The 60,041-nt window shown below is 33.1% G+C and overlaps 3 protein-coding genes and 1 long non-coding RNA gene across 6 annotated transcripts in view; all 4 read left to right on the top strand.

Annotated features, from left to right (window-relative positions):
- Nucleotides 1-5,329: 5,329 nt before the first annotated feature.
- Nucleotides 5,330-8,527, top strand: LOC127732747 (uncharacterized). The gene is made up of 2 exons (XM_052241937.1): nucleotides 5,330-6,583; nucleotides 8,498-8,527. Exons 1-2 carry the CDS (start codon nucleotides 5,330-5,332, stop codon nucleotides 8,525-8,527), a joined length of 1,284 nt encoding a protein of 427 aa, XP_052097897.1.
- A 4,804-nt stretch (nucleotides 8,528-13,331) lies between these two features.
- LOC127732637 (uncharacterized) lies at nucleotides 13,332-36,418 on the top strand. 2 transcript variants are annotated; one of them, XM_052241724.1, is made up of 3 exons: nucleotides 13,332-13,362; nucleotides 32,784-33,141; nucleotides 36,146-36,418. In XM_052241724.1, the coding sequence occupies exons 1-3, from the start codon at nucleotides 13,360-13,362 to the stop codon at nucleotides 36,313-36,315; spliced, it is 531 nt and encodes a 176-aa protein (XP_052097684.1). In that variant the 5' UTR covers nucleotides 13,332-13,359; the 3' UTR covers nucleotides 36,316-36,418. The 2 variants fall into 2 exon arrangements, with proteins under 2 accessions (XP_052097684.1, XP_052097686.1); XM_052241726.1 differs by lacking the exon at nucleotides 13,332-13,362 and adding an exon at nucleotides 24,752-24,854.
- On the top strand, nucleotides 19,278-24,327 carry LOC127732638 (uncharacterized). Its single transcript, XR_007996357.1, has 3 exons — nucleotides 19,278-19,412; nucleotides 20,122-20,607; nucleotides 24,236-24,327. It is a non-coding gene; the product is annotated as an uncharacterized LOC127732638 (long non-coding RNA).
- Nucleotides 36,419-60,009: 23,591 nt separating the features above from the next.
- The window catches only part of LOC127732636 (uncharacterized), a 9,195-nt gene continuing 9,163 nt past the window's right edge, over nucleotides 60,010-60,041 (top strand). Inside the window, exon 1 of one of the 2 annotated variants that reach the window (XM_052241723.1) lies at nucleotides 60,010-60,025. The gene's annotated coding sequence lies outside the window, so the exon portion shown is untranslated. The other variant, XM_052241721.1, reaches the window with a different exon arrangement.

The following is a 60,041-nucleotide window of genomic DNA, read 5'->3' as shown; positions in this document are numbered from 1 at the left end:
TTGTTGTATCACTATTCCATGTAAAGGGAGGGTTGAACGCTCACAAAAAATTTAAACTCTGCTAAATTCTGGTGTCAGTGAGTGTTTTCTGCCGTATTTTTTTTTCATTTGTTGTTTAAGCAGAAATCAGGCTGTTGGATTTTTTGGAATTATTTTTGTCAAGTCTGAGCCTTTTAAAGCCTTTCTTGGTACTTCACTTTAACACGTGCACTTTAATATCAAGTATTATGCAAACAAATTTTAGAGTTTAAAAATGGTCACATCTTTATGGAAACGGTTGTAATTTGGGGGATAATTACAAAAGCTCCAAACTGGAAAGATAATGTATGTTTGCCTAATTTTTCTGCTGTGTACTCCGAATACAATTACGTGGTGGTGATTTCTATATATAATTGTTGAAAAGTTTTTGAATTATTACATGTCCAAAGATTACCTGCAACAAATGAATGTTAAATACAATCTATTTAATGTACAAAAATTTCTAAGGAAGCGTATTGGCGCCACACATTTTTTTTTCACATTTCTTCTTAATATGTTTGTGTTACACTAGTACGTAAACCTATGCGAGATAACTCAACCATTTATGTTAGTTTTCGAGGGAAGCAGCTGTTGTAAATGGAGGAGACTACATTTATTAAAGTTCATCACTCTTTGCACCTATTGCAAATTAAAATGCTGGAGTGCTTAGCACATAATCATGGCATAATATGAAGCAGGGGAACATTACAAAGAAAATTGAGTAGATTGATGTTGTACCGAAGAAAATTAAAAACCAACCCTGTAAATGTAGTTGAATTTATATATCCTTTCAAAGTAACTTGTGTAAGATTGGTCAAATCCAAACAAGCTACTCTCTTGAAATAAATGTATTGGTTAAAGACTTTTATTGTTATTATTTGTATTCTAAATTCAAATTGCTACCCAAGCGTCTTAAATAGTTACTTAACTAGAAAGAAATTTAAAAGTCCTTGATTATTTGTCAAAGGATTTTTATTATATTCTGAGATTTTATTTAACGCTTTCTTACATCAAAATTAAAAAAAAATCTTTCAAAATAATTTATTTTAAAGCCGAAAGATCATCTTGTTTATTTGACTTTATCGTTTCACAGTCGTATGAGATTATTTTTTTTCGCATCTCTACTTGGTCACTTTCCTTCCGTAAATCAAAATTTTCAAAATCATGTCCTTTCCATTAAAAATGTTTGATACCGTATCGATTTTCAAGTTAAATTTATATAATTTTTGAAACAAAAAATCATTCTTAATTTGTGTATAATAGCGACAAAGTATTCCCCTTTTCCTACGTATCTTTATGACAATGACTTGGCCTTGTGTTGATGGTCCTTCTCTTAACTGGCCGGCGGACATTCAAATGACGAAATTTACAATACACTAGTTGTCATATTATATAATGACTATTGCCTTTAAGTATGACACGGATGTGTTTATATACCAACAGAAAATAGCAGATATGCACCAAAAGATGCTTTCGAGGAAATAGAAAGGGAGATGGTAACACTTAGAGATGAGGAACAGTTGTGTTCATTTATTGGCGATTTTAATGGCAGAACTGGAACCCTTTTGGATTTTGTCGTTCCAGATGAAAATTTGGTAGAGGTTTTAGATGAATATTTAAACGATGAATTAATCAATTTTTTATATGATTACCAAAATCTAATTTCATTAAAAATTCCACTAAAAAGATTTTCAGAAGATAAAATGCGTCCAAATTATAAGGGTTATGAATTAGTAGACTTTTGTAAGAGAAATAATTTGTATATTGCAGCGGGTTGGACTGGGGCAGATAAGGGTATAGGTAAGGCTAACACGAAAGACTACAGTAAAATTGACTATTTTATAGTTTCGTCAAATCTTTTTAAGAATATTGAGGAGTTTGAGGTTATTTCGTTTGATGCATTATTCTCTGATGTACACAACACTGGTATCATGTTTAGGTAAAGTATTTACAGCTATACTAAATAATATACTAGACAAGTTTGCACAAGAAATTGAATTACTTTCAAAATGCCAAGCGGGATTTAGGAAAGGTCACTCCACACTTGATAATATATTTAGTTTATATAATTTGATTCAACTTTATTTACTCTCTGGAAAGCGTTTATTCTGTACATTTGTAGATTTCAGAAAAGCCTTTGATACTGTGTGGAGGGTAGGGCTGTGGCAGAAGCTTATTTCTAGTAACATAACAGGCAAAATATTTAACTCTATTTATAACCTCTATACTAATATCAAATCATGTGTAAGACACAACTCGGGTTGTTCATATTTCTTTCCGTGCGAAGTTGGAGTTAGACAAGGTGAAAACTTATCGCCCTTTCTGTTTGCTCTTTTCATTAATGATCTTGAAAGCTATTTTATTCAGCATGATATAACATGTTTAGAAAAGGTAAATGAATACTGTCTAAGTAAACTTGGCATGTATACTAGAATTTTTTTATTATTATATGCTGATGATACCATATTACTGGCAGAATCAGCTGATGAATACTGTGCTAACTGGAAACTAAATGTAAACATTGATAAGACAAACGTAATGGTGTTTGAGAAGGCGAAGCGTCAAAGAAATCTGAGATTTATGTTAAGAGGCGAAGAGTTACAGCTCAAGGACACTTATAATTATCTGGGATTATTAATAAGATACAATTGTACTTTTAATCTATCAAAGAAAAAACTGGCTGAACAGTCACAAAAAGCAATGAACGCATTATACTACAAGTTAAGAAAAGCAAACATTCCTTCAGATCTGCAGTTTCGACTATTTGATTGTATGGTCTCTCCAATTTTACTTTATGGCTCGGAAATATAGGGTCTTGAGAATGTTGACATGACTGAAAAGGTGCACTTAAGTTTCCTGAAGAGGGAATGTAAGATCAACAACACCAAATTATATGGTCTATGGGAAAACTGGCAGATTCTCGCTAATAATTAATATTAAAACTAAATTACTTTGCTTTTGGTCAAGGTTAGTGCAAATCGGTAGAAGCTAATTATTCGGGATTTTGTATCAGTTGATGTATAACATATACATAATTCAGGTCAATACTCATTTAAATGGTTATCTTCTCTGAAACAAATACTAGATGATACAGAATTTTCCTTTGTCTGGAATGCACAGGGTGTTATTAAAAAAGAAATAAAACAGAGATTAGTTGACCAACTCGGACAGCGTCTATTTGCTGATATGACAAACTCGTCAAGAGGTGTGTTTTATGCGTCTAGAGCAATATTTACTCAATCTTAAAGTGGCAGATCGTTATAACTACAGTAGAGTTAGATGTTCAAATATCAAAATCACTATTGAAGTTGGTCGGTGGAAAAATACACCAAAAGAGGATCGTATATGCTGTCACTGCGATTCAAATACAATTGGTGACGAATATTATTATTTTTTTACATGTACCAATGAACAAATTATGTCATTAAGAGAAAGGTATATACCTACATATTACACAAAAAATCCTTCCCAATTAAAATTCATAGGTCTATTGTTACACTGTAATGTGCCAGTTCTTACAAAACTGTGCACGTTTTAAGACATTTAGAAAAGATATTTTCATAATTTATTTCATGTTACAATGTAGTATTAAAATAAAATTTTTATTCACGTTGCAATTCAAAATATTGCAAAAAATCAACCAAATATGGTATATTTCAATTCTATTGTACGATATCGTTAATTTATTTATTGTGTGTCTTGCTTGCAAATGTCTAGTTATGTAATTGTTTAATAATGTATAATTGTTATCATCTTGTAGCACCATAAGTGTGCCTAAGTTGTAATTAATTGTCTTGTCTTGTCTTGTCTTGTCTTGTAAAGAAGTCCAATAATTGTGGAACGACAAACGAGAAAATGTTCAAAATCAAAAGGCAAGCCAAAATTCGCCAATCCCATCAACAGTGAAAAGTTTGTAGAAATTTGATCCAAGCATACTAGACATAGTGTTTGACATGCACCTGACGGTGAAAGTCCTATAACTCTGGAATGACAAATAAAAAAATAAGTTAATTACTTTAACCTATCACTTCAATTGGGTAAAGTTTTCAGTGAATAGATGCAAGCATTCTAAAATTATGACACAACGTGGGAAAAAATTTACTTAAACCTTACAATTAAAGTCCTGTAACTCTGGAACGACATTCTAGATAATCATTAAAATCAAAAGGCAGCTTCCTTTGGTCAATCCCAACATCAGTGTTAAGTTTTGAGGAAAACACATCTATAGGGCCGTTTATTGGAGTTCCTGGCACTACTTCTTTTCATGAATAAAGTCCCATAAATCTGGAATAACAAACGTGAAAATCATGAAAATTTAAAAAGTTCTCACTCAGATCAATTCAAATCTAGTGATAAAATTTCAGGTAAAAGTATCACTGCAAAGTTGAGTTATTGTACTATATTTGAGAAATGTACAATTTTTAATGAAAAAAGTCCCATAACTCTGGAAAGTCAAATGAAAAGGACTTTTCTTCCGTGAATCATAATTTTATGCTAACATTTTATTTGAATTGATTAAAGCAAGTTTGAGTTATCGTATGAATTCGAAGATTTGAAATATCCTTCAACCCCTCAAGTTCGTCCAACCCGCAAGTTCGTCCGCCTTCATTGTTTACATTTATCGCGCATGCGGAAGACTCGTACGTGACGTCACTTTCCAGCTGAGCGGCGTTCTATATATAGTAAAGAACAACGTGGAAAAGCGAAACCAAAACATGAGGTTGAAACAGGCAAATAGTCATAAAAATAGAAAAATCTTTGTCAAAATCGCCATTTTTACTAAGTCCCTTTTCTACCTATCTTTAAATCGACTTTACAATTGTAAAACACGGGGGAAATCTCTTCCAAGCCCAGTTGCCGGTTTGTTTACATTCCAGTGATTACGACCCGTGACCCACAAAAGTATGACAGGCCAAGCAAACATTAAAATAGTAACTAACAAACATGGAAATTTTAATTGATTTTTTGCACAGATTATGAAAAATGATGAATTATCGGCATAAAATGGCTTCTAATGCCATATGTATGTTTCCCCACAACATCATGGTAGCAAAAAAGGGAATGACTTTGTTAATTCCTAATCAATATTAACGATAGATGGCTCAAAATTTAGCTGAGAATTTGCACTTTACATACACTGATATACATATATACATATACACAATGTTAAAACAAAAAATACAGCAATAAACCAGAAAGGCATCACATTACATTTCAGGCTAAACCTACTTTCCTCAGGCATGATAAAAAGTACAGGTTGTACAGTCCCACGGCTTTGACTAATGCATACATATCAGTACGGAATAAAGAAATGTCTCAAAGAAAAGCAGCTCTACAATTCAATGTCCCAATGAAAACTCTACGTGATAGAATCACTGGTAAAATAAGTCCAGATTGTGTCACCACTGGGAGGGCACCTGTTTTTTCACTTGAAGAGGAGACACGGATTGTGGAACATGTAAAGTCCATGGCTTCATATGGATATGGGTATACTAGACAAGAAGTTACAGATCTGGCTACTGATTTTGCCCACACAATCAATATTAAACCAAGAAATGAAGAACTTACCTTGAGGTGGTTTGAGGGTTTCATAAAAAGATGGCCAGAACTTAGAGCGGTTAAACCTAGAAGTTTGGAGATTCAACGTGCAAAATGTGGTTCTGTTGCTAATGTTGAAAAGTACTTTGCAAGCTTAGAGCAAGTTGTTCACAAATATAATCTTCAGGATAAACCACATCTCATATTTAATATTGATGAGAAGGGTATAACACTGAATCATAAACCACCTAATGTTGTATCTGGAATTGAATGTAACACATCATCAGTAACATCTGGAAGGTCTAGTACTACGACCATACTTGGCTGTGGAAGTGCATCGGGATTTGCTGTACCTCCATATTTTGTATTTGAAGGTAAAAGAATGATGAATGAATTGATGAATGGTGCAACACCTGGTGCTGTTGGTGCAGTATCAGACTCAGGATGGTCCAATACCAATATATTCAGACAATATTTGACTGACCATTTTCTTAAATATGTCCCTGGCAGAAACAATGACAACATACTTCTAGTCCTTGATGGGCATAAGTCACATGTTGCAGTTGATATACTTGAATGGGAACAGCAACACCACATCATTATTCACGTCTTACCAGCTCATACCTCACATATATTACAACCTTTGGATGTTGGATGTTATGGGCCGTTGCAACGTACTTATGATAATGAATGTCACAAAACCATGCGTCAGAACTCCGCAGTCATAACCAGATACAACATATGTGAACTAGCCTGCAAAGCATACCAGAATGCACTATCCCCAGAAAACCTTCAGTCAGCATTTGGGAAAACTGGAATATACCCCCTGGATAAGAGTGTCATCAACACAGATCAACTGAAACCATCAGAGGTATTTACAGCAAATGATGAATGCAAAAAAACTACAGATGAACCAAAAACAGATAACATACAAGTAGTTGAGGTTGATACGAATGGAGAAGTAACGGAAGCTGTTGAAAGTGCTGTGACTGATATTTTAGTTGTTGAAGATTTGCAAGATCATGATGTTACTGTTCCACACTTCTTTGCTGAAAGAATAAACAAACTAAAGAAAATTAAGTCTGAAAATGACAAGAAAGAAAGAAAACCCCTTGGAAAGATTATATCCGGTATGCCAATTACTGAAACTGAGGTAGCAGAAAAGGTAAAACAGCATGTTGAAAACCAAGGAAAAAATAAATCAACCAACCAGAGTAGTAAGAAAACTGGGAAACAAAATAAAAAGAAACCGTCCACTTCTGCTTCATCACTTACACCAAGATTTAGCCACACTAAACCTGGACCTAGCCGCACATCTACTAAACCAGGACCTAGCAACACTTCTCCTAAACCAGGACCTAGCAACACTTCTTCTTAACCAGGACCTAGCCATATATATATAGATGATTCCATGGACTTCAGTGATACAGACGATGAAGAAATCCCTGAAATTGAATTATGCTGTGTATGTAAACAGTTCACCCCTAATCAAATTAGATTTGGAGTTGGTGTTGAACTTACCAAATGGGTGCAGTGTGACAATTATAGGTGCAAGCACTGGACACATCTAAAATATTGTACAGAACTGAGGGCTGTGAGGAGAAATACCAAGTTTTACTGCATGCATTGCAAGGACATGGAATAGACATTTTTGCCCAATTTCTTTGTTATTGTTACTTGTTGAATATTTTATCGTTAAATTTTATTTTTTGTTACTTTTTTTCAATACTTACCTTTTTAAATTATATTTGAACAAAAAAAGGCGAAAATGCAAGGTGCTTGGCCTAATCTGTGTGACGTCACAAGGTGGTACATCCGGTGGACGAACTTGAGGGTTGAAAGTAGAACGGGCATTGATTTCAAGTAAGTGTTCACTGTTGCTTTTTCGTTATTCTACAGTCTTTTGTTGATTCTTTTGCATGTCAAAGTTTAGATTTTTATTGAATCTTTATGACTGCAAATTATCGGGAATATACGGGAAACGTAGTGGAAAATGCACCGCGATTTTCGTTAGGTGGACGAACTTAGGGGAGTCGAGGATACAGATGGACGTATGCACGGATGTATGGACAGAAGAACATACGGACGAACATATGAACGGTCAGACAATGTGATTACAATATAGCCCCCATTTTTAGGAAGGGTATAATAATTAATTATTTCACATAATTATAAAATAAGTTTTAGACGTTAACAATTTTAAGATAACTTTTCATCTGTTTACCAAACTGAATTGATTAAAAAAAATTATGTCATAAAATAAAGTAACTAATTCATAAAAAACACATATAGTTCTTCTTTTGTAATCTAAAATTACAATTCTGAGTAAGTTTTCTTATACTTTCTTATAAAATTACTAATATAGATAATCAAATAAAGTCGTTGAAGGTATACCTCTGACTAATTAGTAAACAGAAAAGAGTAGAAGCAATAATTTAGACTTAATGTATCATACAAGTCCAAAGAAGTTAAAGTAGAAAATTGAAGATAATGTTTATGTTTGCATGATTGATACAGGATTATATTAACTTCATAAGTTGATGCCTGTTAAAAATAATATATAAATTGACAGTAAATTAGATACTTACAAATTTATAACTGTTTTCGTGCATTTCCTTTAATTTCCTCTAGATTTAATTGATTGATGGTTAATTGATTTTTTCCGAAGTATTTATGAATAAGGTATAACACTTTACCCTGGCTTCTTTAATTTGTTGCTGACAAGTACATGCACATAAATTCTGAGAAGTTTAACGTATTGTTTTTAAATGGGACTTATTTATACCTTCTTAAATTTATAAAACAAGATTTCAAGGTGTTTACAGTTCCAAATTATCGGCTCTAAAGAGTTTAGATAGTTGGAATCGTTAAAATAAATGCACCGTATCAAATGCTGAAAATCAGGATGTTATTTTGTAAAACTACTTCTAAACTGTTGCAGGTTTGCATGTTAGATATGGTAGATACTTAAAAGACAAAGTGATCGAAATCACATGTGGAAAGATTAGAAGAGTAGTCTGAATAATTTTAAATCATATGTTAGTCTTCCATTGAGGTGTAGCTTTGGAATACAACCTGATATAGAACTATTGTCTGGCCTTTGTAAAGTCTTGTATGTTTTTTAATTTTAGTTCATTTATATGTTTTGGAGTTTAGTATGACGTCCATTTTCACTGAACTAGTACACATTTTTGTTTAGGGGCCAGCTGAAGCCCGCCTCTGGATGCAGGATTTCCTCGCTGTGTTAAAGACCCATTGGTGGCCTTCGGCTGTTTTCTGCTCTTCGGTCGGGTTGTTGTCTCTTTGACACATTCCCCATTTCCATTCTCAATTTTATTGCATACATTTGAATTTACTTGCGTTTTTACATAGATAAGCATTATTGTCATTTAGTTGAATTGAGCGAAATGTGAGACACAATCAGAGGGTCCCTTTATTCGAATAACAATTTCTTTAAATTTGCAATTTAATTTCTTTATTAAACAATGTTCACAGTTTCAAGTTTACATTTTTTGAAACAGAAAAATAACAAAATAATGATTCTTCTAAATACTTATATTACATGACACCAATATATAGATTTAAAAAAAGGCGGAAGATGACAAGGGGACATTAAAAACTCATAAGTCAAAGAGAAACTGATAACATCATGGCACAAAAAAATGTCACATTCGACGTTAAGAGGACGGTATTGTGGTTACATCAATCAGTCTTTTTCGAAGGGATGACTTTAACTTAACAACTTGGAATCTTTGTTTCAATAGCTTCCTTGAAAGCAGCAATCCTCTATCAAGGAAATCATGATAGGGAATGCAAACTATGGAATATCGTATCTACTTAAAGATATATTCTCCAAATACACGCGCTGTTGGAATGTCGCTACATACAAATGGAAATTTCACAATTGGGAATCTGAAATAATCTCTTTTGTCGTACAGATTTGTTCTCGGTCGACTCTTACTGTCAATTTCTAGATGAAAAGTCAATTTGTGAGACAGACTTAACTGTATATGTTGTATCCGTTATTTTAAGTTCGTTGGGGTAGATGCTTTTAACATAGTACCAAACTTTTAATTATTTAGTGACAGGGATATAAAGTTATAAAGTATATCATTTATGTATAAATCAACTTCTGAAATTATATTGAGGTCAAGAATTGTGTAATGAGTTGTGTATTGGATAGTCTAATACGTGTCTGTTTTATTATACAAGATTTAAGTTAGGTAGTATTTTGTAAATATGATTGACATAAAGGGAATTTGATTTCATGTCCACCTTATCACTAATTGCTTGTTGATTATGACAGTTGTCAATCATTCTGGGGTTGTATCTGTATTGGTATCTATAAAAATTACCACACTAGCAGAAACGTAAATTGACAAAACTAATGACAAACATACTTGAATGAACTGCTCTAAAGATATAACCCAAGTTCACTTGTGCATCTTTACACAGACATGCTAATTATTGGTAACTATATTTCAGTGCGTACAGATTTTGTAGCTACCATGTCTTCAACCGGGTTGTGATGACGGTGCCTAATGAAAGAATCGAAACAATAGTCCCATCCTTGCCAAACAACTACTACAAGGTTTCATTGAGACATTTTACTACTTTATTCTAACATTTTCTAAAAATGAACAACAGAGAAGTCTGTTTTATTGTGGTAAAACTAGTACATTGGACATTTGTGTTCAAATAAAATGTGGGCGATTAATAATTTTAATCCTTATGAACTACATTTGTTAGTTAATCAAAACGTCGCCATTGAAATACCCCTAACGCCGATAAACAAAAAACACTCAACAAATTCAATGAGTACTTGCATCTGATGTATCCTAGCGGAATTTGAGATTAAGGATACTACCGAAACTAGAAGGTCGGCTGCATTTTTGATCTTTTCCTAGATATGGACACAGATGGACGACTTCAAACTAGAATGAATCTAATACAAGTATGACAAACATGATGATTTCAACTTTCCAATTATCAACTTCTCATTTCTCAGCAGTAACATACCCTCTGCCCCATCTTTATTGATACTTACTCTTGTACATGTTCACAATATACGGACTTCATAAACAGGGTGTGCTTCTTACACAAAATGTGCTCAAACAGAATTACGAGGAATAAAGACTGAATAGACACTACATAAATTTTTATGGTTACTATCATAATTTGGGTTGACCGATACGACGACTGCATTTTAACTCACTAGCGACATGTTTTCGCATTCTTATATACTAGAATTGTCGTCCAATCTGTAATTTTACCTGATTGTGACACTTTAATTGAGTGTGGATTCACATGGCAGGTGGTGCATGCACAGTATGAGACTCTTGTCCTGTCGACACACTCGGTCTCGTCCCTTTTGGAGTTCATGCGATTCCCTCAGTTTTTGTTTATTGCCTTGATTTGTCTTGTAAGCGATTTGTGAGATTTGAATATCGGTAATCCACAACCGACTTAATTAAAAATAAAATATGAAATGAAAAAACACTTTTTGATTTAAACTTTTTTTTAAATCTAATCATTACATAATATAGTATGTATAAATTAGCTGTTGCCCAGCACCTCCTGTGGCTATTTTTTAAATAAAACACTTATTTCCTAATTGATGAGAGAGGTGTCTAAATACCAAAAGTCAAGACATCTACAAGGATCATAAAACTGAGTTTTGTTTCCTAACATAGTAATATAATTAATTGTAACGAGCTTATTTAAACTTTTTGCATCACCGACCTTATATCATGCAGATGTTAACAAAAAGGGAAAAATAAAGAGATGTATATAATAAATAAAGAGAACATAAAACAATACCGATATTACCGTCTCATTAGTATGTGTGATTAAAATTAATATAAGTGAATTTAATTATGTTTTAATATGTTAATTAAGTTATTATGGAAGTATAAACAATAACACGTTTTATTCACATTTTAAAGACATGTATTTCGTGCGAGATTATGTCACCAATTATCATAATTTACCTCAAATATCTACAAGAAAACGGACGATAGGTGAGTTTTTATGTAAAATTTTAAGGAATCCAAACTGATCTCATTAATGTCATCTCAATATTCTTATCTATTTTGGGTTGCAGTTTCGACTGATTTAATTTATTGTTCATAGATTGCAGCCATATATCATCGAAACAAATTGAACATAAATCAATTGTTGGACAAGTAAGTTGTACGTTAATAGTCTGTCACAGTTTTTAGAAACCTTTTCCTGTTCAACATTTGTAAGTGGTTTAATCCTGATCAAATTTGAATGACAATCGGTTTTGACAAAACTATTTCAGTTGCATACTAAATATAATATTACTATCTTTCAACCACATTTAATATTTCATTCCTTCTAATTAGTAATGCATTTACATTTTAAATGATCTCTAACACATCCTGTTACTGGATGTCATTACGGCATATACAATAGATATGTGTTCCCGATTACCCTTCAAAACAATTTTTTTTTGCTATCGTGTAATTTGTTTTAGCTATCGTGTAAGGTGTTTTTGCTATCGTGTAAGTTGTTTTGCTATCGTGTAAGTTGTTTTGCAATCGTGTAAGTTGTTTTGACTATCGTGTTAGTTGTTTTGACTATCGTGTTAGTTGTTTTTGCTATCGTGTAAGTTTTTTTACTATCGTGTAAAGCAGATTTTTGTCTGCCATTCCGATAGCCATTGCAATATAATAGATATTTGCAATCTTGTACAGCAGATTGCGATCTTTGAATATGACAGTTGTTTTTTTCCATTCGTTCCGTTGGTTGATAAAGTTTAACGTCTGATTTTCACCTATTTGAATTACCTTGGAATTCGGTATTTTTGTTTATACTTTTGTATCTGTTGTATACGAAGTATCGATAACCAATAATAGGATGTGCTGTTCGTTTACGTCGATTTGTATGGTTCCTTGCCTTATCTTTTGATTGACCTCATTCGTTTTCTGTCCTTAATGCATACAAAAAGGTAATGATTTATTGGTTGTTTGTTGCTTAATACCCGGTGGTAAATATCTCACGGATAGTCCAAAAATTTTACTTACAACAAACCACCAACGGACCCTGGTAAGAGTTATTGGAAGCATTCTTAAACTGTAGAAAGCGGAGCATTTTCCCTAAACGATTCAACATCCCAATTCCGAACGGACGTGACTGCGTACATATACATCCCGCACAACTAAACAGAAACCCCATGAGGGGAGTCGTACACCCTCAGATAGAGAAAATTAGACCAAATGCTATACCATATGGTACCACATGAGGAAGATGTTAGATATACATCAGTTTAACAACAACACAACAGTATACAAAACCAGAACAGACATTCAGAAGTCATCACTGATCACCCTATGTGTATACCTAATTTAAAATTCGACAGATACATGTATCTGAACCATTTGTGAAGAGTTTTTGAAACACTTAACCGGTAAATAGTCTTTTTCAGACAAGTTTGTAAAAATAATAGATTTATTTCTCTATAAATTTTATTAAGAAAATACACACTGAGGTATAAAATTTAGATTTACTGTAAACTATCGCAAGTACTTTATTTGCTGATAAAAGATCATGTCTTCAAACACACTATTGATCATGTCTTCAAAAACATTGTCGGCTGTTATACTTCTAAGTAGATTGAATTCAGTAACTTTATGAGCAGTAAAGAAAACCTGATCTTACTTAGATTTTATTTTTTATTTTCTAATTTTAGATGCAACATGATATTGATATTTCCAATTATTTTCTTACTGATGTGTGTTGTTTCCTGTTATTCTAAATCTGGTGCTAATATCCTTCCATATGGTAAGTTATTTAAACATTTATCCTGATTTCCAAATTATTTTATGCATTTAGATTTGCTGATATCATTAAAAAGTGTGCGTTTGCTCATTATAGTGTACATGGAACAGTCATTGTAATAACTAAATTATAAAACTAACAACAGACAGGAACAACAAAAAATGAAACTATCTCTTTTGTTTATTTCCCAGAATGTACTTTACCAGATAACAGGGGTCACCGTTGTCGACCCAGTCGGACGAGATGGTATTTCAATGTTATAAAGGGACGGTGTGCCAAGTTTAAATACAAAGGATGTGGAGGAAATCAAAACCGCTTCCGTTCTTATTCTGAATGTCGGAGAAAATGTTCATGTCACGCTGAGATAAATCATGGCATATACTGCGCTGAGAAGTACGTTTTACGTTACTACTGGGAAACCTCTAGTAAAATGTGTCGAAAGTTCTGGTTCAGTGGCTGTAAAGGAAACGAGAACCGTTACAGGACCGTACGAAAATGTAAACGAGTATGTGACTAAGTAAACAAAAAAAAAGTATTATTTATTTCATATGTTTCTTTATTATGTGTGTAATTTTTCTACGAGGTAATCAATTTATAAGAAAGAAAAAAATAAATGATTTACACGTATGCATATGGAAAGAAATATTCTTTGAGTCAGCTATTGCAAAGATCCAGTCTTACGCCAAGTCCAGTCTATAATAAACGATGAAACACCTATGTTATTAAATGTTTGTTTTATTCCCCAGTCATAGATGGCCATAGATATATTTAGCACAATTTTCGGTATTTTTGGTTTTCGATACTATTCATCTTCTTATTAGATTTGGCCTATTATTTTGATTTGAATTCCACTGATGGATCTAATGTAGACGAAACGCACGTTTAAACCTGGTATCTTTGACGTTTTATGTCAGTAAACAGTTATGTCGTTTATCTTTTAATCCTGCTTATGTTCAAAAAGCCCTAAAGCAATGCAGCAGTGACCATCGACATAAAACATTCTGATAGTTAACAGATTCTGTAGAACTGTAGTAACAACTATCGATCGGGAATTCGTTACAATAAACATATGTCAAGCAGTACTTCAGCAGACACCACATATCAAGAACAGTCCCATCAACAATCTTATAGTAAATGTGGGCTATATAGTACTGCAGTAGCAATCATCTACCTAACATATTCTGATATATAGACATAGGCTCTGTAGTACTGTAGCAAGTTACTTGTACGATTATACTAGATACTTAATCTTTTCGTCTCAAACTGTGTCTCACTATCAATATGTGCAGTCAATGAATAACTAACTAACGTGCAGTTCGTAAACTCAAACTGTTTAAATTGGTACGAATTTATACCAAACTGTTCTAGGGGAGATAAATCAAGTCATTAGTGAAAATAAACATTGACAAAAATAAAGCATTTATACTTTCCAATAGGTGTTATAGCCACCGTATGTATGACAATGGAATATACTGCCATTTGTAAAGTATTCTAATGAGGGAAGAGCAGTGATGTTTTCATAACCAAAACGTCACTTTTCAGATGTTTTTTGTCTAAAATGTTAGTGGCCGCATTCGTGTTCAGTCTCAACCTTTATTTGTGTTATGTATTATCATCAAATACAACATATATCTAAATATTAAAACTGAACACACGTGCAGCCACTTTTATTTTAGACAAAAACCGTCTAAATTAACAAATGCTATTTCAGTTAATTTGCATGAATTAATTATGCTAGTACCTGATGCATGTGCATTGTATTGTAAAAAAACAGCCCATATTTATGTCACAAAAGTATTCTACTTTCCAATGAATAGCTAAAAGTTTACATTTTTAACAAATTTGTAAAACGCTATATTTTGGGGCCAAAAAAGGGTCTTACCGGGCCTACTCCTTTCAGCATCCACATCCGATTCATACCACTTCTTAAGTAGGTAGAAACACTGAACTACAACAAAAGCAAACGCCAACATACAAAGAAACGGACTTTAACATTTTATGTAAGGACAACTTTTGTAATTTTGGTTGAGTAGAGTGAAGAAATACCCGATTCTCCGACTTTGCTTGAATTTCCAAAGGAAATATGCTTATGACTGATCAGAATTTTTCTTAAGTAAAAAGAATAACACTTTATTGATTGGTGCATCAGAAACCATTTTCTGGGTTTACCTTGACCAGGATTTAGGTCAACGTCCTAACAGCCGTTCATATACGGTTACAATCCCAACACGAAAGTTACGGTAATGGAAATCTAGGCGACAGCAATACACCGGAATGCCCTCACGGTCATCCTATGTAAAAATCCATCTCACGTTTATTCAACAAGTATCAAAGGTTTTAATTCACGGTTCTCCAACATTTGAAAAATCCAACACACGTTTACCCAAGTACCTAACAATAGAAGGGCTTGGTGTTTATATAGCAATTTTAGAATTGCTGTTTCTAGGAAAGTATAGTGAAACCTGTTGGGATTGTAACCGATCTATAAACATGATAAATACGCGGACATTATCGAGTGCAAAATAACATTCCTTATCGCTTGTTATAAATTCATTTTTTCAATGGATACTCCTAAAAATATTTTTTTTAGAACATAAATTTATAATATGAAAATGTTTTGTCGTACGAAATATATATATAAGCAAAAAATCTTTAATATCTATGCACACGTACAGAAAATGTGTGTTTACGCATGCTGAATAATATCTCAAGAACGGTTGCAATCTCCCATGAAGAGTTATCGGTCCTCGCTGTCTCTCTCAGGGACCGATAACTCTGCATGGGAGATTGAAAGTTTGGCGGGAAAATATGAATGCCTACTCAAATCCAATCTATTAGAAAAATCGAATTATTACAGAAGAGTGTCCACCATGCACTTGCACTGCACTATTATTAATATAGTAGAATAAAATGATATACAAATGGATGAAAATTATATATACATGTAACTGTAATATACAAATATTAGTATAATATATAACAACAAACCAGAGTATACTGATTTGTATCACTTCAATATCATATGTATTACGGTGAGGTTGAATTCTCTGTCATTTATTTATCATCCACGCACGAACTTGTCTAAGAAAAAAAAATTATATCTGTACATTAACCTCACTTTCAGGTATAGAGATGTGATTTTTTTTCTGAGACAAGTGCTTGTGACCATCCACAAGAACTTGCAGTCATCCGACGTTCAGTACTTCAGAACTTTAATTATCATTTCTTTTGCCAACACATTTCGTAGAGGATTATTGTTGTCAGTGTTAATCGGCAATATTGAAATCCTTCTAATCTCAAGTGAAAATAAATAGTTGCAATATGTGTATATGTGGTATAGATACATGTATAAGAGATAGAAGTGACTGAATTTTAAGATGGTGAGGTACTTTAGAAGGATAGTTCCTAAGCAAATAGCATCAAGACCTTCTCTGGCAAAGGAATGGTTTAAAAGTTCGCTTCTTCGTGTCATCGTTTTCTATACAACAAGGTCTAAACATTCTATGTTTTGCAATATCTGAGATGATAGTTGTCTGTTTGTATTGATTAAAAAGAGATTTGTAAAGAGGGTTTCCAAACATATTTGTACAAAGAATTACCCTGAGAAAAGGGATTTGAAAAGAGGGTTTCCAAACACAATTTATACAAAGAATTAATTTTAGAAAAAAAAGAGAATTAAGTTTCATGCGATTGATTTAATCATTTAACGGTGTCTGTATAGATGGTAGAAGGTAATTTATAGAAACATCACCAAGGCTTGTATTTTGATGATGATCATGGATGAATCTACATGCACGACGAGGAGAAGAGTTGAAGATATTCATCACATTCACCGAGCTGTAGGAGGAACTTGATAACATACCTATACGATCAGTTTTGTCATTGCAAACACAGATATCGCAGTTCCCTTATCGAGTCTTACGTTTTGTTTGCTGACAGGTATTTCGAGTTGAGACTTGTAAGTTCTGTGATATATTAAAATGTTCATAGAAAGGATTGGAAGATCGTCGTTATTGAAATGTTGATATACAATGTCATTTGCATTGTTGCTGGTGTCTGACCTAAAGCCCCACATAAGTTTTTTTTTCTTTTTTCCCGATATATACATGTATCAGCCCACAAAGGTAATTCCGTACATAATATTAGCTAATGTACAATTCAGATAATCATAACTCCTGGTAGTGAAGTAAGATTCTTTAGCTTAATTACTTGGTAATCAATTATTAAAATGTTAAAGGTTTGCGGTTTTTTGTCTTACATTTAGAAATGATACAGTGCTGTTCAAAATGCTAATAATTGAATCCCAAATACATTTTGCTGAGTTGTACACGGCCATGTACAAAGATTAGTATCATTGTCATTGGAATGATAAGCTGAATGCAAAATATCCGGGAGGTTATTGGGCACCTGCTATTCTATATGCCACAATGTCCTTGCTGGCGACTGTATCGGACCTTTTTCTACCTGGCGACGTCCGAGTCAGTATTTTAGGTGATATTCGTATTGTAATGCATGTATGATCGACAGTGATGAAGGGCGGAACACTTGCAGTGCCAATGGAAATTGAGGGTAAATTGGATAGGGACAGAACATTAGCCTTGCAACAGGCCATCTACAGATCCCTAAAGTGTTGTTGCAAGGGCTTTTAACGTGCAGAGAGCGTTGCACTCTCTCTACATGAAGTTTCGGATTTAACGTCCCCATTCTGACCGGACGTTTTTACATTAAAGCTGAATGTTTTTGTTTTATGTTATGATAACAGTGATTAAATTGAAAATATAAATCAAATGAAAGAAACACTTATAAATAAGTTGCAATATACATTTTTAAAAAATGTGTTCATTTTGCTCATTTAATAGTTAGTGACATAAAACTGGAGGTTTATATTACAAATTTTTCTGGTTGCCAGTTAAGGTTAGTGTACTTCTTATACAAGTATACATAGGGTTTTCAAGAAAGAAGTGGCACATATTTTCACATTGAGAACCAAAACGACAGGATGATATGAAATACTCGATGAAGATAACAATTCAAAAAGGAAGCTGAGCACTTTAAACTTGGTTGCGTCCAAAGTGCAACTTTGGATTTATCTTCACAAGGACTGTTCATTTTTTTTACTAAAAGTTACTTAAACTCAACAAAACATGTTACCATGACTATTTGTAAAATGAGATAATTAATGAGGTTTGTAACACTTCATTTGGACAAACAATGCATACATGGCATCATTCAACTGGTATTTTTTAAAGGAAAGAATCATAATTTAAAAGTTGTCAATATGAATAAAGGGACAGGGTATACATCAATAAGAATGAAACCCGACGACAAAAAAAAACAAAACCCAGACACCAAGATATCAACATACTGTTTTAACTATCGTCCTGTACAAGCATTAAATATATGCCAATGGACGTTAAACAACAGTATCATATGTCATGTTATATGTGAAAACGTTTTGGACATGTCTGTCTTTTGAAAATATTAATCATATGCATTAGTCAAACATACTGTGTATAAGAAATAAATTATTTTAGTAGACTTATTGGAATTCCTGCTACAGTTTCCTAAATTATTTTAAAGATATTTTGGATTTTGAAGTGAATTTCGGCTTAAAGATGCCAGCAAGTCGTATTCGTCTGTTTACCGATGAGTTTCAGACCTACCATCAATTGTGTCTTAGCCGCATGAACTCTGAGCTATATATCATATCGAAAGTAACTGCTTTGACAGTGCATTAACCAGTTCTGACTGCTACATGCCGAAGGCATTTTAATTAAATTGTAAGAAAAACAAGTACAGGTATGAGCAGGAACATTTTGGAATAATTCAAAACATTAATCATTATTATTATCTTATCATTGTAGTTAGTGCATGCACAGGTATAAAAATCAAAATTATATATTGCAAGCATGCTACCACTTTTGACATGTACTACCATTGAACATCATTAATATGAAAGTTCACGTGCAGTGAATAAATTACGAAAGCTTTTAGCTAAATACGCCGAGGTTCGAGCAAAAACACTTTGACTTAGCACAAAGTTCCGATTAAATGTAAGTATATTGATTACTTAATCGCCTCATTTAGGGTACTTTTTTGATAAATTTTCTGTGCATTTACACGCTCAATTACAGTTGTGCTTTTTTTTTTTTTTTTACATCTGTTGAAAATAATGCAGTTACTGTTTTGATGCACGTGAACGAATAAATATAGCATTTTAGGGCTGGTGAAATATCTTTAAAATCTTGTTGTATCAAGTGTGTCATATGATATCGTCTGCAAGCTTAAAAATTCAATCATTTTCAATTACTTATGAACCATCTAAAAATTGCTTTTTTTATTTAATAGAAATTATATTTATTCGGAATTTATCGTGATAATTTCGCATCATAATTTCAAGCTAGCTTCTTTGTTATCGAAGAAGCGCACCGAAACGATGGACAAAGTATTAGTCCAGAGGACATAATAGCCATATAACTTATTAGAATGCAAAAAATCTATTCTACAATTATTTTTCCAAACCATGAAAAAACTCGCCCCAACTTTCAAAGGGCTTTCGTAAGGACTCAAATAACCTCGTCGTTTTTGATAAACTTCATTATAAAGGCATAAGCAAATAAACATAAAACTGTTTATTAACGCCAATATCGTATTCATAATAAAATTGAGAATGGAAATTGGTAGCCTTATCTTGTATCAAATAATATTATATAATATAATAAAAAAAACTTGTATAATTCATATAATACGTTCATTTTTCAGTAAGCACACGTGCTAAATTACAATGAACAGCCTAATTTTGGTTGTATCAATATGGACATTACTTGTAGTCGTGACGTCTGCGAAGAAAAAGAAGGAGGAGGATCCGCTGGGCCTCGGTGGAATAATGTCGGCGCTGACGAGCTCAAACCAACTAGGAACCAAGATGGGTCCTGGGGAAATCATGACGATAATGACTCAAGTCCAAACCTTGCAAGATAGCTTATCCAAGAAGAAAGGTTCTAGTTCAAAGAAGTCGAACAAATCAAAGAAGTCGAACAAATCAAAGAAGTCGAACAAATCAAAGAAGTCGAAGAAATCAAAGAAGTCGAACAAATCAAAGAAGTCGAAGAAATCTAAAAAATCTTCTAACAAATCATCTAAAAAGTCGTCCAAAAAGTCGTCTAAAAAATCATCAAACAAATCAAACAAGAACAAGAAAAGTAAAAAAAGCTCCGGAAAACACTAAGTGATGTGCTTATGACACAGGTAAGTCATAACAATATAGACATGTTTTATGCAAATGCTAGCACATATACCGGTAATTTGAACTAGGAGAATTGTTTAAAAAATACTTTAGGAAATGATGTTAAGTAATTCACGGTTAGCGACAAGCCATATGTAGATTTTGTTTATCCTTAGCCTAACTGGTTTAAAATGATTTATATTTATTAAAATTGGTTTGTAAACAGAACTTTGTTATATTCAAGTCACAAAAGTACAATCCGCCTAGTTGTCAGTGCTTCGGTTTTGGCATGACTCGAGGCAAAGTTGACAATAGACGGTTTTAGCTGTTCAAAATATAGGTCCTTTTGGTTTAAATACTTTCCAATAATATTTATATATCCACTTATATATATAGTTTCTAAAAATAGCAACAATGAACATTCAATATACCTCGAAAAATATAAAAAAAAAGCCTAGATATATGGCTTTGCATGCTTTTGTTTTCGACCATATTTTATGAAGGTCATTCGAAAAACTCGTCTAGCTCGTTACGTATTGTTTAATCTTTAGTCTTCTGTGTATTGCTTAGTTAAGTGGTGTTTGGCTATGATGATGCCTGTCTTTCGACTCGCTGTTATTTGGTTCCCTTTTTAGGTTCACTTCTCCGTGTTTGGCTATGATGGTCCCTGTCTTTGAGCTCGCGGATTAGGTCCCCTTTGTAGGTTCAATCCTCCCTTTTTAATATAATCTTTTAATGATCGAAAGCTCTTTATTATTTGAAAATTATTTGAATTCATAGAGATTGGTATTAAATTTCATTAAAAGATGTCCGATAAGTTCTCGTTTGCTTTATTATACCATACATGTATTATACGCGATAAATCTTCCAAATCATTTCGGCCATTTTTCCCCCTTCAATATGTAAAACATGTCACAAACAATAGTAAAAGCAGATATACCAAATGTATATAAGTCATACAATAACGCTTTAACGACAGGGCCTACATTGGAATAGAAACACCAACATGTAGAATATATGTGAAAGATTTACCAACTGAATTTATATGTAGATAAATGTTAAATTAGCTTAAGTGTACAACTATATGTAAATTATATGGTATTTTAAATGTATTAGAACGATGAAAAAAAATAAACTTCAATTATAAATATATTTATATATAGATTTATTGTAGATATATCTTTATTTTTATAAACCAAAATCCAAAATACAGAGACAAAATTAACACTAGGAATATAAGTAATAGTCAGAATTAATATGAATGTATGATATACCAGTATGCAAAACACAACATAGAAAACTAAAGACTGAGCAACAAGAACCACACTAAAAGGGTGAGCAGATCCTGTTCCACATGTGGCACCCGTCGTTTTACTCATTTAAGTACAAACCCGGTGATTAGTCTAATTCGGTAGGTCACATTCGAAGAAAAGAGGTTACAACAATTGGAACATATCCGACGAGATGGCGTCAGTAAATTTTTTCGAAGGGATGATTTATAAATGCGTAACAATGTTACCCCTGAGAGTCCAGCCCTATGTTAATCAATCTGATAAATTAACACAAGTTTTTCTATTTCTAGTATTCATTACATCATGAAATTTCAATCTAGTAAGGTCAAAGTAAAGTGGAATTCATTATCAATATCTCCTAAATTACAAAGTTTACAATATCGATTTTCTCGTGAAACATTATTCCACCTCTCAATCTATTCCAATGTAAAATGCCGCCGATATTAGTATGTAGAATAGCATTATTTTGTATCAACAGGGAAAATACTTTGAGCTTGTTTACTAACTGCAAATATTCTTTGATACGATAGTGTTTATTCTTTGAAATGATAGTGTTTATTCTTTGAAATGATAGTGTTTATTCTTTGATACGATAGTGTTTATTCTTTGATACGATAGTGTTCATTCTTTGATACGATAGTTTTTATTCTTTGATTCGTTAGTGTTTATTCTTTGATACGATAGTGTTTATTCTTTGATACGATAGTGTTTATTCTTTGATACGATAGTGTTCATTCTTTGATACGATAGTGTTCATTCTTTGATACGATAGTGTTTATTCTTTGATGCGATAGTGTTTATAAATCTTTATATTATAATTGATGTAAAGTGTATCATAGAGCAATGTGTTACATTGTACGTTTTCACGTACCTTTTGTCATTTAAAAGAACCCCAAGGGTTAAACCGGGTATAGACATAAAGTCATCACTGAACTTCTTTCTCCCATCCAAACGTAGAATCTTACCAAAGACCTGGAAAAGTTTTATCTAATGCCTCATGAAGGGAGAGTTCCACAATATCTGTACGTAAGAGAACTTTTGCAACAACTCTTTTAAGAGGTACCTAGGTGGCCTGTCGCAAGGGAAAATTTCTGTCCCTATCCAACATACCCTCATTTCCAGTGGCATTCCAAATTACCGCCGTTTATCCTGGTAAACACACTTTATAGACCCTACCTATTGGAATTCTTGCTTATTTGTTCTCGTCATGAATTATGCATGAAATATTTACTACTGAATGTTGAGCAAACAGCTATCAATCAATCAACCGAAGTCTGTATATGTGACAATCATTTGTTTACGATTAAAGTTGATTAAGAATTTAATTTACATTTAATTAACTTGTCTCAAACTAAAATATTATTTTTATATACATATGCACATTAATGGCTCTACAATCTGTCAATACCTGTATCTTGGCATTGCACAAGGTCATTTTTCTCTGAATGTTATTGACGTCTTTACCCTAAATCCAATGGATGTTGGATGTGTACTGATTGATATTTTAGTCGTGTATGCATGATTTTTTTATTAGTTGTTATTGGCTTGGAACTAGCTGCCAGTAACTGCGAGTACTCTCAGGTCTGTACTTGGTGTCTTTTTTTGTTGTGGGGCTGTATAGATAACCTGCCACGTCCGGTCTGTGTTTTTGTTAGATGTCTTATTGCTTTGTAGCGATCTGATCAGTTAAGCCTTTTTCAACTGATTTTTATACATGTAGTTTGTTCTTTCTGCTTTGTAGCGATCTGATGAGTTAAAAGCCCTTTTCAACTGATTTTTATAGTTTGTTCTTATGTTGTACTGTTACACCACTGTCCAAGTTTAAGGGGAGGGTTGGCGCCTTCAAACTAGTTTAACCCCGCCACATTCTGTATGTATATGCCTGTCCCAAGTCAGAGCCTGTATTTCGGTGGTTGTTGTTTGTTGCTACATATCATATTTGTTTTTCGTTCATTATTTTGTACATAAATCAGGCCGTTAGTTTCCTCGTTTGAATTGTTTTACATTTGTCATTTCGAGGACTTATAGCTGACTATGCGGTATGGGTTTTTGTCATTGTTGAAGGCCGTACGGTGACCTATAGTTGTTAACTTCTATGTAATTCGGTCTCTTGCGGAGAGTTGTCTCATTGGCAATCATACAATATCTTCTTTTTTTTATATAGTCATCTTGTTCTTGGATATCTTAGAACTAACTCAACTTATTTATATTTAAAAGCGAACCAAAATTAGAGATATGACAATTAAGAAAGTCTCGTAACTATAATGTATGTAGAACAAGATAAGTATTGCACCTATAATTTTTATATGAACAATGGATTACTTAAAACGTAAATGATAGGTTTTTTTATTGCTTTCAGATCTCAAATCATCTAGAGAAACCTGTTCTAGAAGAAAGTGTTCGACACAGAAATTTCGTAATTTAATCACAATAAATAAATATGCAGTGCTAGTTTTCATTTATATATTGCGTTTTGTTTACCCTATTTTTATTGTTATCAAGATTCAGATTTCTGTAACGTAATTGTTTTTCATATTTACTTCTTATGTGTAAGTTTTGTGAGAGACTTCATACAATATACAGACTTGCAACTAGGATAAGATGGCCTTTTTACGGGTATTAAATTTACGGGTATTAAATAACTGTACTTAGAAGTACATGTATATTGTATCAAAAAATAGACAAAAATTGAAGAAAAGTAAGTGCTGTACTAGTCGAAAGTTAAAAAAGATATAAATATAGAAAAGTAGGCAATGCCCCTGTCGCTAGAACTATCCAGATTTTTCAAAACAAAACAAAACTAAACCACACGAAATTAATTACATGTCACCTTTATGACATTTCACATGTCAGGTCATATTATTTTTGCATAATTACATTTAACTACGTGATTTGAATATGCAAATGTGATGACACTTTCGTGATTGCTATTTTATTGGCGAATTTACTAAAGGACTGTTCTGGAACTACACTAGATAGTAAGTGGACTCTTATTTCCATCTCTTTTTAATACTGAAACCTTAATATATCCATATTTTTCAAATATGAAAAAGCCATCGGATACAACTTGTATATAGGTAGCTCTTGTTGTGAATAAGAATAATTTGACTAAATGTATGTTTAGCTTTGTATTCAGTTGCTACAACTTTTTATTACTTAGTTTAACTTTCAAACGTAAATCGGTTAGTTATAAAGCGGTATATAGATATAAGAAGATGTGGTATGAGTGCCAATGAGACAACTCTCTATCTAAGTCACAATTTGTAAAAGTAAACCATTATACGTCAAAGTACGGCCTTCAACTCGGAGCCTTGGCTCACACCGAACAGCAAGCTATAAAGGGCCCCAAAAATTGCTAGTGTAAAACCATTCAAAAAGGAAAACCTACGGTCTAATCTATATAAAAAACGAGCAACGAGAAACACTTATGAACCACATCAACAAACGACAACCACTGAACATCAGGTTCCTGACTTAGGACAGGTGCAAACAAATGTATATACTCGTCAAAAGCAACAAAAAAGATATCAGGCAATGCATTTTCCATACATAATGAAATTGGGTACACGGTACTAAGCTTAAAAAATTGCCTAATTGGTCTGACATTTACAGTTTTGTTTTCTTATCAAGACCGTTGATTTAATGCAAAAATGTGTTTTTTTTTTTTTATTTTAATTTTACCGAATTCAAAACCCATATTTTTTACCCAAAATAAAAAAAAATCGATATATGAACATAAAACTTAAAGCATTAACATGGTCTGATTCAAAGTTTGAATGCCTTTATAGATATTTAAATCCGAAATTCTCGTCTTTGAAATTAAATGCCGATTTTTGTCATCCGTGACTTTCCGCAAAATAAATTTGACTCCTGTGTTCAAAAGCACGGTATTTTCTCACTTTCCAACTTCGTCAGATTTTTTTTTATATAACATGCACCTTTTTTGCAAATGATTGATTTTTATTTGGTAATTTAACAGGGTTTTTTATTTATTATATTTCATGAAAAATTTAAGTTTAAAACTTGTAAATCGTTACATTTGTTTAGAATATTTAGACATCTTAATCACACAATGTAACCGAATCGTGTATAAAATTTACAAAATTGACAAGAAGTTGTAATGAAAAAATGAAAAAGGTAACATCACCATGTCTAAAAGAAGAGGTGAAAAGACAAGCAGTTCACAGATAAACAAAGATTGAGCAACACAAACCAGGGAATTCTGGAAGGTTCGTCCCTCTTTTTTCATCTGGTGAAACCAGTTGTTTTACTTGATGAAACATAAACGTCGTACACTAACATATAAACCATCGGTACATGTGAATTATGTAATCCTAATACATGACCGAATACTAAAGTTTGAAATTGAAAAACAGTTTTTCTGGACGAAAAATATAGAAGACTTTCTGGAGGAGAAAAATAGACATTAAACAGCTAAAATACAGAAACTTGCACTCCTGTTCCAATGATTGCATCCGTCATGTTGCTCATGATAAGTACATAGTGATAGGTTTATTCGGTGATGTCATAATCGAGGAAAAGGGGTCGTGACTCTTGCTACGACAGAGCGTCATCTGTGACAGATATTCCATATCACAAATATATATTCCATTACTGAAAATATATTTCAAATTGAAATCTGTAACAACAAGAAAGACATCGTAATACACCTTACTTTGTATAGTTATTTTCAAGAAAAAATAAAGGATAATGCCAAATAGACTACGCCATATCTCTCTCTAATATGAAAGTCTAAAACAGTGCAGAACCCTTAATATATCATTCATTGTTTCATCTTTTAAAAGTCAACATGAGGGCATAATAAAATAATTTCAACAATGAACTGTGTGCATAACAGTCTTAAAGATAATGTTTTTTTTATAATATCACGTTATGTGCTTGGTGATGAATTGAAAAAATAAAGTTGATTTGTGAACGCTTGAAATACCGATAATCAGGATTACTGTATATTTTTATTGTAAAATATAAGCTACGACTTGCAAAATTAAGCATTTTTGAAACTGTCAATTCGGACAAAGATAGCGTCACCTTTAAAAGGGGTATGTTACTATGGAACGCCATGACTGTCTTCTGATGTTGATTGTTTAATATGTTCGGTACTTTATTCATTATGTTCAGTAGTATTTATATTATGTTCAGTAGTTTTGACATTATGTTCAGCAGATTTGACATTCATGTTCGGTGCTTTGGTTATTATGTTCAGTAGTTTCATTATTATATGCAGTGTTATTTAAATTATGTTCGGTACTTCTGACGTTATATTCAGTGCATTTTTCATTATGTTCAGTACTTTCGACATTATGTTCAGTAAATTCAATATTATTTGCAGTACATTATGTATTACCTTCAGTGGTCCCGGTTTCTTTATATTCGGTGGATTATTCATTATGTTCAGTGAAAGCATCAGTATTATACTCGGTTCAATGAACTATATGTTCAGTAGTTGTATCATTATGATGATGCAGTAAAAATTGGGAAATCAATAACGGAAATTGTCGGAAAAAAACGAACGCGGACATTTTCGACGGACGTTTTCTTCATGGACACTTTTACGGGATGGAATGAAAATGGAAGAAATGGAAGCAGTATTAAATTGGTTTGGTTTACGTTCCTACGTTGGCAATTTTCACAAGAAAAAAATTACTCCTGACTTAATTTGTAAGATGTCATGATTGATTGATTGTTTGTTGTTTTCTGAACGTACAGTGGCAAATATTTCACGCATATTTATGACAGTGAGAAGAATTTTTAAACACAAAATAAGAAGTTGCATGGTTGTCGTTGATACACCATGACCATAGAGAGACGACAAAAAGACAAACAGCAAAAAAAATAAAATATAAAAACATATTCTATAGCTTTTGTATTCCTAGTAGGTAATCATTTTTGTTGGTTGGTTGTAGCATATTTATCTCATGCACCGACTTTCAAGAGACCACGAAAATTCTCCTTGCAGATACTATAGTATTCTGCATCCTACCCCGCTAATATGCGCTTACATATCAGATATTTATTTGAAATAACCCAAGATATATGAGGTTGTGGATGAGGTTTACAGAATAGAGAATAATGCCCCTACCCCCAAAAAAGAGAAGGTGGCAAAAAATAAAGAATAGAGAATAAAGGGATGCTTTAAAAAAAAAATGTTTAAAACTTTGGAAAAAGGTAAAAAAAATAAGTGATTACAGAATTAAATGATTAACAGTATAACTAAACTTTTTCTGAATACCGAATTTATTATTGATATGGAATGAAATGTTGAACTGGTCGTAATCAGAACTGGTTAATTGATGTTACCATGCAAATTATGTACAATCGATATTTTCCTTGAAAATCACGATCTTGCACGAGTTAACAAATCTTGGCGTACTATTTCGTCCACTATTGCAGACAAAGATAATCTTACATTCTTCTCCTGCATTGTGTCAGAAATTATTACAACAATGATAAAACAGTTCGTGATAGAGTTCAGACAAAAATGACAGCAAAAAGCTCTGCAATAGCAGAAAAACCAGAAAACAACTAGTCATAAATTTCATACATTCAAAGAGCTACATTGAAATTTATGCTGGTATGCAAGGGTATAGAATGAAATATTGTACAAAGTGCTACACACAATGAACATTGAGTATCAGTATGATTGTCATTTTGAAATCATGTATTAAGATTTTTAATCTTCCAAATTCAAGCTGTATAAACAAAAACTAACTAGGTCTAAGTGTAAATATGATTACCATAGACTGTCTATTAGACAGGTAATGAATATCAAAAATACAAAGTGCAAAACTTTAATTATGTGCAAATTTTCACCATTTCTGTACAGTTATGGTTCTTATTATTTTAAAGCAATGCACAAAACATGACCCCTTTTGTTTAATAAGAGACTAGAAACTACCCAAACCAATAACTTAATATCTGTTCTTGAACAGAGCGTTTAAAAACATATTTCTGGATTAAGTCTCTAGATCCACCAATGATAGCCAGAATGAAGAGGAATAGATTGACAATATCCAGATACAGGTTCGAGGCTAATCCGTGTAACCATGAATTATCATTGATATGGTCATATTTATGAATCAACTTTCTCTGTTCTGTAAACCTCATCCACAACCTCATTTATCTTGGGTTATTTCAAATTAATATCTGATATTTAAGCGCATATTAGCGGGATAGGATGCAGAATACTATAGGAGAATCTGGAGATTTTTCGTGGTCTCTTAAAAGTCGGTGCATGAGATAAATATGCTACAACCAACCAACAAAAATGATTACCAACTAGGAATACAAAAGCTATAGAATATGTTTTTATATTTTAATTTTTTTGCTGTTTGTCTTTTTGTCGTCTCTCTATGGTCATGGTGTATCAACGACAACGCATGCAACTTCTTATTTCTTGTTTTAAAAAAATCTTCTCTCCGTCATAAACATGCGTGAAATATTTGCCACTGTACGTTCAGAAAACAACAAACAACCAATCAATCATGACATCTTACAAATTAAGTCAGGAGTATTTTTTTTCCTTGTGAAAATTGCCAACGTGTCAACGTAAACCAAACCAATTTAATACTGCTCCCATTTCTTCCATTTTCATTCCTGATCCCGTTAAAGTGTCCATGAAGAAAACGTCCGTCGAAAATATCCGCGTTCGTTTATTTCTGAAAATTTCCGTTATTGATTTTCCGACTTTCACTGCATCATCATAATGATACAACTACTGAACATATAGTTCATTGAACCGAGTATAATACTGATGCTTTTACTGAACATAATGAATAATCTACCGAATATAAAGAAACCGGGACCACTGAAGGTAATACATAATGTACTGCAAATAATATTGAATCTACTGAACATAATGTCGATGGTACTGAACATAATGAAAAATGCACTGAATATAACGTCAGAAGTACCGAACATAATTTAAATACCACTGCATATAATAATGAAACTACTGAACATAATAACCAAAGCACCGAACATAATGTCAAAACTACTGAACATAATGTCAAAACTACTGAACATAATATGAAAACTACTGAACAAAATATAAATACTACTGAACGTAATGCATAAAGCACCGAACATATTTAACAATCAACATCAGAAGACAGTCATGGCGTTCCATATGTTACTGTGCACCATTTATACGTTGTATCTACGTAATCGATTTATTTGAAAAATAAGGAACGAGATTGTCTTGCTCGTTCTACAATAAGGGACGACTTCGTTTAGTCAGTCTTAAAATAACGGATAATTTCGTTTGGTTCGTCCCCGGGTTTAGTCTACGTAGTTTTTTTCCCAAAAGTGCATAAAAATATGTATCAGAGGTCATTATCATAGCATAAAACATATACAATCCTCGTCGTATTTGACAGCCAAATGGACACCCCTCTTTCGCATGAATTTTACTGCTGTATGGAAGAAGTTCAGGCCTTGCGGTTTTAAACTCAGACTCAAACTCAGGTCTCAGACTTTGAATTCAACCCATCAAAATGCTGGATTAGGTGTTAAAGCACAAAGAGTAGGTTCGATAAGGTCCTAAAATGACCCCTATTTCTAGCTAAAAATTTCAAATTAAGATTTATTGACCAATATCACATTGAATCAAAGCTAATGCCGTTTTGTTGAAAATTTACGTACTTTGCGTTCCATTCATGTAGTCGCAAAAAGCACTCATTTTGATTTTCCACGAAAATTCAATGTAAATGGGTAAATTTCCATTGATTTTTTAGACAGGAAACAAAGAGCAAACGCGTCGACAAAAAATATCTTTTTGCATAATGTTTGTTATGACATTTTACATATCTGACTTGAATATTTAGCTTGTCGACTCCTGCGCTATATGTTTCATAGGCCGTAATTTGGATGAAATCCACACGATTTTGTCAAATTTTGCAAAATTCTGTATTTTTGACCCATCTGGTATATAAAAAAACAATGCTTTAAAATAAAACTTTGACGAAAATAGTTCTATTTAAAGTCTCACATGTCTTTTCATCAACTTAAAACATTTTTTATCTTGAAACATTGAACTTACTAATCGGGGCCAAATATGGCCCTTATTGAACTTACTCCTTTTGTACTCCGAGTACTGAGTAAACTTTTAGGAGTGAGGACCCAAGTACCCATATTTCTACATCCTAGTCAATTTTTGGGTTCATACGATTTGATAAAAAAACATAGATAGAAGCAATTGTCAAATCCAGAAACGACAAAACTGGTCAGAATGTCAGGTGGATGAAAAAAGACACGTGTTATCAATCTTAAGACAGATTTAAAATGCCTTTAAGTGCAAACTGAAATACTGTAACAATCAATCAATTTATGTGGGCGTACGTTTGATTTGTGATTATGGTTAACGTTTCAGTCGTATCTTCACCAGAATTTTGCTTGAGTAATTATACCCTAATAAAAAATATACATCAGTATGTAAAATCACCAAATAGGAACGCGCTCTAGCTTTTTGTATCAACATAAATATCATATATTAATTCCGTAGGCTAGGACAGTCTGTATGCTTATACTCAAGATATTGGAAAAAATAGATTTCAAATCGATTATTTTAAACAATGGCTACTAAGTGTTTTACTCATATTCATGTTCCAAATCTTGTTTTTCCTTTGATTCTCATAGACAAGTAAGACTTATTGCGAACCAGTAGAGGTTTGAAAAAGTAAATACCTACGTGTCAAGCCTCTCCAATTTTTTCTCATAAATAACATGTTTTTATCAACATGTGCAAGCTATTTATCAAATACAATGTACAAGAACTTTATGTAAATCATGAGTCTGTTCTTTATTCACATACTTAAATTTGCCACAAAGGTTGAATTAGTCAAAGAAATATACTCACTTGAACTTCTCCCGTCCGACAGAAAGGCCCATACCGAAAAACGTCTGTTTAGTTGTGCGAGATGTGTAAAACCCAGCCCATCTTGTCGGAATCAACGAGGAACTTCCGAAGCCCCTCTATGAACTCTTTGATGTGTCCGTACTGACCTATTGCAAGGGAAAATGTCTGCTTAACCTATAACATACCCTTTTTGTACAGTGTATAAGTCTAAATTTTCTGCCCTTTACCTATGTTGATCCAGTTTGCAGAATGAACACAAATAATATCCAACTGTTTGAGTGGAGGTATAATTAGAGAATTTAATTTGCAACAATTTTTTTCTAATAACCGTATATTTTCAATCTATTTTTTTAACAGTGAATAAAATTTAGTACTTGTTATAAGCTTTGCGATACATCTTTTTCTGAAAGTGCTGCCATCTATTTGATTTTACTTTTTAGTTTCAAATTATTTTTACACAACAATTCTGGCTACACATATGTTTTTAAAGTGAATATAATTGCACACAGTAAACGCTGTATTTATGCAAAACAATCCCGCTTTAAGTACTATGTTTAAATAATTCTGGATACCAGAATGACTGCGGTGCTAAAATAAAGGTCATCAAAATTCTTTCATCGGATTTTTTTTTACATAAACGATATTCACAAATCGCTAAAACACTTGAAATGACCTATCAACATATTTGAACATGATGTCACAAGTGTAACAAAAACTGATGACTCTTCCGGAGCACTTGAGACCATCCCTGGTTTTTGGTGAGGTTCGAGTTGCTCAAACTTGTTTTGTGTGTAGTGTTTTTTACTGCTTTTGTTCTTTTCATTTTTTTTTAGTCCGTGACTTATACTTTTTTAATTGCCTTTAGAACTTCTCCCAACCATCAACTTGCAAACGCTTTAATGTCAAACCTTTAAGGCTGTATCAAGGATTTCTTTTATAGAATCAAATTCGATTTTAAATTTGTGATGTTAAATTAAAAAAAAAAAAAAACTTTTAACTACAGTTTCTATATATTCATTTATATATGTTTCAGACAATTAACATGAACAAAAACATTATTTCACTGGGCCTATGTATGTGTAGCATTCTCCTGCTCACGGGTGCTGACAGACAAAAAAGATCTATTTTTTCTGTGAAAAGATATAATCCGTTATCGCAAAATGAAGTACAGTATTACTTACAAGAACTACAAGAACTAAAGGAAAGGTTAAATGGAGGCCATGGAGGCAAATCAAAAAAGAGAGAAAGAAAATCTAAAAAAGGAGGTAAGAAATCAACATCCTGGAGAGAAGAGCCGCCATGGCGAGCAGGCATGTCCTGGTGGGATAGCAGGCATGGCAAAAAGGCCGGAAGTTCTTCAGGTTCATGGGCATCATCATCATCATCTTATAGTAAGTTAAAAGGGGATTCCCATATATATGTTATACTTCGTAAGTTAAAATTCAATGTATCATTTGTTTTCCACATATTTAAGATCCTTTACTATATATTGAAAAAAAGATGAATCGTACTGATATACCATCTACGAGCAACTATAATTCATGTACACAGCTGTATTATGTTACAACCTGTATTAATGAAAGGCATCATAAAGTCTAAAAAGTCCTAGACGAATTAACAATTACACAAAATGTAAAGTTTCGTTCCATTCCTATGTAATCTGTAGGGGATTATTATATGCGTTTCCTTACATACATGTACAAAAGTCCTTGTTTTGATGTGGGAAATCTGAAAATCAATCTCACTTAATACAGATGGTATATATATTTTTCTCTAATTCTTCGTCAATTTATCCCTTTCTGCACCCATTGTATAAAAAAAATTTAATCAACGTGTGGTTCGTTTGATCTCAGTTCTTCATTGGTTAAAATCCGATTACGACGTCGAATTTTCTTGCTTTCCTCTGAATTTCCTATTGTGACGGCATGAAAAAAGGCGACCATGCCTGATGACGTCACATAGAAAGAACACATCTTTTTGCAGATCATTCGAAAAGAAGGAATAAATTTGCCTGCGTATTGTTTGAAAATCATTAGAGAAACAGATTCCACCACCAAATCTCGTGTAATACGATATTTATCCACTCTCGACAGTTAAATTTTAAATATTTAAAACGCTCGGCGAGCCTCGCGTTTTAAATTTGAAAATTTAACTGTCTCGAGTGGATAAATATCGTATCACACTCGATGCAGTGGTAGAATCTATATATATACGTCGAAAAAGTTTAAAACATCACCAAAATGCACAACTTTACCTTTTATTGTAACAATGAATAAAAAGGCAAAGTATGCACATTCAGATGATGATGTCTGTGAAGTTAAGGGGTAAATGAACACAGCATATTTCGCTGATGATTTTCTTGATGTTCAAGGTTAAAGTATCACCTCAGTATCAAAGTGATCTCTGTTCATTAACAGGAAATCGTAAAACTGAGTCTCCCAAAACTAGATGTAAGAGGGTATCTAATTATATGCCTGGTACTTTCAAATAATGGGAAATCTAAAGGATTAGTTATAATTTACAGTAGTCACTGCACATAGGCATATATCTACAGAATGTATAATATCTTTAAGGATACGAATGTCATGGGTTAACAGGAAAACGCGTCACTCAAACTAAAAGGGAAATAGTTTAGATTTTTCAGATTGGTTTGGCGTCACCACATCTACTCATACAAACATAAACCCTTTCTGTGTTATTTTACATAATTATACGCATACTTTATTTTTTTTACACTTAAAATCAAATTCTCCCAATTTTAGAAACGTCTGTAATCCTTGACGTCACAAACAATCATACGACGTACTTTGGTGATAGAACCACTTGTAGTCGTTCGAGCGTCCCTGATGAATCTTATGTAGACGAAACGTGCGTCTGGCGTACAAAATTATAAGCCTGGTATCTTTGATGAGTTTTTATGTCTGCAAATTATACCCATCCAGATCCTTTCTTCTCATCATCACGATGCGAAGCTATTAGTTTTATTCGATATTCACGCTATCTTGAAATTATTACTAAACAAATATTGGTTCTGATTGGTTGCATTATGATGTGGCTACGGTTCTATTGGCTACAATGAGATATATAATTGGTACATGTTCCGAACGGGAGAAGAAATTAAATACGGAAGATAATGACAAAAATTACACTAACTATATGGGTATTCTAAACCTGATCAACAATTATTGATTCATGTTGACGTAGTTTATGGAACACTCCGAAGCTTTTCAGTAAGATTAGACTTTTATATTCCGTGTAATCAACCAGTTAACAAATTTAAGGTTTTTTCCGACATCTAATTTTATAAGTGTTGTCTCCCTTTGTATAGATCCAGTTTTATAAATATTATAGACTGGCGGGAACATCAATCTCCATGGTATAATATATCAATGGTCTTTGATAAACATTACTGTTGGTTGTTTGAATCATGAGAATATTTTATATACCGGAAAAGTAATTTAAACAGAAATTAAGAAAATATAAAGAATAACACGGCTGTATTCACGAATATCTATTTAAAGTATCCCCCATACCTGCGCTTGTGTTACCGTCGCGGCGTATAGTAAGAGGACCAATTACAGTTTCCAGCTCCGGCAGGGAAGAATCAAAGAATTAGATCTATTATAAAATCGTTTCGTTAATCTTCTAGGCTCAAACTTTGCCTTTTTTATTCATTGTAACATATCTAAGACCTGCTATTTTAAACATATGTGTTTTAACTTATATAACCTCTGTTCAACAATCGCTAACCTGTTTATTGATATGATATTCAAGATGCTAACTACATTGTTCATGGATATTCGTTTTACAGCCGATTTCAGTGTGTAGCTAAAGGTAATATCTTTGGTTAGCTTGCTTGCTAGCTGAACCGTGAAGTCATTGTTAGCTAAGGTATACTACCCTCCTTTCGAAGTAGCCTAGTCCTACAGACAGATAGATTGGTTATCTGGCGGACTAGTCTACTCTTAAAAGAGGGTGGTTTACCTAACCTAACAATGACTTCACGGTTCAGCTAGCAAGCAAGCTAAATAAAGATATTACCTTTGCCTACACACTCGTTGAAATCGGCTGTAATGATTTGAGGTCAGTTGACTTTATTCTGCACACCATAGAGACCAGGGTTGCGTTCAATATCGTAGCGGCTACGTAGTGCTACGTAGATTTTTGTCTACTGAACGAGTAGCTAGCCTAGCTGCTATCAATATCTATGTAGCAGCTAGGCTAGCTACACGTTCAATAGTCATAAATCTACGTAGCCCTATGTAGCCGCTACGATATTGAACGCAACCCAGACCAATAAAGTGATATCAGATGAACCATCATCATGTTGTACGTACTTAATCATGTTGTCACTATATAGCTAATTAGTTAGAGTTATTAACATTTTGATTTTAGAATGTGACCAACCAATTGCATACGGAAATACAGACTGTACCGCCCATACTGTGAGATATTACTATGAAAAAGCAAGCAAGATGTGCCGAAAGTTCCATTACACCGGATGTGGAGGAAACAAGAACAACTTTCACAGTAAACGTGAATGCATGCGGAAATGTAGACGTTAATGCGTTTCAAACATGAACATACTTCGTTATATATCTATATATCATTTCATTACATGCACACTGTACAATCTAAATAATCGTTAATTATACATTTATTTCAAAACCTGCTGTTAGTTTAATTAATTTCAACAATAAGATAGAAAAAACTTTCCTCCAATATCGACCTTGAATTGAACAACCTTGACACTATTTAACATACAATCGTAAGAAATAGGCAAAAGATACCAAAACTCATAAGTCGAGAAAAACTGACAACGCCATGACAAAACAGAAAGACGACGTAAAGACAAACAAGATCACAAAACACAACATAGAAAACTAAAGACTGAGCAACACGAAACCAACTTAAAACGGAGATTGATTTCAGGTGCTCCATTTGGATACGCAAATCCTGTTCCACCAGTGGCACTCAGCGGATTGCTCATGATATAATTCGGTGATGTCACATTCGAAGAAATGAGGACGGGATAGGTTTATGACAATTCGAACATATCCGTTGTCATCTGTGGCAATCATACCATATCTCCAACCTTTATATAGTCACCAATACTAAATATTGAAGAATCAGGGATTTATTCATTTCTATTACAAACACTGTTTAGAGTATTTTTTGTGTAAACAATGTGGTTTTAGCAAACATTATTCTTTTGTCCCCATAAACCAGGCATGCTGCAGATTTGGATATTTCAGTTTCATGCGATCGCTCAAAACAAGTATTTACGACAAAAAGACGATTTCTCGTTCCATATTGTTAATTGAATTATAAAGTAAGAGGACATTTCTATGTAGCAGAACTTGAAGTTAAAAGGTAATGATATCTTCTCGTGAAGCTCTTGTATGAAGTCTGCCTCATAGGAATAAAGGAACAAGTAGGCAAGACGAGAAGCACAGTTGGTACCTGTAGAAATGTTGATTTTGTGTTGAAAGGAACATCCTTCAAACGTAACAAACATTCTGTCAATAAAAAAAGCAAGCATATTGCTGATGTCACAGTTTCTGAGATGTTTTTGTTTAATCCAGACTGGTTTTTAACAACGTATGACGTATCGTACGTTCATAAAGAACATCCTCAAATGTGATCGCCGTCTTGTCAAATTTCTTTGTTGATAGTCTATTGACTTAGTTGAATTAGTTAAAAGCTTTCTTGTATATTTTTTGTTTTGTTTTTTGTCTCAGAGATATCTTTTGTTTTGGTAAATGTATTTATAAGTCATTAGGAATGTTATTAAAAAGTAATTAAAGCAAGTATCTCTATTGACCGAATGAGAACAATACAGCATGTTATTTCAAAATTCTCAGAATAATTGTAATCATTTCAAATAAAAGAAAAAAAAAAACTTTCTTGTTCTTTATAACACACATGATTGTGGATTGAAACAGACATAAATTATATGGATAACATACATTTGTCTATGAGTACTTGATGCCCTCTGTTTAATCGGATACGGTGGGTATATACATAACCGCAACAAAAGAATTTAAAAATCTACAAAAGACAAAGTCTTATCTTTCACAGGCCTATAATTTTAACAATCACTACCAAAAGTTGCACACTAAAGCAGTAAAATAATAACTAAGAAAAAAGAGATGCAGAGAATACGACGATAAGATAGTAACACTAAAACGCAATAAAACCAGAAAGGACCGTAGGAACGCAACATATGGTCTTCATTAACAGATCTAGACACCTGTGAAACCATATATAAAGTTCTAAATCGTCACGAGTCTAGAAAACAAGTAAATACACAGACTACAAACAATTGACGATCAACACCAACTTCCTTAAAGAACATACAATGCTAAAATATACAGGCAACCAATAACAAGATTCCTGACTTGCGCTACACACATTTATGTTGTTTTTAAAGAAGCTGCTTATACATATTGTTGTTACATTTACACATAAAACAAAACGCAAATTTCGGAGAGGCTTTTCAATTTGTAAAAAATGTTCACATATGATTTTTAGGATTTAGCAAAACATAATAGCGACAAAAGCACATGTAAAAAGCACTAAACAAAGGTTTCAAGGGTAGCGAAATAATGAGTAAAACTTATACATAAAAACAAATTCAATTGAAGCTTATGAACATAACAGTATCACTAGATCCTCCCAAAACCAAAACAAGGTTAATATATACGTATCACGGAGTAAACTCATGTAGGATAAACCAAACAGTTAATTATTTATGATATAAAAATAAGACGTGGTATGATTGCCAATGACAAAACTATCCACCAGAGACCAAATGTCGTAGATGTAAGCCACTAATAATAATGTCTACTTTACGCATTCAGTTTAGAGTATCTATATATTTTTTTTTATATTTTACATATGAAGCCAATCAACATGACGTAACTACTATAAACATGTTTTTTTTTTGTTAAAAGATAGATAACCATAATGCTTTATTATGTTCCCTAGCATTTTATAACCACTCTATTTGTCAGTAAAGCCGCTTCTTTCGACGTTACAGTTCTATTGTTCTGATTCTTTGATCGCCATTGGCTATTCTTTTTTGGTATTTTTCAGTGATATCAACGCTTAAGCGATTACATAAGGTATAGGATTAACTTACAGTATTGTCTCTAGCATCACTGGAGTCATTATTTATCAAAATGAGCGTTTAATGTTTTTTGCTACTCTGGAACGAGAAATTAAAAAAATGAAAATCCCATTACGTGAATCAAAAACATACACACAAACATACACAATATTTTTTTTAAAAATCATAATTTATTATATACGTGAGTTTCATTACCATAATTGTTTTGTGATTGTTTGGCCAATTAATAATCTACCTAACTGTATTTTGTTGCAATATTAGAATTCTAGTTGTTAAAGTGATCGATCCGGTACCATATTTTAAATTCTGATTATCTCCCTTTGAAAAGATTTGAAATTCAACAGCATATCGGACTGATAAAGTTCTAAAAAGGTGTTGATAGTTGAAACATTCGTTGTTTGATACCACAATTATTTCGTAAAAAGTGTTTCTTAACAGACGCTTCCTACCTGGTCTCCTGAAATAATCAATTAGGGTCAATCACTGTCCTTAAAATATTTTTCATATTTACCAGAAAGACCAACGAAGATTCACAACAAGCATCTCCTGTTCTTTCACAAATTACAGACATTAGCTATACAGTAGTGGAAAAAAGGTTTAATGCTCAATTAAATCTGTTTCAATCACAACTTTCATTTGCAAAATACTTGTTAGTCTGTAGCAATATAAAAATAAAGAGATGTGGTATGATTGCCAATGAGACAACTATCCACCAAAAATTGAATGTAAGCACTTAAAGGCAACCGTACGACCTTCAACAATGATAATAAAAAAAACCCATACCGTATAGTTGGCTATAAAAGGGCCCGACATGAAATAATTTAATTGAGAAAAACTAACGGTCTAATTCATAACAAAACGACTTATGAACTAGATGTGTCGGAACGACACGAATGGCCCCGCTCGCAAAAATATCTTGAAGCCATTTTTAGGAGTGGAATTTTGAGAATGAAAGTCCCTATTACTGTTATTTTCACGAAATTTTCAAAGCCCGTAATTTCGGCACAAATCAGCGGAGCGGAACAAGACGTAAACTGGACCTGTAACTCATCATAATAGACTTGCATACTAAAATTCAGCTCAACATGTGGAGGCATTTAGAATAAAAGTCCGTATAACTGTCATTTTTATAAAATTTTCAAAGTCGAAATCCCGTAATTTGTGCAAAAATCAATGATGCGGAACCAAACGTAAACTCGATCTGTAACACATAATAGTAGTCTCACATACTAAAAATCAGCTCAATATGTGAAGGCATTTAGAAAAAAGGTCCGTATAACTGTTCGTTGCGGAATGACGGAATGACAGAATGACAGAATAATGGATAAGGGTTAAACTATATGGCCCCGACCACTTTGTGGCGGGGCCGTAAAATCAAATATGACAGACATGAACCAACGACAACCACTGAACTACAAGCTCCTGACTTGGGGCAATATTTTACTACTTTGTTAAATTGATAACCTTTAAAATTAAGTTTATTCAAAGGATCAATTAGTTTATATGTGTCGTATCTAAATTTCCGAGCTTTATAAACAACATTGCCGTTAGAATTAGGATTAGATATCCCGTTTTTAATAAGAACTCTACATGAACAGCCAACTTTCCTAACCAAATCTCTGCAAGTCAGGAATATTATAGCCAATCGCCAGCTGTTCCAGTGATGACCACATTAGCCCATAATTGTCCAGAATACATGTTAATTTCTTGATTTTTCTCATGATCATTTTTTGCTTTTATCAACTTGGAATCTATGACCTGACAATTTATCTTGGCATCAATAGATCAAAGAATAACGGTGCAATATTCCACTAACATCAGATTTGACCAATGTTCATACATTACTGTTAGTTCATCTCAATAGTGTGTATGTCCACCACGAACACTTATAATTTATATCACTGAAGAAATATGGCCTAAATGATTGGCATGAGGATGATTTCAAGGTCTTTTTATTTTAGATATCGTACATGTAATGCCTTTAATTATATACTAGTTATATTGTCCGTTGCCTACATTCTACGATAGTTCCACGCTTTTCTCTTGTTTTGGAAGAAAAAGTTTTCTAAATGTTCGTTGAACTTATTTATGAAACTTACAGCAACATATAGTGATGTAAAATAAGATCTTCAATTGATATCATGAATAAAGTTGACGCGTTTGAATTGAATGACAATACTTTACTATTTATTGCGTAAAACCAAAGCTAATGTGAGGCTATAATGGATGCATTCATTCGAAGTCACCTGCGACCGGGACGTTTATCCGATTCTTCGAGTAGGGAGACTGTCTCTTCACATTAAAGAACCCCTGTAACAACTCTTTGAGGATACCTGTTGCAAAAAAAAAAAAATATCTGTCCATGTCGAACATACCCTCATCTTCTGTGGAATATGAAATTTCACACTTTATCCCGGTCAATCCACTTTGTAAAAACTAACCATTGAAATTTTTTTTTGTTAATTTGTTCTTGTCCTGAATATGAATGAAATATTTGACATTAGACATTAGACGGATATGGAAATGTTTTTGATATTCGAACATTTTTCTACGCTTAACACTACTATTCCCTGTGCTCAATCGAAAGATTGACTGCAATGTCTTATCGGACAGATATTTTCTACAAGAAATGGGAAACGTAGATACAAAGTCTTGGTTTGAGGTAATCAAAGATCTGCAAAAAAGAAACACCGAAGAGGCAGGAATTTTTGATCGACAACATGTCTGTTGAGTTTGAAGGATTGATATTTCAACAGACATTCGGTTTTCCAATAGGTACTAATTGTAAACCCCTACTATCTGGCTTGTAGTCCCGCGCTGGCTCCGCGGTGATATAGTAATGGTCTCCGTCCGTCCGTTTAGTAGAAAGTTTGCATACTTAGTAGGATTATTTGTCGGAATATTCTATTGACCATACTATACCATCATTTTGATTTTACCCTTTTGGTAGGAGTTATAAGACCTTGACCTTTCCTATCCAGTATCCGTTTCATAGAAAGCTCTAATACTTAATAGGATTGTTTTCCATCATGTGTAGTAGGTCATATTATACCGCCATTTTGATTCGACCACTTTTACAAGAGTAATGGGACTTTGACCATTTTTTGGATTGTCCTTTCACAATAACGCTTTATGAATGCAACTTTTTGACAGAAAGCAGCTCTCATACTTTGCTGTATTGTTTGCCCCCACATGTAATTGACCATATTGTACCGTCATTTTTATTTGATCATATGACAGTTATGGGACTATGAACACTTTTTGGGCTGTCCAATCACAATGACGCTTTGTGAATTGAACTTCTCTGATACCGTTTGACAGAAAACTCTCATACTTGTAGGATTGTTTGCATATGTCATTGAACTTATTGTACTGTCAATTTTATTTGACGATTTTTATGGGAGTTATGGGACTTTGACCGTGTTCGGGACTATTGAACCACAATAACACCTTGTGAATGCAACTTTCAGAAGACCGTTTACCAGAAAGTTCTCATACTTGGCAGGATATGTAAGTGAACTTTTTTAAAATACCGTCATTTTGATTTGACCATTTTACGGGAGATACGGGACTTTGACTATTTTTGTTTACTATCCTACAATTATGATACCGTAAGAACGCAGCTTCTCAGAGACCGTTTGATAGAAAGCTCTCATACTTTGTACATGTGTAGTTGACCGTATTATACTGTCATTTTGAAATGACCATTTTACTGGAGTTATGGAACTTTGACTTTTTTTGGACAATTTTCGACAATGCTACTTGTGAACTCCTCTGACACCATTTGACAGAAAGCTCTCATACTTTCTAGGATTGTTTGTCATTGTAAAAGTTGACCATACTGTACTGTCATTTTGATATGACCATTTTTTATTTGAGTTCTGTGATCTTGACTTTTTTTTACTAACCCATTACAATGACACATTGTGAACGCAACTCCTCTGTGACCCTTTGAACAAAACCTCATGCTTTGCAGGATTGTTTGCGATTATGTGTAATTGGCCATATTTTACCGTCATTATAATTTCACCATTTAAGTTTTAGGGGAAATGAGACTGACTATTTTATCTACTGTAATACCACAATGATTCTGTGTTCTGAATAATAGAAATGAATACAAAAACTCGAATAACACTTTATTATTATGTAATCTATGTCTTTTTTCTGCATTTGCAATTCTATACAGTAACTCATTTACACAGCGCGTAAAAAAAAGGGGGGGAGGGGTCATTTCGCATCGGCGGAGTATCTCATTTATCAAAGTGAACTTGCGCGAAACTAGAATCGAGTGAATTATCCTGCCTCTTTTATAATAGGATATTTAATCTTTCAAGATGCTGAAAGCCGTACGGTGACCTTTAATTGCTAACTACTAAGTTATTTGATCTCTGGAAGCAATCATACCACATCTTTTTATTTTCATATTGAGATTAAAGGTATTACCGAAACTAGAAGTTTGCTTCTTATCTTGATATTTTCTTCGATATTGACACAGATGGACGACCTCAAATCAGAATCTATGACAAACGTGGTGATTTCAAGTTTCCAATTGTCATCTTTAATTTCCCAGTAGTAGAATACCCTCTGTCCCTACGTAGGGCATTTACATTTCTCAATTAATAAGTAATTGCATGATCACTATATACGGAATTCATTAACAGATTTACAGAGGGTTAAAAGGGGTGCTCCAAACATCAAAACTGCTTCAACAGAGTAATGAGGAAGAACGAGTGAAGTTGACGTTACATTATAAGTTTTACGGTCACCATCACGAATAGCCGTCTGATATGTACGTTTACTGATCGTGACAGAGTGTGGATTCGCATGCGTGTGATACGTGCAAATCAGAAGATGTTTTCCCACTCGACGCACCCAGTATGACTCCAAATATAGTTATTGCGATTCCTTTATTTTTTGTTTTTACCTCGATTTATATCTTATTGATGGATTTATGAGATTTGAACATCAATAAATTACGGTTGCCTCGGAATTTAAATGTTATGATTGCACGACTTCAACGCCAGATATTTTTGTAAAAACAAAATCGTTTTTTCAATTAACATATGTAAAAATCTCTACCCAGCTATTTATCTTATAATACAATGTACAAGAGACAAAGAAAAATTAAACACATTAATTAATTATATATGATAATAAACCGTATAGGAGAGAACAGTCACGATGTTATGTGGTCTGCCTTTTGTGTCTCTTTATTTTGTATTAGGTAATAATTGTTTAGAGGTGCACTCGATTATGCTATATTATTCAGTATTACATTCTAGAAAGATGTTCTTTTTCATTTATTGTCATATAAAAGAATATTTATTATTATTATTATTATTATTATTATTATTATTATACTATTTTTTTCTGGTAAATACTTGTTGTATAGCTTCCTGCTTCCCTGGCAGTTAGTTTAGTTGTAAACGGGGATCCTTAGTCTGCATCCTGGGCAACTGAGGAAATTGTAAATGGGAAATTTTTTGAATAAACAAGTATCTATTTAAAAAAAAACCACTTTATTTAGAAAAAAAACCTGTGCATCTCATAAAAAACGTATCTATATTTTACAGTAAACATTAATTTTGATTACTATGTTACATAATTATACTGTTTTAGTATATGGTCTTATAATTTATAAGTCTCTGCTTATATTTTGTATACCAATATATAATTCATAAAACGGAAAGTTTTATTTGAAGAAGAGATTGATTGGATAAATAAAATGTCCATCAGTAAAAAAAAAACAATAAAAAAACATTTAAAAATAGCAAGCAACAAAATTCGCATTTATTTTATAAATGAAACATAAAAAGGCACATTTATTATTTATAAAAAGACCAAATTTCATAGTTGTTTACCATACACCTCGTATCGTTCTATTCTACTCACGTAAGAAATGATCTTTACAAACAAGTTAAGGTCACACGATTTTTAAGTGTTTAAGTATCTAATTAATATGATAATAAGATTTTAATTAATATTGTTTTAATGAGTCACTTTTAAAACTGTGCAATAACATTATACATGTAAGTAAAAGAGGTTTATTATCATCATCATTAATAATCAGGTTCGTTTTACTTCACTTTTGTTTAGAAATGTTTTAAAGTTCTGCATGTTTGTACAATATAATTTGAAGGATATCTTAAACAAAACAAATTGGTATCCCATTTGAAACTTAAATTGGTTCATAACAATTGATTTGTAGTGTTTTGGCATGCGTGTTCAATCGCTAAGTTTACATTTACTGAACATCGGTAAACTACTGTCATTGAATCTCTGATATGAATTGAAAGGAAATGTCTCGAATACGTCAATGTGACAGCAATCTAACGACATTAGAATAATAAGACAATCGGTGACTGACATGTGATCCTCTTAATGTGGGTTGAAGGATAAAAACATTAATCAAGATGCTTCAAAAGGTAGTTTTTCAAGTATACTGTTGTGATGTACTGTATATAACTTTCAAACTAAAGAAATGACACAATATTAATATTTAGATATATATCAGATTTTCATGGATATCTAGCGTCCCAAATGCTTTTGCGCATATCAGCATTTTACTTCTCGTCAAGTAGTACATGTATTTCCTTTGCCACTTCTAAAGCTAGTCCAAAAGTTTCTGCTATTATGTATATATCGTATTTTTTCATTTCTTTTAACTTCATTTATATTTATTAAAATAGCAATTTAAATATTGTAAAGATAGTAAACCTTCTTTGTGTCTCTTTCTGCTAACGTGTGCTGTGGGGTTGATTGTCTCATTTGACCCATACATGTATGTCTTTCATAAAGAGATAATTTCCCTGTTTCGTAGCTACTGCTACTATAACTGGTAATTATAATACTTGTAATGTATTTGTATTAAATGTTTAAAGCTATATTTATTGTTGTCGTTCTCTTTTTTCAGTGTTCAATATAGTATGTTACGTCTTCTAATATTACTATGTTTGCCTGCTGTGTATGCTCAGATTAACTTTCAACAGATATTGGCATGGAGGCAGCTTCCGCGAAGTAAGTTGATAATGGATCTCGTGAATCTTCAAAGTCTAGTTTTTTATCCTAGTGACAGAAACATATTATGTATTGTATTTGATAAGAATTTAGTTCAACTCTTAAACCAAATAAATCTTTCTCCACTAAATTTATTGTTTCGAGACAAGAAATATTTATATTTCCTAAAAAACAGCTGGTAAAAAGGTATACCAAAGTTGAAAAAAATATATACAAACAACTTAAACAATCTTGGAAAACAAATCATCATTTTACTTTTATGTTGTCCTTACCTTTTTATAATTTGAAGTCCAATATATTGCTTTTGCAATGTAACTTATAGAAATTTAAGTGATCTCTTTTTTTTTTGGCAGGATGTAGATTACCACCATATACAGGAACCACTCCTTTAAGCAAAATGATCAATATACCGATGTATTATTACAGTCCACAGAGTGGACGATGTGAATCATTTAGTTATAGTGGAATAGGGAAGAGCAAAAATATGTTCAGAAACCCAATTGCTTGTCTGAGGAGATGTGCATGCCACGCCCCAATGGACGCTGGAACTTGTACTAATTCAACTACCGGAACAACTCGATACTACTACAATAGAATGTTCCGAATGTGTACTACATTCAAGTTCTCAGGTTGTGAGGGAAATGATAACAATTTTTCAGATTTTATGAGTTGTCAAATTGCTTGCAATAGAAAACGTATTGAGGATCTGTAAATCTAGGATGCCATGAAAGTGTTGAACAGATTAACCATACAAAACAATCCATAAGATATAACTATGTTTTAAGATTTACACTATATACAGTTCATTTTTAATGAGAGTTGTTTTACTTATGGTGATATTCTGACATCCAATATCCCCATTTCAAGGAACGTGCATATTTAATACATCAGATAATTCAGATATCAGAAATTTTGTTCAATCTTTTCAATTTTTTCCTTGATGTTAAATATCTTTTACATTCCAGTTGTCACTGCTCATCCCTCATTACGTACAAGGTAAGGGAGTCAACTTTTGAACTTCTACATGCACACTGCTAGGATGAACTCGCCATGGTCGTAAATACGTTTTGATTGAATATTATATATCAATCTTAGTTTACTAGTAATACGATCATTATCACATATATTAAAGGGTGTATATTTAGGAGTAAATATCCTTTACTTAAACTACGGTTTCTGTCCGTTAAAGTTCAAAATTTCACTCGCGTTTATACCCGATTTTTTGGTGCAGTTTGTCTTTGTCCAGTCTTAAGTTTTATGTATAGTATTCAGTGAAATGTTTGTTTGGTCATGGTGTTTCAAGTAGCCATGGTGTTGTTGTTTTTTCTTCTTCGTCGTAAGGTTTTTGAGTCCACTCAAGTTATCTTCTCCCCTTTTCATAAAAGAGTTTATGTTCAGAAGTTGACTATGTGAGAAATAAAAGTAAGAGAAAACAATCTAAGATTATACTTATGCACGATCATTGCAACGCGTTCAACTTTTTATTGTACGCTGTAGCCATCTTACAAAGCGTTTTATTAGCTGTTTTCTGAATGAATATAAGGAGATTTGGAGTATGCGTCAACGGAGCAACAACCCATAGACAGAAATAACCGTTCTTCAACAATTATAGACAGTCGTCTACACAATATGTCAAGCTCTAAATATATTTGCTTCACCCTATATTAACCAAGGCGATTATTTTCCTGTTTGTTGTTAGTACACCCATGCTTAGCACTGATGTCGATTAGCACTATTTTGGGACGAAGTATTGTTGTTATTGAAATAATCAATATATTAAAGAGACACATTTAGCCAAAGTATATCGTAGCATAAAACATGTTTACCTTCTTTAATTAAGCTCGTGTGCTAGGATGTGTATGAAGAAAATGACAGGAGAAAACACACTGACAAACAGTGAATGTGTCTTCAAGTCAATGTATAGATAGTATCGTTTATGCAACAATTATTTCAACGCTTTACACAACATTATGCACAACTGTACGTACGAAGCAAATTATTTTTTATTTTCGACATTTATAGGGTGTTACGAAATTTTCTAACCAAAATGAAACCTTCAACCACAAGGTTATATAGACTGCGAATCTAATAAAAACATATCATAGGAATCTGTATAGATAATCTACTGTTTGTACATTGTTTGTCGGTGATTGATAGCACGGCTTTGAACAGAACTTATTAAGATTATCTTCGATAAGACAACCAAGCGTAACAATGTCTAAGGGAGGGGGAAAGATCAGAAATGGTACGATTAACAGGTTTTTTTTCTGTTTTTATATATGGTAAACTATCAGCCTCTCGACACAATGTGATTTTATTAGCTCGTTCGCCAAAAAAAGCTCACATGGTGGCTCCGGCGCGGTGGATATTTGACGATATCAATGTGCAGGAAATCTAATTATCACTACTGACAGCAATTTACAATGCGAACGAAAAACTTTTCTTTGAATGCTAAACAAAATAAAAGATCAGAATGATATTAGCCGATTACAGACATCTGCAACACAATGTTACGTACATGATAATTGTAATTTTAGATACATTAATATATAGTCAAATTTGCATATTATATATTTTTGCACCATATTCTATTCACACACAGTATTCTATTTACACAACAAAGCTAATTCAGCGGATGACATTCTTACATTAATCAATTTAACAATAACACGATTTTATGTCTTAAGGAAAGATATTTTTTGTTCTTCCAATTTGATTCTTAGCTAATGATGTAATTTCGTTTAAATTAAAAGTCGAAGAACATTGAAGAATGGATTTTCACTAAAACTCTTCTCTTAAGAAGAATAGGATCTTATAATGCTAAGATTTCATCTATCAAAGTCGAAATCTGCTTAAATTCTTAAATCGTTGGCAGGGATATTGAAGTCTTCGAAATCTATTGACACATCAATCAAAGGAAAAAATACGACATCAATTTAAAAGCGTATCAGCGACATATAGATATCATTTACTATGTAATCTTCTCGCGAATCCGGAAGTCTTGCGAAACCTATATAATATAGTACAATTTGCTACATTTACAAATTAGTATCTACAGTTTGTAGCTGACTTTACGGTGTGGGTTTTTCCCATTGTTGAAGGCCGTACGGTGACGTATGGTTGCTTAAATCTGCTTCATTTGGACTTTGTTGAATAGTCAAATAGGCAATCACCACATTTCCTAATTTCATAAAAGAAAATTAAGATCTGCCTTAAAGATTTTCATTTAAGAAAAAATAATTTATAGGTAAAAATTAAATGGAAAGGACATGCTATGGTTCTTGGACTTTTTGAACACTCATGTAAGGGCTCAGGATGGCCTGTTCGGATCAAACGGCGAAACCAACGTCAGCGTTCTTTGGGAACTGGGGCTGGGGGAAGGGGACAACTAAAAGGAAAAGGATTCTAAAGAAAAGAGAGAAGGGAAGCCGAGGGAAAGGGATCGAAAATGAAAGAAACCAGTTCCATGCCCACCCTTGTGACTTAGAATTATACATAACTGATAATTTTATTTTAAGAGTTTTCAAAACCAGAAGAATCGGATCTTTTAACTTAAAGGGGGTTTACTCGAGGTCGAAACTTTTGTACAGGTTGCATACACGTACAATGCAAAACCGTCTTAGTGGTAAATTCTTAAGTGCTGTAAGTATATTTTGGTATTTTAATCTTCGTATTTTATTTAATTCATCGGAAGTTGTAGATTTTTTTAACCAAAAATGATTATCATATTATATACTTTATGTTTAAGATGAAGGACGCGCTAAAAATGATAAAAGTTGTCTTTTATAAAAACTGCTGCTATAATAATAAAAAGTGTAGAGTTCATTTTAAATTAACTTACAGGAATTTTCTGAATTTTGGCATTTAGTCAAATGCCTGTTTTTTTAAGCAATACATTACATGCCTAACTTTTGACAGGCACTATGTAAAATGACTGAAATTTTTAAACAAGATTCAACAAATTACCTTCTCAGTTTCGATAATTTTTAGAAAAAATTATATTGCTGAGATACATGATGAAGGACAAATATTTCGACTGCAACTGGAAACTGAAGGTATGTTAGATAGGGACAGCAACGTTGCCTTTCAGCAGGCCGCATACGGACCCATCAATGAGTTCTTAACGTGAAGAGTACGGCATTCTCCTTTCTTGAGGCATTACAAAAGTTGAACTGATAACAATATAAGGTCGTGTTTTAGTGTAATGCAAAAAAGGTGCGGAAGATACCGTATGGACTATCAATTGATAAGTTGAGAGAAACCGGAAACTCTATGGTTAAAAAGTAAAATCGACGAAATGGCAGAAACACTCTACAAAACACTACATAGCATAGGAGTATCTTCATTTATTTCTCAGTAAACTTTTTTCGTTTTTTTTTTCAATCTGATGGATCTGTTGATCTCTTGAACGCTCTGGTTAGCAAACAGATGTAAGCTAACCTTACTTGTAATATTTTGGGACATAAGAAATAGTAGGAGATATTTATTGTGTGCTGTTAACGAAAACCAATGGTTTTTTTTTCTCGAATGTTGAGTGTTATATCAGAATATATCAGAAAAACAATTAACAGAGCTGAATGTGTGATGGTCAGGGTTTCACTTAAAATGTAGTGCTACAAGAGAGGCGGAAGAAACCAAAAGGATATTCGAACTCATAAGTCAAAGACAAACTGACAACGGCATGGCAAAAAAAAACCCGAAAAACGACGAAAAGACAAACAACAGATAAAAATACAACAGAGAAAACTAAAGACTGAACAACACGAACCCTCATCTTAAACCGAGGGTTATCTCAAGCATTCCGGCAGAGTAAAAAAATCCTGTGGCACCCATTAGTGTCATCTATAAGACAACACTAAAAATCGAGACAAATGTGAAACAGTGCCTGCCATTCAACACAGCATAAAGATAACACATAATTGTTGAGTTCAGTGCTTTTTGAAATTGTAAATAATTCAGTAGAATAAATTTTGAATTGTAAAAATTCTTAAATTGCTTGATGTTCATTTCAGTTACTATCATAGAAGAAATTAAGTTATTAAATACTTTCAGTGGTTCAGTTTTTGTCAACATTTCATTCGAATTCTATGTTATAGTTTTAGTCATTTTGCAAAATGCCTGAAAATATAAGTAAAAAATATAAAATGGTTTTATTTTTAGGCCCTTCATAAAATGCCTAAATTTATAAAATGTCTGTAACAAATATAAAGTTGTTGAAGATATGATTTGATATGTTGTGGTTGTTGACGATCAGTATTGTAGTTGTCTTTCTTCATTATAATCATTGACTTGAAACCTGTTACTGCAGTTAGACGTTGATCTTTTGGTTTACTCTGAATTGTCTTCTTCTGACAGCGGGAGATCTATATTCGCTCATATGGTAGAAGGCCAGGTAAAATGATCGAAGCCTTAAAAGACATCAAAGAATTGAAAAATTAGACAAATATTAAGAAAGTTCAAACCATTAATATAAATAAATGTCTGATTATACCTATTATACTTATACTAGTTTTGCTTTCCAGTGATACAGCTCTACTTTATGTTTGAAATATTCTTATCTTTTAGACTCTGGAACGATTTTGAGCTTGAAATGTTGTGCTTGGAATCCTGTCTGTTGTTGAATACTATAATGTCCTATATATGTCTTTTGATTATTTTTGTCGTCGGGTTGCTTTTTCACCCCACATCTCCTTTTATTTGTGTTCAGTAGACCATTATATATATAAAAAATAGACTTATTCGAAATGAAAGTTAAACGTCATAATACTACTCAGATTTCACAATTTATTGCCACTGAAAAAGGAATTTAATCAAATTACATCTATACTTCTAAGATTACGAGGTCCAATTTGTTAGCCGGCATGAAAAAGAATTCAACTTTATATATAACTAATATAGGACAATGGTGTTGTTTTCCACATAACTAATTACCGGGTCACTTGAGACCCGGTCTAATTAGTCAAACGCTTCACGTCACAATGAGGTAAATCTGTTAATGAATTCTCATTGGTAAATACTCAAAAAAATAGCTTGTTCCGTACGAAGTAAAGGTTTTCTTGACGTTTGATTGGGTAATATTAAGGTTTATCTATAATAGGAGAGCGTATCCGTGAGTGAGGCCGGAAAGAAATCATGATAGTAGGTTATGAAAATGACAGTGAAGTGTTCATTCAAGTTGAATGTGAAGTGTTGAATCGATATTTTAATGCCACAAGATCAAACGCAAAAGTGATTCAAATTAGCTGAGTTTTGTTCCGTCTTTATTATTCAATTGTGTTTGCATCAGATATAAATATTATTTTAACTTTCGTATTCATGATTACCGTGTTGATGTGTATTCGTTATCACTCATGCGTATTGTTTTACAGGATAATAATTTTACACGCTTATCTATGAATAGCTAAAGCATTAGGGATTTTGTTATGTATAAAATGCACACGTGGTGATTTATCAAAGTTACGCTATATCAAGAAACACACTGTCGTGATTGTGCAGAGCCATGTACAAATGTTCATAAACATATATAGGAAGGATCGTGTATACTTCTGTCTGTAGTTAACAAAAATTAAAGATGAGTATCTATTAACTGATATAATTCAAAAGTATAAAAAAAATTTGTGAAAAACAGGTATCTTCAAATGTCTTATTTTCGATTAATTCTAATGTTCATTTATACCTGATCTTGAAGAGGTGGGTTGATGTAAACATGTGTCGAATTCCTTAGCACGCCAACATCCATCACGGTACAGGGTTGTCCGAATAGTTAAGACGGCTATTTTTTGCGCTGGATGGCATAACAGAAAAAAAAAAAAAAATAGCCTTTCAAGACGTTTTAGTTATTCTGAATAGGTACATTGAAGTTATAATGACAAAACGGTCTACTTCTAAGATTAACTTCCTAAGGGCAAAAATAATAAGACTTCATACGTTTAATACAGGTGACTTTTTTCTGGAAGGGGTATTTTATACACATAAGCGTCGGTAAATTTCCGTTTTGAAAGCAAGTATACATGTATGTAAAAATATCTAAAGTGTTGCCAGATACATTATTGTAAATAAGAGATGTAGGGTATCATAAATAAGACAGCAACCAAATTAACAACAAAGCTAAATAAGGTTAACACCGTCTGGTTTCTTCAATGGATACATGTCTTTACAATATTTCAAGCACTAAATTTAAAAAAAAATAATTGTGGATAATTTTACAAAGACTTTCAAAATATGCAATCGACATAAGTATCCCTTAAATCGCAAAATTAATACACACATTAAGGAGACCTTAAGGCAATGAACAGGAACGAACTCCGTTTGCTAACATCGGAGAAAACAATAATTACAGCTTCATATACATGTTTGTATGATAATGTTCTGACAACAAATGATATATAGTTGAACTGTGATCAATGCATGTGAATAGTGCTGGTAAATGTTCAAAACCATAGTTTTAGTATAATTATGTTAAGCAACGGTCCAGAAAATTTGCCAGTCAGATATTTATAACATGAAAATAAGAAGATGTGGTATGATTACCAATGACGTAACTATCCACCAGAGACTAAATGACATAGATGTTAACACATATACGTTACCCTACAGCATTTACCATTGAGAAATACTCATACTGCATTGTAAGCTATAAAAGGATCCGACATGACAAACGTAAAAACGTTCAAACGACATAACCAACGGCATGTCATTATTTTAGCACAAAACAATTATAAACGAAAAGAAGATGTAATTCACAGCAACAAACGACAACCAATGAAATTCAGACTCATGATTTTGGTACAGGCACACAGCGAACTTGGCGGGGATAACCATGTTTGCGGATGCCAAACCCTCCCTAACCTAGGACAGTGGTGTTAAACTGCAACATGAAACATTAAAAGCGCTGTTTCTTTGCTTTTTGTGTTTTTGCTGTGCATGTGGTTTTTGTACTGATTTTGTGTCCTGAATGGATACCCAATATTCTTTCTTTTCTATAATATGTAAGAACTAACTGTATAATCCAATTGAAAAGGGGTTGACTCATCGGATTGATTCAAAGCTATAAGAAAACCCAATATACTCCACCCTTGTAAGACCTACAAACAAGCTAGAGTAAAGAGAGACGTATATTATCTTTCATTCTTCCCTAGAACAACAAGAGAATGGAACAAATAACCAGAATCTGTAGTGGAGTCCAGATCATTAGAGGACTTCAGGGCCAGAGTGAACACTATCTCCTGGACCCTACCACATCTCAACTAGATAACAGGATATCCAGTGTACATATTTGTAAATACGCACTACTGATTTCAATGTAAATACCATCCAGTTTTCCTGGACTTTTTACTTTTGGCCAAAGGAGTGGCCTCTGTCTGTTTGAGATGCGCCCTAGTCAATTACACTCAATTGTAGAGTCCAACTCGTAACCGGGAAGAAGCAGAAAGCCAGAAAGTAATGAATAGAGAGTCACATATGTATTTACTTTACTTCATAGCATGCCAATTTATTTTTTTTCCAGAACATGCAGTAACTATATACATGTACCCTTTTACGCTCCCGGAACCTGCTTAAGTAGGATATAGGCACAATGTCCGGTATAATAAAGATTCATTGTGATCTTAAACGTTTGTGAGTTGTTTTATCGGGACAATTAATGAAAGATTTTGATCACACATTTCTCAAACAGAGAGTAAATAGTGACATGTCTGCTGAAAAACTGATTCATAAAAAAAGTTAATTGAAATAAGAACAGGCAAAAAACAAGTGATTTAGAAATTTAGCCCTTACCAGGAGTTAACAATGACAAAGCACAAAATTAAAATTGTATCCCTTGAAATACTATATTGGCCTTACCTCTATTCGACTTTTGTCCGCCCCATTACAATTTAAATGCATAGCAATATCCTGAATGGATGAAAATACAAAGCAAAAAAAAAACCCAATTTTCAACATAATAAGCCAAAAACCGGCAAGCTTTTTGGAAAAGCTATTACTTGTATTACCAATATCAAGTTCCGGGTCGAATCCGAGTATATGTCACATATAGTTTCCGGTTGTTACCTGTTGGTGGCACGGTAGTATTTGCATTCCGGAATTTAGGTTGCTCTTTTGTGTACCTTACTTAAGTCAATGTATCTGAATAGTCACGTCTCAGTCATTACAACTGAACGGACGTGCTGGGTCAGCTCTCCTTTACCCGCTATCTTCGATGAGGGTTTACAGTTAGATGGATCAACGACTTACTACTTTCGATGACAGAAACCAATCCAACGCTGTACAGACTACGTTAGGCTATAATCCGCGTAGGGGCAAATTCCCGCGTCAACATACACTCCAAAACCCATTATGGATGGGGGAGTGGTATGCCGAGTGACGTCCGAGGGCTGTATCCTAGGTGTTAGATGATGGACCACCATTTCACTGTCTCACGACTTTGGTCCTGATAATACTTCCTGTCATCGTTAATACTACGTCCGAGACTCATCTACCAGTACTCCATCATCGAGGTTAGCGGGCTGCCAAGCTGACCAACCTGGCCCTGAAAGCAGCCGTTGTGAAGTAAACAACAAAATAGTCAACAAACAAAAACAAAACAACTCACCAAATCCAAGATGGCGGCCTACCAAAATGGCGAATTCCAACTGTTCCTGACCACTGCAAAAATATTTAAACGCTCACCAAAACGCCTTCGGGCACCGAGCCGACCGTGCGAGGGCTTAACAGCCAGTCAAGGTCGTTAAAAACTTCCATTTGTTGTAGTGTGATTGGACAAAAAATACAGTATCAACTGAACATACTTTCCCAAACTGAGGGATGAATCAGGTGTAGAAAAATATGAAATAATTTTACATACAGGTGAAAATGAATTTTTGAGAATTTTTTTAATTTTGTATTCACTGCATGATAAAAGACATAAAAGCACTAGTGGCCTTAGGTTTTTAAAGATAGCAAAAAAAGTAAACGGTCATGGTACATATTCAAATTCATTTCTGAATATTATAATGAAAGTACTTCAGTTAACTGTGTATGTAGAATTTTGGGCAGTGTTAGAAAGTGGTGAACATTCTAAAAAGGCTATCATTATCCCTATGGGCCAGGAAATACTACTGTGCCACCTGTTACCTTCTGTAAATCCCTCCTCTATCAGGAAAACCTGGAATTCTTCCAGTAGTTGTTTTATATCCATGTTACATTTTAGTACATTATTTAACAAGTCTGTTTTCTTCCACCTCAATACCACTATTAATTTTGGTTAATTAGTTAAAAATTAGAAAAAGCAGGACGGGTTCAAACAGAAAGATTTTGAAAGCAGAGAAAACTGTGCACCTTACAATCAGCATGACTTTATCAGATGACCATACGAATACTAAAAAAAACAGGCTAAAATAAGGCATAGGTACTTTAATTCGGTGACGGCTCCGCGATGTCGCGGGTGTGTTGTAGTCTGTATAAAAGTAAGGGTGAATCCAAACCTTGTCAGGTTAGGTGACTTCTAACAGATATTAACTATGAAATGTTTATAAAAATCAGAAAAGTACCAACAGAAACTCGACGAAAAAACATAACCCTAATATTTCAATCGATCACTATTTTAGTTAAGAATATTTTTTTCAAAAGTGATTAATTTATTTAACATTTTTTAAACTCATGGTTACATAGAAATATACCGTGCAAACTGTAAAGATACTGTTGAAGACTGTTGTTGACCTGCCAGTGTCATTCATTTGTTGTTTTTCTGTTGTTGGTTTGCTGCATTATTCCTCATTAACGAATAACTCGCATTTTCTTATTCAGACCCAAAGGGTATATAAATATGGTTATCTTAACTTCTTCAATCCGGTTGTAGAACCCATTTTAAAGAAGGATGTTCTTTTGGCTGTTTGAGATGTATAAATACGTAACCACGTTCGGTTGGAATGGGGGTGATAGTTTCGGTGCCGTATGAAGGGAAAGTTCCCCACTTTCCATATGTTAAAGAGTACTTTTAACAACTTTTTTAAAGGTCATTAGGTGGCCTGTTACAAGGCAAAATATCTGATTCTATTCAACATAACCTCAATTTACAAAAGCAGTAGAAATTCGAGCCCTTCATTCCAGTCAAACAATTCTGCAGAACCTATACATTAGAATTATAAATTAATTTGTAATTTTGATTTTTCCTTGGTTTTCTCTTCTTTCTTTTTTTTACCTTCGCACGGATTTAAACTAAATTTTCAATTAATCTCTTCTGTTTGCTTCATTTGATACATTTATATGCCATTCACTAGTAGTTTGTTCAGATAAATGGTCAGCCATTCATTTTCTCGTTTAAACTTTCATATTTTGTCTTTCCGGGGCAGTTTATAGCTAACTACTGTGAAAGTACTTTTATTCGTGGGTATCAATTTTCTTGGTTTTCGTCGCGTATCATCATCGGAAGTCTGACTTTCATCGATCAAAACTAAATTTTCGGGAGAGTTAAAAGTCATACAGTTTTAGGTTTTGATAAAGATTAAATGGGTAAAATCCTATCTGACGTTGTATATATAGTTCAAACGGTTTTTTGGGATGTATAAATACACATCCACGTTCATTTTCTACATAGAGATTACTCTATCTATACATTACATTGTACATATTTATTAACAGTTAACTCCTAACTATCCTACTGCCTGTCGATACTTTTATTTTGGCTTTGCACAAGTCATGTCTTCTTTGACTGTCCATGACGTTAAAACACTAAATCCCTGGGATGTGTTTTAGTTAATTTTAGTCTTTGATGCATGATTTTTTATTATTAATTGTTTTTGGCTTTTAACTAGCTTTCAGTAACTGCGAGTACTCTCAAATCGTACTTTCGTGTTAATTTGACCTGTTGATACAATTTGTAATGTATTTTTGTTATTTAATGTTTAGTTATTCAGTGTTATATCTAGTCTCGTTATTTTCAATACATACCACCTTTGATAAGTGTTTAGTATGACGATAAATTTTCATTTTTTGTTCTCGTACTAGGAACAACAAAATTATTCATTTTGTAAAAATTATTTCCGTACTCCATGTATACCTTACAACAAAATTATTTTTATTTACCTGTGTACATTATTTCATTTGGCGGCAATTTGTCCAAGGTTATGGTTGTTTTTCTGATATTGTTTTACATCTAACCCCCTTGTTTTATTAATTTTGTATTTACATTGTGTCATAGATCAAATTTATTCGTTCAGTGTATGTTCACTTGTTTTTGTTAATATGTCTTTTGATTGAGTTAAGCCATTTCAATTGATATTTTATAGTGTGTCTTTCTATGTTGTGATGTTACACTATTGTTTCAGGTAGGGTGAAGGTTGGCGCCTATTAAAACTTTTAAACCCGCTGCATTTGTTTGCACCTGTCCTAAGTCCGGAACCTGATGTTCAGTGGTTGTCGTTTGTTGATGTGGTTCATAAGTGTTTCTCGTTTCTCGTTTTTTATATAGATTAGACCGTTGGTTTTCCTGTTTGAATGATTTTACACTAGTCATTTTTGGGGCTCTTTATAGCTTGCTGTTCGGTATGAGCCAAGGTTCCGTGTTGAAGGCCGTACCTTGACCTATAATGGTTTACTTTTACAAATCGTGACTTGGATGGAGAGTTCTCTCATTGGCACTCATACCACATCTTCTTATATCTATCTAGATTAAATGCCTGTATCCATGTAGTCAAACCTACATAGGCATCTTTCCATATCTTGAATTGGACAACAGTTGTTATATTCCGATGGACACTTAAATTCGGGAATAAAGCAATCCACGAAAACCACGAAAATTGGTACCACACGAATAAAAGTACTTTCACAGTTCTATGGTATGGTTTTTGCTCTTTGTAGAAAGTCGATGGCTTTTAGTTGCTTACATCCGCGTCCTTTGTTCTCTAGTGGATACTTGTCTCATTGGCAATCATACTAATCTACTTATTTTCATAAAATGTCACTTGCCTAACTTTTGAGAATTAAATTTCCACTGTCTTATTTTACTACTTAGAATAAACACGTGTAAGACCCAAAAGAAATAATAAAATATTTTACAGGATGGTTTACTTATAAAGATAGAAAGTACTCATAAGTTCGAATCTAGGATTTTACATGTTAAAGTATTATACATTGTAATAATATTTTTTTTCAAATATATGTACTGGTTAATACATCGCTAACACAAATAAACAATCAAAGATAAAATAAGATCGGCCAGATAATGACAGAATTAAAATTACCAAAGACATACAGGGGCGAACCCAGGATTTTTGAAAGGAGGCCGTAATTCTATAAAACGGATTATATACCGGCGAGCGAAACGAGTCGAAAAAAATCTTGAAAACCATGTTACATGTAAAATTATGTTCTGGGACAATCAAGGGGGCGTACGCCCTCTACGCCCACCTGCTGCCGCCACTGAAATAAAAAGAAACTTTCCGATTAACTCCTTAGAAGAATTTTGTGTTTTCATCTTTTATAAAAATACGTAGATTAGGTATGATTGTATATTTTTAGTGACCATAAAAAACCGAAGAGACCTAGTACAAATGAAATATACTATAATATTGGCGGGCGTAGCTTTTTCCCATTTGAATACCCATAACTTGAATAGCAATAGATTTATGCAAAAAATGAAAACAGACATGCCGTTTAATCTAGGGACCATTTTAATAAATAACTAGATTACATTGTTAATTACACTTTTTGCAAATGTCGCTGAAAGAAGGAGAAATCAAACTGACCCTCGACAGAACGCAGCTTATCCCAAAAATTATACTCCTTCTATTCGCTTATAAAGCAGATATCGGAGATCGGAGGAATATAACGATTGGTGATTGACACTATACACCGCTAATGAATAAACTTTATAACAAAAAAAAACCCCAATATCTCCTTAACGGTAGAAAGAACAAAAGTCAGCGGTACAATACACAGTAAACAGTCTATTATAATTTTAGATTGGTATATTTTCATTTTCTAAAATTTGAAATACATTTCTGTATCATATGTTTGTAAATATACTTTTGGGTTATTTAAACCTATATCTGATTCATAGACGAGGTCAATTATTGTGTTACTCAAATGTACATAGTATATATAATACAGACCTATTATAGCGAAGGACACGTTAACAATAGTAACCTAAGGTTGTTACTTTTTGGG

This window comes from Mytilus californianus, unplaced genomic scaffold, assembly GCF_021869535.1.
Source record: "Mytilus californianus isolate M0D057914Y unplaced genomic scaffold, xbMytCali1.0.p SCAF_26, whole genome shotgun sequence".
Lineage (NCBI taxonomy): Eukaryota > Metazoa > Mollusca > Bivalvia > Mytilida > Mytilidae > Mytilus > Mytilus californianus.
This window is presented reverse-complemented; position numbering and strand designations above follow the sequence as displayed.

Bases quoted from the DNA above. Each gene is read 5' to 3' on its own strand.
- LOC127732747 (XM_052241937.1), top strand. From the start codon at position 5,330: ATGTCTCAAAGAAAAGCAGCTCTACAATTCAATGTCCCAATGAAAACT. The intron at 6,584-8,497 runs GTTACTGTTCCA...AAACTGTTGCAG, and splicing joins AAGATTTGCAAGATCATGAT to GTTTGCATGTTAGATATGGT.
- LOC127732637 (XM_052241724.1), top strand. The intron at 33,142-36,145 runs GTAAGTTAAAAG...TTTTGATTTTAG, and splicing joins ATCATCATCATCATCTTATA to AATGTGACCAACCAATTGCA.